At 35.2% G+C, this 72,089-nt stretch overlaps 4 protein-coding genes across 4 annotated transcripts; 3 read left to right on the forward strand and 1 right to left on the reverse strand.

The window, feature by feature from the left end:
• Positions 1–243: 243 nt before the first annotated feature.
• On the forward strand, positions 244–1,179 carry LOC308642132 (olfactory receptor 52J3; the record flags this gene model as incomplete). The annotated part of the gene is made up of 1 exon (XM_081280738.1): positions 244–1,179. One exon carries the CDS (start codon positions 244–246, stop codon positions 1,177–1,179), a length of 936 nt encoding a protein of 311 aa, XP_081136864.1.
• An 11,480-nt stretch (positions 1,180–12,659) lies between these two features.
• Positions 12,660–13,613, reverse strand: LOC308642058 (olfactory receptor 52E2; the record flags this gene model as incomplete). Its single annotated transcript, XM_081280660.1, has 1 exon — positions 12,660–13,613. One exon carries the CDS (start codon positions 13,611–13,613, stop codon positions 12,660–12,662), a length of 954 nt encoding a protein of 317 aa, XP_081136786.1.
• Positions 13,614–31,785: 18,172 nt separating this feature from the next.
• Positions 31,786–32,721, forward strand: LOC308642130 (olfactory receptor 52E1-like; the record flags this gene model as incomplete). The annotated part of the gene is made up of 1 exon (XM_081280736.1): positions 31,786–32,721. The coding sequence occupies one exon, from the start codon at positions 31,786–31,788 to the stop codon at positions 32,719–32,721; it is 936 nt and encodes a 311-aa protein (XP_081136862.1).
• A 28,494-nt stretch (positions 32,722–61,215) lies between these two features.
• Positions 61,216–62,199, forward strand: LOC308642031 (olfactory receptor 52D1-like; the record flags this gene model as incomplete). Its single annotated transcript, XM_081280632.1, has 1 exon — positions 61,216–62,199. The coding sequence occupies one exon, from the start codon at positions 61,216–61,218 to the stop codon at positions 62,197–62,199; it is 984 nt and encodes a 327-aa protein (XP_081136758.1).
• Positions 62,200–72,089: the final 9,890 nt, after the last annotated feature.

Genomic DNA, 72,089 nt, shown 5'->3' on the forward strand with positions numbered 1-72,089 from the left:
CAACTAAAATGGAGTCAACAGTCAGAATGAAAACTCTGAATTTGACCATGCCCTGAATTATTTAAATGGCCAAAAAGATGATCAGACAAGCTTTGATAGAAGGCCTGTTCTCATGATAAATGTGACTTCGATTCTGCTGCAACATAGAGCCAGCGATTTAATGTATCATCTCCTTCCTCATCTTACTTCTTTTGTTTTGTCCCCAACAGGAGGAAGAGTGTCACCTGTTCTGACCAGGGTAGGATGGTATACCACAACAGGAGTGTTCTTCACCCAGCCACATTTTTTCTCATTGGAATCCCAGGTCTGGAAAAGGTCCATGCCTGGATCTCTCTGCCTTTCTGCTGTATCTACCTTGTGGCTTTAATAGGCAATGCCACAATTCTGACAGTCATCAAGGCAGAGAAGTCTCTTCGAGAGCCCATGTTCTACTTTCTGGCCATCCTTTCAACAATTGATTTGGCCCTTTCTACAACCTCTATACCTCGCATGCTGGGTATCTTCTGGTTTGATGCTCATGAGATAAACTTTGGAAGTTGTGTCGCTCAGATGTTTTTGATTCATACCATCACTGGCATGGAGGCTGAAGTCTTGTTGGCCATGGCCTTTGACCGTTATGTGGCCATCTGTGCTCCACTCCATTACACAACCATCTTGACATCTCGCGTGCTGGTGAGCATCAGCATGTGCATTGTAATTCGTCCAGCTCTGATCACATTCCCCTTCATCTATCTCATTTACCGCCTACCTTTCTGTCAGGCTCACATAATGGCCCATTCCTACTGTGAGCACATGGGCATTGCCAAATTGTCCTGTGGAAATATTCATGTCAATGCTGCCTATGGGCTCTTTGTAGTCTCCCTCTTTCTTCTGAACCTGGTTCTTATTGGCATCTCTTACGTTCACATTCTCCGTGCCGTCTTCCGACTCCCATCACAGGATGCACGGCTAAAGGCTCTAAGCACGTGTAGTTCTCATGTTGCAGTCCTCTGCGTTTTCTATGTACCGTCTCTCTTCTCCTTCCTTACTCATAGATTTGGACACAAAATACCACAGTACATTCACATTTTGGTTGCAAACCTCTATTTGGTTATTCCACCTTCACTTAATCCCGTTATTTATGGTGTGAGGACCAAACAGATTCGAGAGCGAGTTCTTCATGTGTTTACCAAAAGATGACACTCATGTTCCTTTTCTAAGGATTTTGAAACCTTCTTGGGAGACTCATGCTCTTGCCTTAAATGACTGTCTCCTGTTCCTTCCTTTATTGCTGCCAATTTGCAGTACAAGTTGGTGTGATCCTGGCTGTAGACAAATGGATCCAGAGACTTGTAGAAACTTCACTGTATCTCAAGTTTGAAGACTGATGGGTTATCCCAAAAGGAATATCTTGGGAGAGAGTTGTGTGGCCTGTATGACTTGGAAATGAACTTATCATACTGGGCCTCTTGTGCTCTTTGATTTGAGATATGTGGCACTGGAAATGTGACCTGTCAACCCCTTTTGTTCTTCCTTCTTTCCTTTTCTGTTTTCTTCCATTCACGCATTCATACATTTGATTATTGATTTAATTTGCATTCACCTTGTGTCTGTTGTATACCTTGAATCATTTTTAACTGTTGGGGATAAATCAAGACACCAAATTAACACAAATGTCTGACTCCGTGGAGCTTGTACTTTGTTACTTGGTGTTTTTGTAAAGCCATGTCCTGGGTTGAAAACAATCATTGCCAAATCTGTAAGTTCAAGTGGAATCATCTGCCAAACACATAAGATATAGTGCATGGATAGCCAAAGCAAATATGTTATTTCAAGACTATATCTCACACATAGCAACAATAACATCACTGATTGACCCTCTGCACTGAGCTCCTGGCAGAAGCATAAGTGAGTTCTAATAATCTAGCTAACTATAGTTTTTCTCTTTATGTGATATATGCTTGTCTTTTAAATCTGGAAATAAGATTCTAGATGGCAGCAGCATAAGAGAGGTGGACACCAAAGAAGAACAGAAAGATGTAAAAGAAAACTATATTCTTGTTTTATTCAATGTAGGATAGTTTTAATGGAAAATTAAAAAAAATAAAATTTTAAAATTCTAAAAATAAATATAGAAGAGATAAAAATATGCAATTTGAAAACATCAATGGGATGTTTCACTTTATGCAGTTTTGTTTTTACAATACATAATTGACACTAAAATACTCTATCCCCAAATTCAAAGGCTTTCATCTGGGAACCATGATATATCACTAGCAGACTTGAATGTAAAAGTTGCAATTTTAGCTCTGAAGAGCCCCTTTCAAATGAATTTGAGTGAGGATTTTTAAACAGTTCATTAATACAATAGCCAGTAACAAGCAATAAACTTTGTGTCAACAAACTTGTCAACATTATTCTACATGTTTTTGAAATTTTAATATTGAGACTATTTTTAAAAAGAAGCTAAAGTAAAAATATTACAATTTTTTTTCTGCAAACAAGAATGAACTTACATTGCACCCATCTCTGAGATAATGCTTAATTAAATATATACAACATAAAGTAAAAATCACCATTAAATCTACACCACTCCAGCTTCCCTCTCATTTGTCCAGAGGTAAATTCTAGAATGTGCTTGTCTGATAATGGAGTACAAATTTTTAGTTTTATAACTACACATAGTGTTTTTGTTAAACTGTTTATTGACTTACATAGATTAAAATAATTTGTGTTTTATTTTGTAATATTGATTTTGATTATGTAGTCATATATTAATACATATTTATATAATTTTCAAAATTAGAATATATGCTCCATATCCATGAATCCTTTTTTATATTTTATAGTAACATTCAGGTTTTATTTTTTGAAGTATAATTCTTAGGTGATAGAATTACTACTAATCAGAATAGATTTCTTCTCGTTAATCTTTGTTTTTCATTCAGTATTTTTAAAACTTCACATTTTGAATGATTTTCTTTTTCTTATTTTCAAGCTGTCAATTATTTCATTTAGTTCTATATTTTCAAAACCTTCTTTCCCACTGATGTTTTCAAATTGCATATTTGAAATTGCATCTCTTCTATAGTTAGTATTAAAATTTTCTAATTTTCCATTAAAACAACCCTACTTTGAATAAAACAAAAATATAGTTTTCTTTTACATCTTTCTTTTCTCCTTTGGTGTCCACTTCTCTTATGCTGCTGCCATCTAAAATCCTTTTTCCAGATTTTTTTAAAAAATTATATTAAATGACCATTTTAACTTGATGACACATGCTTTAGTAATTTATTTCTACAATTGTCTTTCTATTTTCTTGCTCTAGGTTTCATTAGTCTTTATGGGGAACACTAAGTATCTCCCACTTCAGCTCTGCTGACAGTATTGCCCTTCTTGCTTTGACAATATTTAATTATATCTTTATGTTTTATTCAATGTAGGATAGTTTTAATGGAAAATTAAAGTCTAAGTATTTCCTCATTTGTCCTAATATTTGAAAATTAGAAATAAAATTTAGAATTTTGGAACAAAGTTCTATTCCATTAGATTTGTATATTTGCTGTTCTGCTTTGTTGCCTTTAGCAATGAGCACTACTGACAAAAATCATGATGCTACTTTTTAAAAAAAATTTAAACACTTTTTTCTGTTCTTTAGATAGAATGTCTATTTTTAATATTCTGAAATTTTCATATTTGAATGCAGATTTATATTTTTTAAATTATGTTAGCTATTCAGTAGGTCCTTAGGTAATGAAATTCTATATCTCCATTAATTCTAAGACCTTTTCAAAAAATTTTAAATCATTTCTCACCAAATTTCTTTTCATATTCTTACATCAATATTAAAAATAAAATTTAAACTCTATCTTTCATTCATGAATTTTATATTATTATTATTATTATTATTATTATTATTATTATTATTAGGATTAAACCCAGTGGTGCTCAATCACAGAGCCACATTCCAGCCCTCTTATTTTTATTTTTTATTTGCAATCCTTGTGCCTCAGCCTCCAAGTTGCTGAGTTGCTGAGTTACCTTACCCGAATTTTACCTTTCTGTCATCACTTTATCTAGTTTACTTTTGTTTTTCTGAAAAATCTTCCTCTTCTTAAAACTAATGATTTTTATTTTCAGTATTTTACATTCTACTCCTCAGATCTTTGATATTATCATTTTCAAACACTGGCATTTTCTATCTCCACTCCTTTGCATAATAATAGATGTTTGTTCAGGGTTGTAAATTTCTGTCGTCTCCCTCTATGTCCCTCTCTCCTTTTCTTGTATACTCACATGTCTCTTTAAGGCTGCTAACTACATGCATTTAACAGTTTCTTGCTAATTATATTACACATTTTCTTACTAATCTGTTAACTCTGTTTTTTGATGTTGTGAATTATTTTTGAATGTTTGATGAATATTTTCCATGAACTTTACTTTGTCTTTATGATTCTTAGCTGGACTCTTCAAAATTTTGACTGGACAGATTTTGCTTGTTGAGTTTTTTAGTGTGAATATCCTGAAATAGATACTGGAATGCAGGAAGCTTACTTGGAGTGATGGTGAGTAGGATAACAACCTCTAAAGGTGTGTGAGTCCTTATCTCCAGAATTCAACACCATATTAAATTTCATGGCAAAGAGGAATAAGGTCACAGATAAAATTAAGTTTGCAAATCAGCTGACTTTAAGATAGGGAGAGTATTGGATATGGAAAGTGACAAACCCCAAAATAGTGTGGCCTGAGGAGAGGGAATGAGGGAGAAGACAATACATTGATCCTTTCCCAGTACGCTCTTTCCCAGTGACAAGACAGGCCCCCAGAGAGGAGATATCCATCAAGTCTGGAATGGCAGTCTCTAGGAAGAGGCCAAAGCATTGATCCTTCCCCAAACAAATCCTTTTCCAAATACTGACTGCTGACCCCAGACCCTTTCATCGTGTCCAGTAAAACATGGCAATTCTTCAGTCCACTGACATGCTCATTAATAGCCTCTCTCAGTGTAACCTATATAAGCACAAACTCCCCCTTTGACCAGGGCCTCATTTTCTACCAGGAAAGTGGGTCTATCAGAGGCATGACTCCATTTGCTGAATAAAACCTGTGCTGATCCATGGAGTTTATGTCTGGCTTGGTCCTGGTCCTTTTGTGCTAACAGAGAGTATCCTGGATCATTAGGGGGATCCAAAGTAATCACAGGAGCTTTCTTGGAAAATTGGGAATGGAAGCATCATTTGACCCAGCTATCCCACTCCTTGGTCTATATCCAAAGGACTTAAAAATAGCATACTACGGGGACACAGCCACATCAATGTTTATAGCAGCACAATTCACAATAGCTAAATTGTGGAACTGAACTAGATTCCCTTCAATAGTGAATGGATTAAAAATATGACATATATACAAAATGGAATATTACTCAGCAATAAAAGAGAATAAAATCATGGCATTTGCAGGTAAATAGATAACATTGGAGAAGATAATGCTAAGTGATGTTAGTCAATCCCCCCAAAAATAAATGCCAAATGTTTTCTTTGATATAAGGAATCTGATTCATAGTGGAATAGACAAACTCTATATAGGGCAGAGGGGTGGGAGGGGAAGGGAGAGGGCATGGGGTAATTAATGATGGTTGAATGTGATGATCATTATTTTCCAAAGTACATGTATGATGACACAAATTGGTATAAATATACTATGTATACATCAGAGATATGAAAAAAAAAAAACCAAAGTAATCACAGGAGCCTTGAAAATGGACAATGAAAGCAGCATGATCTGATGCAAAGGAGATGTGATGATAGGGCAAGAGCATATGGGAAGGACTCCACTCTCCATCACTGGCCTTGAAAGTGGAGAAAGGGGGCCATGAGTTAAGGAAGGCAGCAGCCTAGAGAAGTTAGACACATCAACAGAGCTGATTGTCCCATAGAGCCTCCAGAAAGGCACACAGAAGTGACAATGCCTTGGTTCAGCACAGTGAGAAACACACCAATTTTCTAAATTTGTCTTGCACTAAGACAGGAAATTTCTAGCACATCTTTGTACTATTGCATCTGTCAGGCTTGATGAGCTCCCCTGGGAGAGAGATTTGATTTGGACCAAGGCAAAGAGCAGAACCAAGAGACTCAACTGAATTTTCAGTTGTGTTCCCAGTAAGTGGGGAAATGAGCACTCCAGGGCTTCCTCCACCAACCTCAACTGTGCAACCTCGCAGAATTCTTTTGGAATCTTCCCCTCATAGCTTCTGGCCTCTGGTTTAAAAATCTTGAACCCTAGAGAAACTTTCATGTTCCTCCCTGTATTTTAAATGTAACTTCCCCCTGAATCTGTAGGTATGCACCAGAGTGCTCGTCCTTGTCTTGTAATAATTACTTCTATTGATTTTGAAGCCAGAATATGTAAAGAACTCAAAAAACTTTACACCAAAAAAGTCAAATAGCCCAATTAATAAATGGGCAAATGAACTAAACCATGACTTCTCAAAAGAAGAAATATAACTGGCCAGCAAATGTAGAAAAAATGTTCAACATCATTAGCCATCAGGGAAATGAAAATCAAAACTACACTGAGATTTGACCTCACACCAGAATGGAAGTCTTTAGGTTAGGTACAGGGAAGTTAAAGGAGGGAAGGGGAGGGGATGACGGGATAAATAAAGATAGTAGAATGAAACAGACATTATTACTTTATGTATATATGTGACTACATGACCAATATGATTCTCCAACATGTACATTCAGAAAAATGAAAAATTATATCCCATATATGTTTGATATGTCAAAGTGCATAATGCATTCTTCTGTCATTATAACTAACTTAAATAAATAAAAAATTAATTAATTAAAAAAGATCAAACATACAACTCACAAAGCAGAAAATAAAAAATAGTAAAGCAGCATATGAAAAACACCAAATTTTATCATTTTGTTAGTTTTTAAACATCCCTTTGGATATTATTTTTCAATTTGAATATTCAATTAAAGGCCAATATTGGATACATCTTCATAGTAGTAATACAGACTTTTGAATTTTTAATTAGGTTTATCTTAATTTTATATGAGAAATGTATTACATTTATAGCTAACATATGCATATAAATCATCTTTTCTATGTTTGCTTTAATGGAAACTGTGAAAATTGTGTAGTTTTTAAAAAGACTGGCTTGGAATTCTTCCCCTAAAAATCTGTACATTATATACATAAATTCAAGTATAATGTATCATGTGTAAGTATTGCTATATTGCAACTTTGGAAAATACATTATAGAAAAGCAAGGATGGTGGAATGTGATGGTCATTATTATACAAAGTACATGTATGAAGACTTGAATTGGGTGAAGATATACCTTATATACAAACAGAGATATGATAAAATTGTGGTATATATGTGTATTAAAATTGTGATGCAAAGAAAATAAGAACAAAAAAAATTTTAAAGCATTCAGTATTAAAAAAAGAAGAAATATTGTAACTTAGGAAATTGAGGAGTATGAATTAACCTAGAGGAGTCAAGTAATTTGGGACTTTAATGTGGCTTAGGAAGAATGTTTAGTTTATAATATTGGGTAAAATAAAATTCTTTATTTTATTTTACCCAATGTGAAAGGATATAAGGATATGTTTGAAGAAATATATTTAATGATGAAAAAGTCTGAAAGTATAATAAAAATAAGAAAATAAAGAGAACCAGCTGTATCATGGTAAACAATCATAACTTTATGTCATAAATAGTTGCATTACATCCAGGGAAGCAATTTAACCTAACTATGTTTCAATTTTTTCATTTCATATAATAATTGTAACAGTAACAATTCAAGCAGTCCAGTTTTTCAAATACAATGATTGCAAAACCCATTCCATGGTGCATACCTCTTGATTAACAACAATAATATTTTTATTTATTTATCATAAATTTTGTGAATACTAAGGCATCTCTGTGAAGCATCCTTTTCTGGCAATTTTAGTATTTGTTGCAGAAATATAATTATTAGAGGAAGATACACACACACACATATACACAAGGATTATCTATTATATTTTAGTCTAATGTACTATGTGCTTTTTATATTCAAAATCAAACCAGAATTATTCCGAAGAATTTAAAAGGTAATATTTTAAAATATAAATAAACACCTAGTATCTCCAATTTCAGTATAGATTATCAGATTTTTGTTTTGTTTTGTTTTGTTTTTATAAAACAAGAATCAGAACAACAAGTCAATAAAAACTTCTCTACCCTAAAGCAAGACTTGGCTATATGGCTTGTGAGACAATTTGAAACCCATTTATTACTCTACTATTAACTACTGCCACAGGACACACTCTAAGGTTATTCCAGCCTACTCCCTAAATGACTCTTACCTTCCTGTGTTTTCTTTACAATTACAATTTTTCCTCCCTCCCTCCCTCCCTCCCTCCCTCCCTCCCTCCCTTCCTTCCTTCCTTCCTTCCTTCCTTCCTCCCTCCCTCCCTCCCTCCCTCCCTCCCTTTCTCCCTCTCTCTTTCTTTCTTTTTTTCATTTTTTTTATTATTGAACCCAGTCGTGCTTACCCTCTGAGCCACATTCCCAGCCCTTTTTTTAAAAAAAGTATTTTATTTAGATACACGTTCTCACTGAATTGCTTTCGGACTTCTCTAGGAGACTAACTTTGAACTCTCAATCGTGCCTCAGCCTCCTGAGCTGCTGGGATTATAGGCATATGTCACTGTGCCTGGTTACAGTTATGGTTCTTATGAACCTTTTAAATAGTATTTATCTGTAAAATCGTCTGAGTATGACAAGTCTACCAGTTCTTATTTACATTATATCTGAATATCTTAAGTATGTTCTCTTCTCCTTTCAAGTCTTCACCCTCTCATTTAAATCTCCATGCTAATTTTAACAGTTAGACTATGTTATTCCTACCTTCAAATATATTTTCAAGAATATGGCAACTCTGTGGAAGATGAGAAAAAAAAGCCAGTAAATTCTCTGATGATATTAAATCATGATATTATTACAATGTGATTAATAAAATAAAAGGCATCAAATCATGTTGCTAATAGGAAATCATGAAGCATCAGGCTAGGAAATACTTCATAAGCTACATCTATAAGAAGACTAAGCATAGATAATTGTGGTGCTGATTTTATAAAAGAAGTACAATTTAATAGTGGTAAGTTAGAAAATTAGAATTAATTTTTACATTAAGAAAAGCTAGAAAATCAAATAAATTATCTTATGTCAGGAATTAAATTGAAAAATTACAGTTGACTTACAAGAAACTTGTCTAGAATATAGGGGCTTTTTCCTTTGGGGAAAACTAACAGTTATGAAAAAGAAGCCAAAAAGATGAAAGGCTGTGTAAAGAGTTGGAGATATCTCTTGGGTGATGAAGATTAACAATGAATATTATAATCTGTCCATGAGGGAGATTCTGGGAAGAATCTATGTGTGGCACCTGAACCCTAAAGGGAAAACAGTAACTGGGGTGAAGAAGAAAAAGTCCAGACCCTAAGTGACTGGCATGATTCAGGAGTACCACATCCTCTAGTCTTTGGAAAAGCTTAAAAATTCTGAAGGAATAGAACATAATTCTAGACTTAATATCACATGTGTATTTTTAATATAGAGCATCTAGAACTATCTAAGAAAACAATTGGCCAAACAAAACATAACAATGATAATAATCTTTTTTTACATTTTAATTTTTTAAAATTAATTATACATGACAATAGAATGCATTTATGCACTTTGATATATCATACATAGATGGGATATAATTTCTCATTTTTCTGAGTGTACATGTTGCAGAGTCATATTGGTCATGTAGTAACACATGTAATCTTAATAATTAACCAAGAAGACAACCGATAGGCAATATGATTATTCCCACAGGCCACAGGTCCTAGAGATAACAGCAAACAAAAACAGAGTTTTAAATTATGTATCCAAATGCATAAAATAAGACACTGATATTGTTGGCAGACAGTTGAATGGTATAAGAAAATAGATGTTATAACTTAAAATAAATATATCTTAAAATAAAATGAGATGGAACTAAGAATGAAAAATCAGTAAAATAAAATCTCTAAAATAGAGTGGAAAAAGGATGAAAATTTTAAGATATTGATTAATGTAACAGGAGAGATAATAAAAAGATCTACTCATGAAATTGGAGATTAAAGGAAAGAACATGTAAAATATTACCTGAATTAATAGCAAAGAATTTTGCAAAACTAAAGAAATAAGTAAATGATTAAAAAAGCAATTAAAACATAAGTAAAATACAAATAATCTCATCACCAGGGGAAAATCATAAATTCTATCAAGGGGAATAGACATATTACCTTTAAAAGAATAACAATGAATTTTATAGCTGATATTTCAGCCAAAACCTGGGAAACAGAATACAATACAAAAACACTTTCAAAAGACTGAAAGATAAATGAAAATGTTAGAATTATATATCCTCAAAAAATCCTAAGATGAATATAAAGTTATTTTAGGAAAATAAACACCAAGGACATTTTTTTCGAACAAATTATATTAAATGAGCACTTAAATTATTCTTCAGAAATGCATAAATTTGCTACAGATGAAATTTTGATGATTCAGGGAGGAATGAATGAAAAAAGAAATAGTAAATATTTGGGAAAATTAAAATGACTGTTGACTGTGTAACACCAACCAGATGTGTATAAAATATAAAATGTATAAGGAAAAGTGGCTAAGATCCACAATAGTATATAAATCAAAAGGTGGGTAAATACACTAAAATTCTTCTAAGATCCTTATTAACATAAAGAGGTAAGACTGTTAATTTATGTTAGATTTGACAGTTTGCATAGACAACTTTAAGGCAATGGCTAAGTTATTGTAAACATGTATAAAATTAAAGTAAATGAGACATGCAGTAATAATAGCATTATAATCCAAAAGCAGAGAATTATTGTTGTAAAGGAGCCACAGCTCAGGCTGAAAAAACACTCAGTGCCTATAAGATAGTTGACTGAAGAGGATAAAAAAATAACAATGATTATGTTAAATGTGCATGACTTTAGTGGCAAACTTATACTAAAATTACTGAATTACTATAATAGAAATGTTATGCTTCCTGAAAGGGGAGACAAATGTAAATTCTAATGATATAAAAAGATGGATATTTTTAAATTGAGTTTGTTGAATAATTTATTTTTTTTTTTAAAGAGAGAGTGAGAGAGGAGAGAGAGAGAGAGAGAGAGAGAATTTTTTTTTTTAATATTTATTTTTTTAGTTCTCGGCGGACACAACATCTTTGTTGGTATGTGGTGCTGAGGATCGAACCCGGGCCGCACGCATGCCAGGCGAGCGCGCTACCGCTTGAGCCACATCCCCAGCCCGAGTTTGTTGAATAATTTAGAACTATAAATTTCAGAGTCAGGAAAAATAACACAGTCACCATTTTCTCCCAAGCATCTTGCAAATTATGGAAACAAAGATTCAGAAAATAAATATAACTATTTTGAGAGAAGAGTCTCCAGGAAATATGAATTACTCTAGTCACAATAGATAAAATCTGCTGTACAATATCAGCTAGATAAATTTTAAAAATAGAGAAAATTAGATAACCTTCTAAAATAAAATTACAAGAAAATCAAAGTGGAAGAACAGAATCCAACAACAGATAAGGAGAAGAAATGGTATGAAAATCATGTGGAAATGCAATGCATTTAAATATTGAGTATATTTCAATATAATAAAAATATTGAAAGAACCAATGTAGCCAAGCATCAGAACACAATTTTTTATGATAAAGCATTTCTCTGCAATTTCTTTGTATTAGGTGCTATTCCTTTTCTTTTCTATTTTTATTTTTTTAATTGATTTTATTTTTTAAATACACGACAGCAGAATGCATTACAATTCTTATTACATATATAGAGCACAACTTTTCCTATATTTGTATATAAAGTATGTTCACACCAATTCATGTCTTCATACATGTACTGTGGGGTTTTTTGCATTACAATTCTTATTACACATATATAACACAAATTTTCATATCTCTGTATATAAAGTAGGTTGACACTCAATTCGTGTCTTCATACATGTACTTTAGATAATGATATCCATCAAATTCCACTATCCATGCTAATACCCTGCCCCCTCCCTTTCCGTCTCACTCCTCTTCTCTATCTAGAATTCACTTATTCCTCCCATGCTTGCCCTCCCTACCCCACTATGAGTCAGCCTCCTTATATCAGAGAAAACATTCGGCATCTGTTTTTTGGGGATTAGGTAACTTCACTTAGCATTATCTTCTCCAATGCCATCCATTTACCTGTAAATGCCATGATTTTATTCTCTGTTATTGCTGACTAATATTCCATTGTGTATATATGCCACATATTTTTATCCATTCATCCACTGATGGGCATCTAGTTTGGCTCCACAGTTCAGCTATTGTGAATTGTGCTGCTATAAACATTGATGTGGCTATATCCCTGTAGTATGCTGTTTTGAAGTCCTTTGAGTAGAGTCCAAGGAGAAGAATAGCTGGATCAAACGGTGGTTCCATTCCCAGATTTCCAAGGACTCTCCATACTGCTTTCCATATTGGCTGGACCAATTTGCAGTCCCACCAGCAATGTGTGAGTGTACCTTTTCCCCACATCCTCACCAACACTTATTGTTGTTTGTCTTCATAATAGCTGCTATTCCTTTTCTGTTCCTCGTTTCTGCAGTACCATTTTCTTCACACAATCATATATTTGCTTGGTTCTGACCCCATAGATGACAGGGTTGAGCATTGGTGGCACTACAACATACAGATTGGCCAGGAGTATATGGATATAGCGGGGGACATTTCGACCAAAGCGATGTGTCATGAAGGAAAAGAGGGCAGGTGTATAAAAGGCCAGGATGACACAAACATGAGACCCACACGTGCTGAGGGACTTGAGTCGGGCTTCCTGTGAAGGGAGACGGAAAACAACACGGAGAATCTGGATGTAAGACAGGGCAATGGCGATGATGTCAAACACTAGATTACATATGGCACATAAACCATAGATGATATTGATCTTGATGCTGGCACAAGACAGGCGGGCAAGACCCATGTGCTCACAGTACGTGTGGGGGATGACGTTATTCCCACAGAAAGGCAGTCGTAGTATGAGAAATACAAATGGAATGACAAATATAATTGCCCTCACTAACACACCAAGACCAATTACAAACACAACCTTGTTGGTGAGGACAATGCTATATCGGAGAGGGTTGCAGATGGCCACATAGCGGTCATATGCCATTGCTAGGAGGACTGCTGACTCCATAAGTGTGAATTTGTGAATGGAAAACATCTGGATGAGGCAGTCTTCAAAGATGATCTTTCTGAGATTAATCCAGAAGATCCCAAGCATCTTAGGGATGGTCGCAGTGGAGAGCCCCAAGTCAATGGTAGCCAACATGGCCAGGAAGTAGAACATGGGCTGGTGAAGACTGCTTTCAGACTTGATCACCAAGAGAATGGTGAAGTTCCCTACGAGTGCAATCAGGTATACACCACAGAAAGGAAAGCCGATCCAGATGTGAAGTGCCTCTAGTCCTGGGATCCCCAGCAACAAGAAGGTAGAGGGGTGAGACTGACTATCATTGGAAAGGTACATCCTGTTTGGGAATGCATGAGTCCATGTTTTTTTAGATTGGTATTTACATCAAAACTGCAAGTCACCAGTTTTCTGCAGCCTTTGAGACCTAAAGATAATATAAGGAATATTGTACCTTTTAATACAGGTTCTTCTGCAAATCTGACAATTTGAAATACACTTTCTACAGAGAACTTCAGATAAGTGACATCCAAGGATAAGTCTCTAAAGATAATTATAAATTAAATTAAAATTAAATGTTCTGCATGTGACTTTAAACTTTGCTAGCCTTCTCCTCTTTGATACATTATCAATATCACCAATATTATGAAATAATTTTAGCTCTCTATTCATTAACTACTTTTTCTTATCAACAGTATCATCAATACCAGAACTCTCCTGAATTTTGATCAACTTAGGTGTCTGCTAGCCTTTGAATACAGTACTGGAAATTAATCCCAGTTGATTGAATAATAATATGCAAGGTGAAATAGAAAATTGGTAATATATACTCAATTAAACACATAAATTTGCCAAAATATATGGCAAAATATTAAAAATTACTCTAAAGGATTAAAATTAGTTCATCTATTAATTTTCAGTCATATAATTACAAAATGAGATAGAGAATAATAGTGAAACCAATTGTTGCAGTATTGCCCACTATTTATAAAACTTTTTTTTTTAACTTGGGAAAAATCATCTCTAGTCCTTACAACAGACATGAATAATATCAATTTTACATAATTATTTGAACAATCTAAGAATTTAGGAATTTAAGAGGCTTCTAGAAGTTTAAAATTATCTTATGGAAATTAAATGATGGAGGAAAGTGGTGAATGGAAATGGAAAGAAAAAGGAAAGAAATAAAAGGACAATGTGGACCTTATCTGTACTATATATCACACACAAATAACACTAACTCAGTGTTTATAAATAGGAATATTTATGAAAAATATTTCTTATTATCAGTTTCTGATACTTTTCTTCCATTAGTTAAACAAGTTTCACAGCAATATTTTAATTTAATCATAATCTCTAAAATTAATAAAGTGGATGTTCTCAAAAGTAAGACCTTCTGATTCATCCACACATAAATCCTCAATAACATGACCAAATGCTTCTCCATGAATGTCATTATTGACACATGATGACATTTATAACTGTAGAATTATATAATGCAATTTTTGGTTCTAGAAAGATAAATAATTCACTTTTCCAATTTCCTTTGTACCTCTCTTAGTTCCATTTTTTAAATGCTTTCAGTCTTTTTAAAAGATATTTGTCCCACTGACCATTCATTAAATACAGGTAGTTCTTAATCTTTGGCCTTAAGTCCAATTTTTGCTCCCTTCTTTGTTATCCCTTTCCTTCAGTACTTTAATTGTTCCAAAGAAATTTGTCACACACAAAATTAAAGAAGATAACAAAACTTGGAAACATGAAAAAAAATCCACATGGAATTTGCAAGTATCTTAACCTAGGGATAGTGATAAGAATGTAAATAATGTTTTAAAAGATTATACCCCAGTTCCTTGGCCCATTTGTTGATTGGATTATTGGGTTTTTTTTGGTGTTAAGATTTTTGAATGTTTTATATATCCTAGAGATTAGTGCTCTATCTGATGTGCTTGTGGTAAAGATTTGTTCCCATTCTTTAGCCTCTCTATTCACCTCACTGATTGTTTCTTTTGTTGAGAAGAAGCTTTTTAGTTTGAATCCATCCTATGTATTGATTCTTAGTTTTAATTCTTGTGCTATAGGAATTTTATTAAAGAAGTTTGGGCCTAATTCAACATGATGGAGATTTGGGCCTACTTTTTCTTCCATTAGGCACAAGGTTTCTGGTTTAATTTCTTGGTCCTTGATCTACTTTGAGTTGAGTTATGTGCATGGTGAGAGATAGGGGTTTAATTTCATTTTGTTACCTGTTATTTGCAGTTTTCCCAGCACCATATGTTGAAGAGGTTATCTTTTCTTCAATCTACATGTTTGGTGTATTTGTCTAATATAAGAAAACTGTAGTTATGTGGGTTGGACTATGTGTTCTCAATTCTGTACCACTCTCTCATAAAAAGATATGCAATCAATTAACAAACTTATGAAAAAAATGTTCAACATCTCTAGCAATAGGAGAAGTGCAAATCAAAACTACTCTAAGATTTCATCTCATTCCAGTCAGATGACAATTATCAAGAATACAAACAACAATAAATGTTGGCGAGGATGTGGGGAAAAAGGCATACTCACACATTGCTAGTGGGACTGCAAATTGGTGCAGCCAATATGGAAAGCAATATGAAGATTCCTTGGAAAACTTAGAATGGAACCACTATTTGACCCAGCTATCCCACTCCTTGGTTTATACCCAAAGGACTTAAAAACAGCATACTACAGGGACACAGCCATATCAATGTTTATAGTAGCACAATTCATAATAACTAAATTATGGAACCAACCCATATGCCATTCAGTAGATGAATGGATAGAGAAACTTTGGTATGTGTACACAATGGAACATTACTCAGCATTAAAAGAGAATAAAATCATGGTAAATGTATGGAGTTGAAGAATATAATGCTATGTGAAGCAAGCCAATCCCCAAGCCAAAGGCTGAATGTTTTCTTTGATATGAGGATGCTGACTTATAATGGCAATTGGAGTGGGGGGAGCATGGTAGGAATGGAGGAATTTTAGATAGGGCAAAGGGGAAAGAGGGGAAGGGAGGGGGCATAGGGAAAGGAATGATGGTGGAATGAGTTAGACATCATTACCCTAAGTACATGTATGAAGACACAAATGATGTGAAAATATTTTGTGTATAATCAGTGACTTGAAAAATTGTGCTCTAAATGTGTAATATGAAATGAATTGCATTCTTCCATCATGTATAACAAATTATAATAAATAAATGACTAAAAATAAGATTATACTCCAACTTCAAAAATTTAGCATATTTTATAGATAAAAGAGAGTAAATGACTACTAGATAGATGTATCTGCATACAAAAATCATCTTCATGAAAAGTGTATAAATGTACAAAACAATTCTAGGCATCATTTTTCTGAATATATGACACCACATAAAATGTTGCTAAGAGGTAATCATGCACTACTTTTTCTGAGAAATAAGGACTACCTATCCAGTTTCACACATTACATCAAACATTCTTCATTTATTAAAATTATTCCAAATGAAATTATAAATACAAGGTCACTAAACTAAATTGTAAGTGAAATATAAAATAGGTCCAGTTTTTGGGAAAAACTTTCTTCAAATACTCACCTCTGAGAAAGTTACATCTAATCTGACTTCTTCGAACTCTGTAGAATTACATAGTTCTTTCTGAATTATTTTTTGTGAACATCAATGTCTATTTCAAGAAAGGCATACCCCAATCCCTGTAAATTGGGAGTAATTATATATTATATAATATATAATATATATATTATATATTATATATATAATTATATATATAATTAGTATATATATATATTCATTCTACATAAAATAACAGCTTACTCTATTGCTTTTAATTTAAAAGTTTTACCTACAAACACCCTCTTTGTTATTTTGAGGTACTTCATTTTCATTCAATGTAATCAATATGGAAAATCTCATTCACATTCACTGTTTTGATAGCTATCTTTCTAATAAAGACTACTAAATAAATGTGTCCATAATATTTATTCAACTAAAACTGAAATTTACATGACTAAATTCTCCTAAGAAATTATTTTTACCTTTTTTTCTAAAAATAGTACAAATTAAATATTTCTAAAATTGAATTCCCAACACTGATTCCACCAAACGCCAATTGTCACTTATTCCTCTTTTTTTGCTGTCTAATTCTATGAATGCCAGTATCATTGGGCAAATGGTCAATTTAAAAATATAAGCATCGTCCTTTTCCTTTTTCCACCTCTTTAAAGAAAAATACTAACAATTCATCTTTTAAAAACATATCAAAACCAGCACACTGTCTACATTCTAATTGGAATGGTTCAAATCACCATTTCTTGAAGTCATTACAGTTCAGTGCTTCCCAAGGCTCAAGAACATGAGCTCTGCACTGGACTGATTGTGTTGAACCCTAGCTTTATGACCAAGTCACTCTGGATTTAAAGGGAAGAAAATAGGAACTATTGTTTATTAGTTGTGTGACATTGCATGAGTAATGTAATATTTCTACAACTCAGTTTCTTAATCTAGGAAACAGAGATAATAAAGATAAATAACTTAACTTAAATCTGTTATCAGGTTTATAACAGATAATTCCTTCAAAACATTGAACCATGTTCCAAAGAGATCCCTCATGCATATTATCCCTCATGCATTAGATATAAAAATTTTTTCCAAAAGGCACACCTATTGGATTCAGAATAAAATCTAAATGCTTTTATTAATATTACATAGCCTTTATTTGCCATGATCCTATTCTTTCCCAAAGCTTCATCCTTAGTCTGTTTTCCCCAAACATAACCCTTGTCTCCTGTCATCTCTTCTATGCCTCTTCTTTCCCTTGTGCATCTCTAAGTTGAGAGACAGAAAAGACTCACCAGGCTGAGCATCAAAACAGATTCCTATCTCTGTATTGTCAAAACCTGCTCAGTTTTTATGAGGGCATTGCTTTTTACCTGGGAGGAACTTTCATTAGAAAATTCCCTAGAGCCAGTTTTTTAAAAGTACACAGGTCTCTGGGGATTCTGGTTTCCAATCTGGGTCATGAAGTGCACCATGACTTACAAGAAAATAAATTCAGGAGAAACAGATTTCTTAATTAACTAGAATATTTCTATGAACCTTTCATTAACTCATTCTATAGTGCAAAACAATAGTAGATAGAGCTCATGCCTTCATAATTCTGGACCATCATTTATGGAGAAAATATACTTTTGTGTCAAAAGACAAGGGCTGTCCAGTCAATGACTCTGCTCTACATATAATATTATAAATTTTCTAAGTAAATTGATATTGGACAGATCATCCACTTTATATTCTTTTTTATCTCTTCAGTTGTTACTTTTTAAAAAAATAAACTAATCTATTTCTCATTCATAGTTATTGATACAGGTATGTTCCTACAAAGTCATTTTCCCTTTTTCTACCCTGAAATAATAACTAACCTATATATCTGCAAAGCTGAACTCACAGAGCTTAGCTAATGCCATGGAGGGCTTCATGAGTGTGTGTCCAGGGCAGTACATAGCACTCTACTCTAAAATAGGGCTCAATGCTTGTTTGAGGTTTAATGCTCTGTGGTTGCAATCCTTAATTTTAAAAATAATTCTGTCTTTGAGTTTATCTTCTTCAGTTGAAGTCTGATAGGAACATGGAGCAGGTGCTAGATAATTGGAGCTCAGCTCAGATACACTCATGTCTTTTACAACCTCTGCATCCCCTCAGGATGATTTCATAGGCATTTGTTACTGTATCCCTGCCCAGAGATTGCTGCTGTCCTTTGACCTTGGCAGGTTCCTGACCCTGATCCTATCCACACCTATGTCCAGAACACATATGATCCTGTTCATGTTTATACAACCTTAGTGTTTCCTGTTTTTATGAATCTTTACCTTATCATTATCTTGGCTCATCCATAATTCAGCAACCAGCTCTGCATGTGCTCAATGACAGCTCCAGACCGGAAGGGCTCCACCTTATACCTGTGTTGAGCCTCACTCTTCAGAGTCTTCCTATTGACACCATATTGGTAATATATCCAGTGTCTGAGCAAGGGAAACCAGGAATTCTGGATGAAATTAATGCCTGTGGGTCAAAGGTTTGGCTAATCAGAGAAAAGCATCTCTGATTAAATCACAAACAGCTTTTTATCATTTGCTTTTCCCACTTGTATGAACCTGAGAAAAAGTTGCAGAGCAATACCCCAGAAATCAGTCAATCTTTTGCATCTGGTTGTGGACATTATTGTGCTATGATTCAGTGCTCTTTTCATTATTTCTCCTTTTTCTAAGTCTAAACAACAAAACAGAAGTCCCCTGCTGCACACTTTTTTTATTCCTATAAAATCTGTGTTAGACATGTGTTTCTTGCATATCTCTTGAAAACTCATACCTTTCAATCATTTATGAAATAAACTTACAAATGTGAGTGAAGTCCATCTTTCTAGACCAGCTAAATTTTTTATCCATGGTCTTACAAAATTTAGAACAGGGATCAATACATTTAGTCTCCTTTATATGGTCTATCCAATATAAATTTAGAGTTGAGTGAAATAGGCAGGGTTTTGATGCATTTATGTATATAAGCAAGAGTCCTTTATCTAGTATACTTATATTTGATTTTTTTTGGTTTTATTTTTTCCCTTATTTTGTTAGAATTCATAAGTAGAAAGACAAGAGAGGGATCAGCAACAAATGGAAGTACGTATTTCAAACACTGAGAGACGATGGACGCCAAACAAAAATTCTGTATCCAGCAAAATTAAGCTTCAGGTACAACAACGAAATAAAAATCTTTCATGATAAACAAAAGCCAAAAGAATTTGCAGCCAGAAAACCAGCATTGCAAAGCATCTTGAGCAAAACACTACATGAGGAAGAAATGAAAAACAATAACCAAAACTATCAGTGGGAAGTGCCTCGGTAAAGACAGAGGACAGGGGGAAAGCTAATCATGGAGAAACAAACTAAATTAGAAAAAAAAAGATAAATAATCAAACATGGCAGGAAGTACAAACCATATATCAATAGTAACTCTAAACGTTAATGGCTTAAACTCTCCAATAAAGCGACATAGGCTGGTAACAAGGATTAAAAAAACAAATCCAACAATATGCTGTCTCCAGGAGACACATCTGATTGGAAAAGACATACACAGGCTGAAGGTGAAAGGTTGGGAAGAAATATACCACGCACACAGTCCTCGTAGGCAAGCAGGGGTGGCCATCCTCATATCGAATAAAATCGACTTCAAGACTAAGTTAATCAAAAGGGATAAGGAAGGACATTATATACTGTTAAAAGGAACCATTCACCAACAAGACATAACAATTATCAATATTTATGCACCAAATAATGGTGCTGCGACATTCATAAAACAAATTCTCCTCAAGTTCAAGAATCAAATAGACCACAACACAATAATTATGGGTGACTTCAACACACCTCTCTCACCATTGGACAGATCCTCCAAACAAAAGTTGAATAAAGAAACTATAGAACTCAATATCACAATCAATAACCTAGACTTAACTGACATATATAGAATATTTCAACCATCATCAAATGGATATACTTTTTTTCTCAGCAGCACATGGATCCTTCTCAAAAGTAGACCATATATTATGCCATAGGGCAACCCTCAGTAAATATAAAGGGGTGGAGATAATACCATGCGTTTTATCTGATCATAATGGAATGAAACTGGAAATCAATGATAAAAGAAGAAAGGAAAAACCCTACATCACATGCAAAATGAACAATATGTTACTGAATGATCAATGGGTTACAGAAGACATAAAGGAGGAAATCAAAAAATTCTTAGAGATAAATGAAAATACAGACACAACATATCGGAATCTATGGGACACAATGAAAGCAGTTTTAAGAGGGAAATTCATCACCTGGAGGTCATTCCTCAAAAAAAGGAAAAACCAACAAATAAATGAGCTCACACTTCATCTCAAAGCCCTAGAAAAGGAAGAGCAAAACAACAGCAAATATAGCAGAAGGCAAGAAATAATTAAAATCAGAGCGGAAATCAAGGAAATTGAAACAAAAGAAATTATTGAAAAAATTAACAAAACTAAAAGTTGGTTCTTCGAAAAAAGAAATAAGATCGACAGACCCTTAGTCATGCTAACGAAGAGAAGAAGAGAGAGAACTCAAATTACTAACATACGGGATGAAAAAGGCAATATCACAACAGATGCTACAGAAATACAGAAGACAATTAGAAATTATTTTGAAAACCTATATTCCAATAAAATAGAAGATAGTGAAGACATCGATAAATTTCTTATGTCATATGATTTGCCCAGACTGAGTCAGGAGGATACACACAATTTGAACAGACCAATATCAATGGATGAAATTGAAGAAGCAATCAAAAGACTACCAACCAAGAAAAGCCCAGGACCAGATGGGTATGCAGCGGAGTTTTACAAAACCTTTAAAGAAGAATTAATACCAATACTTTTCAAGTTATTTCAGGAAATAGAAAAAGAGGGAGCTCTTCCAAATTCATTCTATGAGGCCAACATCACCCTGATCCCGAAACCACACAAAGACACCTCAAAGAAAGAAAACTACAGACCAGTATCTCTGATGAACCTACATGCAAAAATCCTCAATAAAATTCTGGTGAATCGGATACAAAGGCACATCAAAAAAATTGTGCACCATGATCAAGTAGGATTCATCCCTGGGATGCAAGGATGGTTCAATATACGGAAATCAATAAATGTTATTCACCACATCAATAGACTCAAAGATAAGAACCATATGATCATCTCGATAGATGCAGAAAAAGCATTCAACAAAGTACAGCATCCCTTTATGTTCAAAACATTAGAAAAACTAGGGATAACAGGAACTTACCTCGACATTGTAAAAGCTATCTATGCTAAGCCTCAGGCTAGCATCATTCTGAATGGAGAAAAATTGAAGGCATTCCCTCTAAAATCTGGAACAAGACAGGGATGCCCTCTATCACCACTTCTATTCAATATAGTTCTCGAAACACTGGCCAGAGCAATTAGACAGACGAAATAAATTAAAGGCATAAAAATAGGAAAAGAAGAACTTAAATTATCACTATTTGCAGATGACATGATTCTATAACTAGAAGACCCAAAAGGGTCTACAAAGAAACTACTAGAACTAATAAATGAATTCAGCAAAGTGGCAGGATATAAAATCAACACGCATAAATCAAAGGCATTTCTGTATATCAGCGACAAAACTTCTGAAACGGAAATGAGGAAAAACACTCCATTCACAATATCCTCAAAAAAGATAAAATACTTGGGAATCAATCTAACAAAAGAAGTGAAAGATTTATACAATGAAAACTACAGAACCCTAAAGAGAGAAGTAGAAGAAGATCTTAGAAGATGGAAAAATATACCCTGTTCATGGATAGGCAGAAGTAACATCATCAAAATGGCGACATTACCAAAAGTTCTCTATAGGTTTAATGCAATGCCAATCAAAATCCCAACGGCATTTCTTGTAGAAATAGATAAAGCAATCATGAAATTCATATGGAAAAGTAAAAGACCCAGAATAGCAAAAGCAATTCTAAGCAGGAAGTGTGAATCAGGCAGTATAGCGATACCAGATTTCAAACTATATTACAGAGCAATAGTGACAAAAACAGCATGGTACTGGTACCAAAACAGGCGGGTGGACCAATGGTATAGAATAGAGGACACAGAGACTAATCCACAAAGTTACAACTATCTTATATTTGATAAAGGGGCTAAAAGCATGCAATGGAGGAAGGATAGCATCTTCAACAAATGATGTTGGGAAAATTGGAAATCCATATGCAACAAAATGAAACTGAATCCTTTTCTCTCACCATGCACAAAAGTTAACTCAAAATGGATCAAGGAGCTTGATATCAAATCAGAGACTCTGCGTCTGATAGAAGAAAAGTTGGCTCCGATCTACAAATTGTGGGGTCGGGCTCCAAATTCCGTAATAGGACACCCATAGCTCAAGAGTTAATAACAAGAATCAACAAATGGGACTTACTTAAACTAAAAAGTTTTTTCTCAGCAAGAGAAACAATAAGAGAGGTAAATAGGGAGCCTACATCCTGGGAACAAATTTTTACTCCTCACACTTCAGATAGAGCCCTAATATCCAGAGTATACAAAGAACTCAAAAAATTAGACAATAAGATAACAAATAACCCAATAAACAAATGGGCCAAAGACCTGAACAGACACTTCTCAGAGGAGGACATACAATCAGTCAACAAGTTCATGAAAAAATGCTCACCATCTCTAGCAGTCAGAGAAATGCAAATCAAAACCACCCTAAGATACCATATCACTCCAGTAAGATTGGCAGCCATTATGAAGTCAAACAACAACAAGTGCTGGGGAGGATGTGGGGAAAAGGGTACTCTTGTACATTGCTGGTGGGACTGCAAATTGGTGTGGCCAATTTGGAAAGCAGTATGGAGATTCCTGGGAAAGCTGGGAATGGAACCACCTTTGGACTCAGCTATTGCCCTTCTCAGACTATTCCCTGAAGACTTTAAAAGAGCATACTACAGGGATACTGCCACATCTATGTTCATAGCAGCACAATTCCCAATAGCTAGACTGTGGAACCAACCTAGATGCCCTTCAATAGATGAATGGATAAAAAAATGTGGCATTTATACACCATGGAGTATTACGCAGCACTAAAAAATGACAAAATCATGGAATTTGCAGGGAAATGGATGGCACTAGAGCAGATTATGCTTAGTGAAGCTAGCCAATCCCTAAAAAACAAATACCAAATGTCTTCTTTGACATAATGAGAGCAACTAAGAACAGAACAGGGAGGAAGAGCAGGAAGAAAAGATTAACATTAAACAGAGACATGAGATGGGAGGGAAAGGGAGAGAAAAGGGAAATTGCATGGAAATGAAGGGAGACCCTCATTGCTATACAAAGTTACATATAAGAGGTTGTGAGGGGAATGGGGAAATAAACAAGGAGAGAAATGAATTACAGTAGATGGGGTAGAGAGAGAAGATGGGAGGGGAGGGGAGGGGGGATAGTAGGGGATAGGAAAGGTAACAGAATACAACAGTTACTAATAGGGCATTATGTAAAATTGTGGATGTGTAACCGATGTGATTCTGCAATCTGCATTTGGGGTAAAAATTGGGAGTTTTTAACACAATTGAATCTAATGTATGAAATATGATATGTCAAGAGCTTTGTAATGTTGTGAACACCAATTAAAAAAAGGAAATATCTCCCCTCTAAATTCAAATCAATTTAAAGATGTGACCAAGATTGAAGGACCAGTAAGAGTAGATAAGAAACTGATGTTTAAGTGCAACATGAAGGAGGTCTATGGTGGACAACTATGAGAAGATAATAATCCAGACAGAGTGAAATGTTCTAATTAAGGAAGAAATTTGCCAATAGGATACCTTTAAATAATTATAATTTTCAGAATACGTTGGTCTATTACTACTTGTGGGGCTGAAAACAGGGATTGGATCACATAAGGACAACCTGTATCTGTAGAGTTTTTCTAGTAGAGTAGAAGATACTAAAAACAAGTATTGAAAATTGTTAACATGCATGTAAAATTAGTGGTAAGTATATAGGAATCTAACATATCATTTTATTTATTTATTTTTAATGCCAGGGATTGAACCCTGGAGTATTTAACCACTGAGTAACATCTCCAGTCCTTTTTATTTTATTTTTTAAATCTTGAAACAGGGACTTACTTACTAAGTTGCTTAGGGCCTTGCTATGTTGCTGAGGTTGGCTTTGAACTTGTGCTTCTCCTGCCTCAGCCTAATTTTATTCTATCTTTGAATATTGAATATTGATAAATATTATATTACATATAATATGTAATATATAAATATTATTATTTATTTATTATTATTATATATTATTATATAAATATAATCTCATTGAAGTCAATAAAATGTTTGAAGGAATAAGTTATTGCTTATTAGATTAACCATGAGTAAGAAATGGAAATGGAATAGGACAGGAAAATAGAGGGAGCAACTGAAAAAAAAGATAAAGAAAAAAAGACATGTGGTTTAAGAACTTAACAAATGCAATGTTTTAGTTGATTGAAATAGCTACAACTAGAACAGAGTTGCTCTTCATAAGAATGTTTATCCTTGAATAAACAAGTATGCTTTGTTTTTAAAATAAAGTCAGAGATTATGAAGGAACAGGAGCATCAGTTACTGCCCTCCAACACAGAGTGAGTAAATGAAGGGTTTAGGTAGACTCACAAGGTAAGCATTAAATTTCTCATTTCTTTTTAAGTTTTGCATTTTATTCTAAAGCTTCATACTACAACTAATGTGTTTCTATAACTTCTGCCTTTTTAAACTACACCACTGAAGTATAATTAACACACCACAAAAAGCGTATGCAATGTACACTGTTTGATGAATTTGGAGGTAAATACACATCTGTGAGACCACAATATGTGTCTTCAACTGTCCATTAACTTTCAAAGTTTCCTTCCAAAATTGTGTGTTTTCTGTGTGATAATCAGGAAATCCTTGCCTATAAAATGTCAGGGAGATTTCCAACTAGGTCTTCTTATAGGAGTTTTATGTTTTCATGTCTTAAGTTTTTAATCCAGTTTGAGTGAATATTTGTTTATGATATATGATAAGGGTGAAGTTTTATTCTTTTGCATCTGGATATTCACTTCATCAGAGGGATTATCTTTACCTTATTGTGTATCCTTGGAACTCTTAACAAAATCAGTTGACCAAATGTCGATGGATTTACTACTGGACTCCTGGTCCATTCCATTGGGTTGTATGTCTGTTTTTGTGCCTGTGCCATATTGTTCTGATTACTATAGATTATGCAAATATTTTTATATCAGGAAGTTTGAGGTGTCTAATTTTGCTCTTCTTGCTGAACATTTCTTCACCTTCTGACTTGTGATGTGTTATGAAGGATTGTTTCTTATTTCTGTAAAAAAATAATATTTGGATTTTTAATGGGGTTCACATTGAATCTGTAGTTGGTTTTAGTTAATGTGGACATTTTAAGAATAGAAAGTCTTCTAATCCATTAACATGGAAGATGTCTCTGTTTATTTATGAGTGCTTTGACTTCTTTTGACAGTGTTTTATACTTTTTAGTATAAAAGACTTTGACTTTGTTGAAGTTTTTTTTCTAAGAAAACATCTCCTCATCCATCAACATGATGATTTTATCCTTCATTCTGTTAAAAACATCTAGATATGTTGAAACAACCTTGTATCCCAGGTGTAAATTCTCTTGGTCATGGTATGTGAATCTTATATACTGCCAAATTAGGTTTGCTAATATTTTGTTGAGGATTTTGCAGCTTGTTCATCAGAAACATTGACTTTGAGTTTTCTTGCAGTGTTCTAGACGTGATGTTCTTTTTTTTCCTTTGTGGATATGGTATCCTTTTTAACAGGGGTTATCATAACTTGACAGAAGCAAGAATGAGAAGGTATATAAATACCCTCAGGGATTATCAGTCAACTTTTTAAAGAGTAGCTATTGATAACTTGACAATGTGTTTGTTTCTTCTGCTTCCATGCCTTTAAAATTATATTTAAAATTGAAAAGAAAACAAACAAGCAATTGGATTTACTGGAATAAATTTCATGATCTGCCCTGATTGCTAGATATTATGAGAATCTCCTTAGGCATTTTCCTATTCAGAGATAGCCTGTGAATGGCTATGTGATGGTGAAGATCTGTGGGTTCCTAATTTTGTTGTATCATAGAGACTTTGATTCTGTGGAATGTACTTTCCTGTACCACGCCAAGATACTACTGTTTTCCTTTACATTTGCTGCTCTCTTTGCTTGGAATGCTTCTCTTCACCCTCTCCCACATTCTACATGATTTTTTTCCTCCTCCCCTCCTTCAAACCTGTACTTAAATTCCATATTCTTAGTGTTAGTTTTCTGATGATCTTAGAATTGCCAACACTTACCATCACCATCCCCACCCTGCTCTGCATTTTATGTTTCCATGTAACTCATATTGTCATCTCTATACTAACCTTAATTGTTCTGACTGTTGCTCTTCTCTTACTACAGAAAAAGTATTTTGTAGGTTCTGTTTAATACTCAACAGTGCTTGAAACAGTGTCAAATGCAAAGTTGATAATTGGTTCATATTTGTTGAATCATTAGAGAATGTACCATGAAATTTAATCTTCTGAGAGTCTAACATCAGTCCCTGTCACTCATGGGCAAGCCATCTAGAATGGAAGACTGAAAATTCAGCTCTATAGAATTCTTCTGGCCTCCTCTACTTCTGTCTCCATATCAGTTAGGTAGAATAATAAACTCATGTTAATATAAAAGAAATCGATCTTAGTTAACAAATTTCCTCCTTTTTTATTTGGTATCTTAACACTGTATATATTTGGAATCTTCCTCTATATTTTTATATACATAGACAAATTTACATATGCATAAATGTATATGTACTTTTACAAAAATATTGTGTAACTTTTAATTTATTACATAGGATTTTAAAATCATTGTCTCATTTGATTTTTTTAACAACACTATCTGGTACTACTTTTTTTAATTTTTATTATTGATTGTTCAAAACATTACATAGTTCTTGACATATCATATTTCATACATTTGATTAAAGTGGGTTATGAACTCCCATTATTACCCCGTATACAGATTGCAGAATCACATCAGTTACACATCCACTGTTTTACATATTGCCATACTAGTGTCTGTTGTGTTCTGTTGCCTTTCCTATCCTCTGCTATCTCCCCTCCCTTCCCCTCTCCTCCTATCTTCTCTCTCTACCCCATCTACTGTAATTCATTTCTCCCCCTTGTTTTTTCCCTTTCCCCTCACTTCCTCTTATATGTAATTTTGTATAACAATGAGGGTCTCCTTCCATTTCCATGCCATTTCCCTTCTCTCTCCATTTCCCTCCCCCCTCTCGTCCCTGTTTAATGTTAATCTTCTTCTCATGCTCTTCCTCCCTGCTCTGTTCTTAGTTGTTCTCCTTATATCAAAGAAGACATTTGGCATTTGTTTTTTAGGGATTGGCTAGCTTCACTTAGCATAATCTGCTCTAATGCCATCCATTTCCCTGAAAATTCCATGATTTTGTCATTTTTTTATTGCAGAGTAATACTCCATTGTGTTTAAATGGCACATTTTTTTTATCCATTCGTCTATTGAAGGGCATCTAGGTTGGTTCCACAGTCTAGCTATTGTGAATTGTGCTACTGTGACATCGATGTCCTCCTATTATAAGCTTCAAAACTGAGGTTAAGAGAATAATGAAATTTGTACATGGTTTAATTTACACAGTCAGTGGGGAAATGATGACAACACAACTAGTTTCTGCCCCCTGCATTTTTGTTTCTGATTTCCATTACTGACAGAAAAATCTCTAATGGAATGGCATGATAGATGCTAGTGTATGCAAAACTGTATGAATTTCTAACTTTAAGATAAATGCTAAATATTGAGTCATGGTAATGGTCATAGTGTGCTTGCTTAACTTTTTTGTAGTAACACAATTATAAAAAATATGAGTTAATGTGGTAGTTTTGCATAGTATTAAGAAGATAAACCCAGCAGTATTATAGTCATTAGCCAACATATTAAGAGCCATGGAAGGGCCCCACACTGCTTGGTGAGGTCAGGATAAAGACCTTAGAACAAAATCCAGGCCCCCTGTTGGAAAAAAAAATTAAGAAATTTATCATCATCATCATCATCATCATCATCATCATCATCATCTTCTCCTGGAATTAAGATAATCCTAAATTTGAGAATCCAGTTTCAGAATCAGGACATGGATTGTCTATTCTGTTTCTCTTAACTTAATGTGAAAGGGTTAATTCTGATTTCAGAATTCTGTGGTCTCCAGAGTCCCCAGGGTGTACCTAAGGTCTTACTCTGGAGGTTATGAACACAGTATAAAACACAACCCTCCTAAGTATATGGAATTCAGAAGAATGTATGGGAGATATGATCACTTCTCCAGGTGTCTCTGCTGATAAGTAACATTTTAGTATGTATTCTTATCTATGGTTAGCTGAGCACAAAGGAAAGAGCAGTAGGTGATATAGTAGTGGGAAGAAATTAAAACCTTCTGATCACAGGAAAATGGTATGAGAACTGATGGTAAGAATGTGTTGGTAGAATCTTTTGTACATTTGAGCAACTGTGGCTTTCATTCTTTCTATGTAGTCTCTACATGCAGTTCATATATCATTTGACATTTTTGCTAATTTTTCTGTGTACTGTAGTTATTTGCTGACCTGGATCCTGTCTATTTATTGATCTATGAAGGTTGTTTCTCTTCATATTTTCTGATTGTTTCTCATTGTATGTCTTCTTCAATCTCTTGCAACATAATTTAAAGGTCTGATAATGGCCCTAGCCCAAGCCTGTTTAACAGGAAGGGAGAACTATATTTGATTTATCTGAGACCATTCAAAATTATCCTTTATCCATTGCAACCATGAAAAACACAAGAAATTACTTTCTACTTTCCCCTAAGTAGTTTTTTTTTTTTTTAGAGAGAGAGAGGAGAGAGAGAGAGGAGAGAGAGAGAGGAGAATTTTTAATATTTATTTTTTAGTTTTCGGCGGACACAACATCTTTGTTGGTATGTGGTACTGAGGATCGAACCCGGGCCACACGCATACCAGGCGAGAGCGCTACCGCTTGAGCCACATCCCCAGCCCAGGTAGTTTTAATCATTTACAGTGGTGTAGTCTCTAAGTGTGTAACTCTAAAGATAAGGAAAATCAGTTGTCTTTAACTATATTAAAATCCCCTGCTAGGGATTTCCTGACAAGCTACATTGGAAGTAAGCTCACTATAGCTTTTTACTTTGTCATATTCTTAAGAATGGGATAACCAGTAACCTTAACTACCCCCGGCTTTTTTCGATGAACCATTTTGTAGGCATAAGGAAAATAATTTTCCCTAATATCCTGAAAATGAATCACCTGGCAATGAGCTGCAGAACATGAGCTCAATCCCTGTGTATATTAATATTCTATCATAATCATGCACAGAATTTTGTTAAATTAGCTGAAACAAAGAAAAAAGGTATGATTATAGATTAAAATGTACTACAACTCTTTCCCCAACCCCTTAGTTTACTCCTTGCATACAGTCATCCCTGCTCGTAGGGATAGTTTTCTAAACAGTTATTTTTTTTCTTTCTTGAAAAATCTCTTCTAGTCTCTCAATCTAGCAATTTGTTTGCTATTGACTAATTATCTTAACTCAATTTTGTTGTCTCCTTCCAATAGCTGTGATCAAATTCTCCATTATAAGGGTTTTTTTAGGGAATTGTTTAAAGACCTAAGCTGCTATGCACCTTTGCAAGACACACACATGCACACATACATGCACACACATGCTGAGAATTGTGTGTAAGAGAGCTCTTTAGTAGTGCTTAGCTTCATTAACAGGATATATCCTGACAACAACTTGTTATAAGAAGAAAATAATAGAATTAGTGTCAAGGGGGGATGTATATAAACTACCTTACTTACCTAACAACTTTGTAATATCTTAAAAAGTTGAACATAAATCCTTTTCTGGGTGCATGTGTATAAATGGTGTTTCTTTCTTGACAGTGTCAACTAGAAGACACCTAAAAGTAGCAAAGCCTATCATCAGGTCAAAAATGAAGAGTGTGTATGTGTTTTCTAAAGGAAGCAGACCACAGTAAGAGTATTGTCCTGATACATAGTTTACTGTGTCTTCAATATTATAATCTCAAGGCAGAGTGTACTGGAGAGATCAGAAGACAACTATGGGATGAGAAATAGTCTCAGAAGCTTAAATAAGCATGTCTACACATATACAAAATTGTTTTAGAAGATTCTGATTTGCTTCCTTGATGTTTTTTTTTTGAAGACTGAATTATATTTCCACAGCACAGAAATATGGCCTATTTACAATCATAATGACTTTTATCATGTCTAGTCCATTCCTACTTTTTTTGTTCATAAAGTATGTAGTTATAAACCAAATATTCTTCTATGAAATAGTATAAAAATTCCAGGATAAGTTTTTGTATATCAAAAGAGGCAAGGGGAATAATTTTATCTTAGTAATATTTTATTAATTTAAATTGCTTACTTGTATAACTGATAACAATCACTACCACTAACTTTAAATCAATAACACTTTAAGTTTCATGAGGAAAGGAATGCTTCTCTTGGTCATCATTTGCAATCAGTCTATGCATACAATTCTGCAATTAAATGTTGGATAATCAGTTTGTTGAACTGAAATGTTGAGTTAAATTGAATGATTGTGATAAAGTATGCCATATTGTACCATTAAACTTTATATACTTTCAAGCCTCTGTGATACAGAAATATGGGTAAATGTGATAGAAGTTTCTTTTTCTTTTTTTGTGTGTGTGCATTAAACAAGGATGAGACTTACTCAGTGACTAAGAGGAATTTGGCCTTAAATGTATTTTAATATAGAGAGCTCTGAAAAATGGCCTCACTTAATACCACCCTATTTCATCCACACTCTTTCCTCCTTCTGGGGATCCCTGGACTGGAAAATATGCATCACTGGATTGGTCTTCCATTCTTTGCTGTGTTCCTGACTGCTGTACTTGGGAATATAACCATCCTTTATGTGATCCGGACTGAACACAGTCTCCATCAGCCCATGTTCTACTTTCTGGCCATTTTGTCATCTATTGACCTGGGCCTGTCCACATCCACCATTCCCAAGATGCTTCTCATCTTCTGGTTCAACCTGAGAGAAATCACGTTTGAGGGCTGTCTCATCCAGATGTTCTTCATCCACCTATACACTGGCATGGAGTCAGCTGTACTTGTGGCTATGGCCTATGACCGTTACGTGGCCATCTGTAACCCTCTTCACTACACATTAGTGCTGACTAACAAGGTGGTGTTCATCATTGCGTGGGTAATCCTCCTGAGACCCTTGTCTTTCGCCATTCCTTTTGTTCTACTCATCCTGCGGTTACCATTTTGTGGGCACCATGTCATCCCACACACTTATTGTGAACACATGGGCATTGCCCGCCTGGCCTGTGCCAGCATCAAGGTCAACATCATCTATGGCTTGTGTGCCATTTCTATCCTGGTGTGTGACATCATAGCCATTGTCATTTCCTATGTCCAGATCCTTCAGGCTGTATTTCGACTCTCTTCTCAGGATGCCCGGCTCAAAGCACTTAGCACCTGTGGCTCTCATGTGTGTGTCATGCTGACTTTCTACACCCCTGCATTTTTTTCATTCATGACCCATAGGTTTGGCCGGAACATACCACGCTACATCCACATCCTTCTAGCCAATTTCTATGTAGTCATCCCACCTGCGCTCAACCCTGTAATTTATGGAGTCAGAACTAAACAGATTAGAGACCAGGTGATGAAAATGTTTGCCAAGAAATAAGATAGCCCTGGTGTTTATAAAGGATGTTTTAAGAAAGGAGTGGTGAATTGGGCATGGTGGCACATGCTGGTAAATACCAGGGGCTAAGGAGGCTGAGACAGGAAGACTGCCAAGTCCAAGTCCAGTTTTGGAAACTTAGCAACATCCTTTCTAAAAAATAAAAATAATAAAAAAATAAAATTAAGAAAAAAAATAAAATTAAGAAAAAAATATCTGGAGATAGGGTTCAGTGGCAGAATGCTCCTGAGTTCAATTGCCAGTCCCACGAGGAAAAAAAAAGATGTATGGGAGAAGAAAAAGGAAAAAGAAAGGTGTGGCAGTAATTTCTGATGTTCAAACTGGACAGAGAACATTAGGAAAGCACATAATCTATATTAGGGAAGGACTATCAGTAGCAATTCTTTGTCCTGTTAAGTCTCCTTCCTTAACCCAGAAATAAACATTACATCCCAAGTCTTATGCATATATAAAGTATTAAAATATTTCCAATTTTTAAAAATTATTCATATTTCTACTGTGGAAGAAAACCAACACTGTCCTGCTTCCATTGTTACTAAGCACATTGAAGTTACGGGGAGCTGAAAGCAAAACCAAACAAAATTTACATACAAGCAAATAAAACAACAACAACAAAAACTCTAAAGACTTTCATAAAGAAGTATAAAAAGTACCAGATCAGTTTGATTAGTGTTGGTATAAAATAACAAATACTAGAGTATTTTCATATGCCTGAATTCAGTATGAAAAAGAATGTTTTGGGGGCTGGGAATATAGCTCATTTGGTAGAGTGCTTGCCTCACACACACAAGGCCATGGGTTCAATCCCCAGCACCAAAAACAAAAACAAGCAAGCAAAAAATAAAAAAAAAGAATGTTTTCTTGACTTTGCTATGTTAATGTCAGATGTTAAAAAAGCAATACTGTGAATATGATAATTATGTGCAAAACTTGGCAAGTTTGTTAAATTTGTTATCTTTTTATTTTTAAAGATTTATTGTTTGATTGTTGGATGTGTTTATAGAGTCAAACTTACTGGTATCTCTTTTCAAATAATCTATTCAATTCCAGTTTTGTCTATTGTCATTCCTCCTCCCCCTTTTTTTTTCTTCTTAACACCACTTTTAGAAGCTTTTCATCCTTATGGAATGTTCAAGTCCCTGTGATGTCCCAGGTATATCACAACCTAAGTGGGCTTTTGTTTATTTGTATTAATGGAACTCTAGTTCTATACATCATCCCTCCGTGTTATCTAGATCCATGTGACATTTTTGACATTATGTGAGGAAAAAATTCAAGGGAAAATTGAGGAAATCTTAGAAAAGCCTAAGTTTCTTGAAATACTTTTATTGTAGAACTGCTTAGTTTTTAAATCCCACAAATAATCATTTAAAACTGTAAGGGAAGATTTGTTAGCATGCTCTTCATAGAAAACACCCAAACAAACACACAAAAAACATTTTATTATAATATAAAATATGATGTCACAAATTTTTAGAAGGAATTTGTATCAAAATTGAATTCTGAACTTGAATTCCTTTGGAAATAAATCTATCAGTTATGCTTTGTGACTCCTTCAGTGATACTGAACTCATCCCTTATCTTTCTATTTATTTTACTTAGAAAATAACCTCTAAATTTTATTGCCCCATTTATGTTAAGTGAGTTTAGAAGTGTTTACTCTCTTGCTAAATATTGGTCATTTTGTGTAGAATTAGTACATAGTTCTTGAAACTTGGTTAAATTCCCCAATGCCGCTATCTGGGCTTGGAGTTTTCTGTTAGGCTGCTAACTACACATCAATTTATTTAATGAGTAAACAACTATTTGATTCATCCATTTCTTCTTCTTGCTATCAAAGTCTGTAGTGACTGCAGCACAGGCTATAGAGGGCCTTTCTCAATGTCTACCCTGCTGTCAGCTTGAGGTGTTCCCTTTCCTCCTGAATCAGAGATCTGCTGAACCTCCAAGTTCTTGAGGCTCTCTCAGTGGATTAGATTGCTGCTGCTTCATCCCTGCTTATCTGGTGGTGGGAACTGAGGGATATTCTATTATCTTCTATGCCAGGTGAGCTTTAGTCTTAGGCTGTTTGGGACCGCAAATCAAGTCAAGATGGCACCTGGCAGTTTGCCAGGAGGAGTGGTTTGTAAGGCAATGCCACCTAGCCATTAATTTGTTGGGGATTCCTTATTGGCTGACTGCTGTATCTAGATGATGCTAATTGAATCAAGCTGTGTGTAATCAGTTAGGTATATATACCTCTGCTGTTCTGCAATAAAGAGGCCTCCACTACCTTGGTTGCCTGCTACCTTGAGTTCCTGCTCAGTTTCCCCGCAATAAAGCAGTTTCCGCTTCAACCTTCAAGTTGCTTGTCACCTCCCGGTTATTTTGCCCAGCCAGACTGCGGCATTAGGCTGGTGATGTTTCTGGGTCCTGGGGATGGAGGTTTCCCAGTGATTGCACCCCTCCCTGAGCTGTTGGAGACTTTGGATGATCCTGCCAGATGCTATGGTTAGAGGGATTGTTGGTGCTCCTTTCTTTTAGCAGCAATGATTCTTCATGTATACTATGCCCCAGTAACTTAAGACTCTTGCTCCTCTGGGAAGAGAAGGGAGAAGCAATTGGTTGCGTGTAGTTCCCACCATATACAGGCATCTATTTTCCTCTACTATGTCAGACCTGTGATGAAGACTTTCTCAGGTGTCTAGACCTGTTCCCAGTTTTTCTGATAATTAATTGATGGAGTTCTAGGGAGAAAAACCTAATAGGTTCAGATATAGCCTTCATCTTAACTGCTTCTTTGACTATAGAAAGTTAAGTACTTTCTCTGTGCTTCAGTTTCCTTACTTGTAAAAAGGCATATTTTGGGGGAGGGAGGTACCAGTATTGAACTCAGGGGCTCTCAACCACTGAGCCACATCCCGAGTCCTAATTTGTATATAATTGAGAGACAGAGTCTCACTGAATTGCTTAGTGTCTCATTTGCTGAGGCTGGCTTTGAACTGGCAATCCTCCTGCCTCAACATCCTGAGCCACTGTGATTATAGGTGTGCACTACAGCACCCATAAAAATAAGCATATTAATGCTATAATTCTTGTCAAGTTTGAGTAAGGAATTGTTGGGTTAAGATACATAAAGAATAGAGGAGAGACTGTATAATTATTAGATGTTATTATTCCAGCATCATGTCCTTAATCTAAAAATGAATATTTATATACTTGAATCAATTTTTATGTGGTGCTGAGGATCAAACCTAGGACCTTATGCATGATAGGCAAGCTTTCTACCACTAAGCTAAAATCCCAGTCTACTTGAAACAATTTTTTCAAACTCCTGGAGCAAAATATTTTTATTTACTCTTTTTTTTTTTTTTTTGGATACCAAGGATTTTAACCCAGGGACTTAACCACTGAGCCGTATCTCCAACCCTTTTTTAAAAAATGTATTTTGATATAGAGTTTCGCAAGTTGCTTAGGCCTTTGCTAAATTGATGAAGCTGGCTTAGAATTTACAATCTTCCTGCCTCAGCCTCCCAAGCTGCTGGAAACAGACCTGTACCACCATGCCTGCCTTTTCTTTACTCTTGATTTCAGGTATTATAAAGCTAATCTTTTCTCCATATCTTTATTCACTCTACGCTATTGAAAAAGGGGTGATGAACTTGAAAATTTGGTAAGAATAAAAACTGAGTTCAACCCTCAGTTCCAAAAAAGACAAAAAAATTAAAAAAATAATAAACTAAGAATCTTGGAATTTATACTAAATACATTAATGTCATTATACTATAGTGATACATACATACATATTCATGGGTATATCAGCACAATTCACAATAGCCAAACTATGGAATGACTATAGATGTCAATCAATGGATAAATGGATAAAGAAAATATGATGTATATGCACAATGGAATTTTTTTTTAAAGATTGATGTGCAATCTTTAGCAGGAAGAGTGAAGCCATCACTATACCAGAGTGAAGAGCATCACTATACCAGACTTTAAATTAGGCTACAGAGCAACAGTAACAAAAACAGCATGGTATTGGAACCAAAACAGACTGGTAGACAAATGGTACAGAATAGAGGACACAGAAACTAACCCACAAAATTACAGTTATCTTATAGTAGACAAAGGTTCCAAAAACATGCACTGGAGAAAAAGATAACATCTTTAACAAATGGTTCTGGGAAACCTGGAAATCCATATGCAACAAAATGAAATTAAACCCCTATCTCTCACCATGCACAAAATTTATCTCAAAATGGATCAAGGACCTAGGAATTAAATGAGAGACTCTGTGTCTAACAGAAGAAAAAGTAGGCCCTAATCTTCATCATGTGGGGTTAGGCTCCAACTTCCTTAATAAGACTCCTATAGCACAAGAATTAAAACCAAGAATCAATAAATGGGATGGAACCAAACTAAAAAGTTTTTTTTTTTTCTCAGCAAAAAAAAAAAAAATAAAAAATCTGTGAGGTGAACAGAGAGCCTACATCCTTGGAGCAAATTTTTACCCCTCACACATCAGATAGAGCACTAATCTCTAGGGTATATAAAGAATTCAAAAACATAAACACCGAAAAAACAAATAACCCAATCAACAAATAGGCCAAGCACCTGAACAGACACTTCTCAGAAGAGGATATACAATCAATCAACAAATATATGAAAAAAATGTTCATCGTCTCTAGCAATCAGAGCAAATAAAAACTACTCTAAGATAACATCTCACTCAAGTCAGAATGACAGCTATTATGAAGACAAACAACAATAAGTGTTGGCAAGGATGTGGGGAAAAAAAGGTACATTCATACATTGCTGGTGGGACTGCAAATTGGTGCAGCCAGTATGGAAAGCATTATGAAGATTCCTTGGAGATCTGGGAATGGAACCACCATTTGACCCAGCTATTCCTCTCCTCAGACTATACCCAAAGGACTTAAAAACAGCATACTACAAGGACGCAGCCACATCAATGTTTATAACAGCACAATTCACAATAGCTAAACTGTGGAGCCAACCTAGATGCCCTTCAGTGGATGAATGGATTAAAATAATGTGGCATATATGCACAATGGAATTTTACTCAGCATTAAAATAGAACAAAATCATGGCATTTTCAGGTAAATGGATGACATTGGAGAAGATAATGCTTAGCCAATCCCCCCCAAAACAAATGCCAAATGTTTTCTCTGATATAAGGGGGATGACTCATAGTGGGGTAGGAAGGGAGAGCATGGTAGGATTAGATTAATTCTAGATAGGGTGAGGACTGAGATGTGTTGTACCCAGGAATATAATAGCTAGACCTATTTCCACAATTACACTGTGTGTCAGAATAGTTGAGTGTCTTAATAGGTTATTAAAATGTCTATGTAATGATCAAAAGCCATGGCCAGGAAGAACCAGACTCCACATTGGAACAACAGTGAGTCAGAAACATTTGAGTGAGACTGGTTTCAAAGGGAATCTCTCCATCATGGAACCAAAAGAGGCTGAGAAGTTTGGGGACAACTGTAGTGCACACAACAAGGTAATTAATTGACAGCCAGCATGCAGAGGAAGAGGTACATTGGCTCATGGAGGCTGGGATCTGTCTTGATGATAAACAGAAGTGAAGAGTTTCCCAGTAGATCCTAAAGTAAACCAAACAAGAAAAAATGGATATCCAGATATGAGTGGCCTCCAACCCAGGAATGCCAATGAGAATGAAGTTTGATGGATGGACATCAGTCTTATTGTATGGTGACATCATAAGGTTCAGATATTTCAGTTTACTCTTCATGGATGCTTCCTATAAACTGACAAAATAATAATATATATAAATTTACAGACTGTCAAAGAAGCCAAATTGTAAGACAATGTGGGTCACAGAGTAATTACAATACCTGTGAATTTTAGATAGGAATTTTTTCATTAGAATCAGATATTATTACCACTTAAATATAAATAAAGATGGGGTATGTGTGTGTGTGTGTTTGTGTGTGTGTAGTCAGATCTTCTAGAAGTATTTCTTTTTTTTACTAAGGTATACTTACTTCATTATTCTTACCAAGAATACTGTGAATCTCCTAAAGCATGCATGGAATAGTTTTAATAATTTCACCAATACATTGACATTGATATAAGAATTTTTAATGTGTAATATGAGTGATGTATGGATAATAAATGAGGAAAAGTTATAAAGATGAAAATTCAAAGTTAAATATGTCAAAATCCTATCATGTGGCTTACAATCGAGAATTAAAGAATGTTTTAGAGTTTGTGACTGGAGGAATAAGAAATAGGGCAGTTATAAATGTGAGCAGAAGGAAGGTTTTAAATAGATAAATCTCTTTTTTTAGTATTTAGCCATAGTAATTTATACATATGCCAAGCAACAGAGATTGGCTTTGAAATAGTGCTGAAAAACCAGCATACAGCAGATGTGCCATTTATGGAATGATGACAAGGAGGTTTACTCACACCTGCGTGAGATGAAAACAGGAGAAGGCTGACACAGTGTGTTAGGAAATGAACAAATGATTGTACTTTCATGACTCTCCTCAGGCCACACAGCTGTGTGTTACTCTTCACCTTAGCAGAATATTATTAACAACATGATTATAACCTCAAGTCTGAGGTTTCATCACTTACTTTTATTTCTGTAAATAGTCAAAGAACTTGCTCTTGGGTGAGTTCATTCCCCATGCATCTGCTACTCTAAGCCTTAGTTTACAATTTTCCCTTTCCTCTTAATACTTCTATATTTTGTAACCCCGCCTCTAACTCCATACTGCAATTTGCTTATTGTACTTGTTCCTTTTCTCATGAATGATTGTTAGAACAGCATCTTTAAAATGATACAGGTCCCTTAGAAGGAATTCTCTTCTGACTTTCCTTTTTAGAAATATGATTGGCACTATGGCAGAATCTCTTTTTTATTATTATAGATATTCATAGTTATGGAGTACTAGTGATTATAAAATGCAGTCCTTAAGCCAGTCTTCAAAAATTTCCAACCAAAGTTTTTGCTTGCTCTCACTATTTGACCTTCAAATTCTATAGGAATAGAAAATCTCTTTCACCTGTGGAACAGCTGCATATTGCATCAGGGGAGCTTTGGGGAGTCTGGAAATGTTGTTTCTGACCCAGGGTATAAATTGGACAAAACAAGAACATAGGAAACTAGATTATTGGAATGTTGTTTAATAATTCAATATTTATATTAAAAAATCAAATAATAATTTAATCATTCAAATTATTAATAGTAGCCATCCTTCATAAACATAATAGTTGAATTGAAAACTTTGTGACACATTTAGATTATAGTATACTTAATATCCTGAAAATAAAAAGGCATATTGCTATGGGTTGATATTAAATATTTTCAAATAAAATGTATATTGATTTGCTATTTTCCACTATTATTTGGAATATACATATAAAACATATATGTATGGATATAATATAAATCCACTTAAGTTGAAATAATTTTAGACACAGAAAGAAACCTAAGTGAATGCACACCCAACTTAGGAGTAGTCTAAAGGAAGCTAAATGAATGCACACCCAATTTAGGAGTAGTCTAGAGTGTGTGATGAATACAATGGAGCACAGACAGAAAATAATTTACCTTTGTCACTATGGTGTGATTTTTTTTAAGAATTTAACCTTTATTTTATTTATTTATTTTTGTGTGGTCCTGAGAATTGAATCTAAGGCCTTACCTGTGCTAGGCAAGTGCTTTACCCCTGAGCTACAATCCCAGCCCAAATATAGTGTGCTTTTTTATAATAGCCACAATGTATTCAACATATTTGTGGTCCCCTGTAGTGTTTAAGGTAATAAAATAAATAATTCAGAGCTAAAATTATATTAATTGCATGAAAATGCAAACCAGGGATATACATAAGATATAAATAAGGTCTCCCATGTCTTGTATTACTGATTTTTTTTACCATTGAAATACATTTCGCCACATTTATCTCCATTGGAAACTCATCACTTTCTCCATCAATAATAGCAATCGTGCTGTGTTATTATTCAATGTGCTTTTTTTCAAAGATAAAAACCATTTAATAGCTTCTGACTAAAAGTAAAGCCTCTATTCACATAGCAACTGCTCTAAGGTAATTTTTTCTAGACACTTGAACAATAATGAACAACTTCCTTTGTGTCCCTATGGTGTGCACTTGACTCTTAATCATATTTTTTCATATTATATTTTATATTGCAGATGCTTGCTAGGTATAAATGATATATTTTCATATATTTTCTTTTCACTCTATTCAGTTAATATAGAATAAAAGGGGACGGTGTGTAGTAGCTTTATTTTTCTGGAAAGTAATTTCAGTATAATTTTAAGATAAGCAATAATAAATCACTACAAATTCATCAGCATTAATATAGTATAGTCTATAAAAATCCTCAAACCCTGAGCTACACTAACAATACCTTGATTATAATATTAAATTTTGAGACATATCCAGAGGTAAATTTCAAGCAATATAAATCTAGTCAACATTTTTTTTCTGACTACATGATAAGGAAATTGGGAGGGAATGTAAGAGAAAAAAAGCATATGCATACTTTTGGAGAAGAATAAATGTATGTCTGTAATGACTTTTGGGGAACTCCTGTGCCCCATATCCATCTCTTCACAAAAATAAAATAGTATAAACTGGCATTAATTGAGCATCTGTTAGATACCATATTAGTTGTACTGTTGGCTTTTCCCCATTTTGTACTCAAGGGAGTTTTAGGGTAGGCGATTCTACTATGACATGGATAAGAAAAGCAGCTAAGACCAAACAATTGGTTTCCTAGAGATATTCTACTGTCACTAATGGATCTGACATTTGAACCCCAATTATTATGACATTTTTATGCTTCCATTAAATACTGAAACATATGTACCCCATTTTACATTTATAAATGTAAAATGGCATGATGCATTTCTGACTACTTTGAGTAGGATGAAGCATTGCTAAAAATGCATAGATTTCAAGATTTGCTCAGCATTTCCTCTGATACATATCCCCCAATCATTTCATTAATCAGTCTTACACTGATGTACTGAATTATACAGTAAAACACACATACACATGTATTTTTAAGGAAAGTTGCAGCCCAGTCCCAAGATATAAAAGAGTAGAGATGGCATTGATGCACAACAAATGCAGCCTGTTCAGGGTACCCCCAAACCAATGGCATATGTTTTCCCTAGAAATATTACACACATCACTTTTTCAGTGCATGGCTATTCTCAGTAGAGCCCTGGAAACTACCTATTGTCCAACTAGTTTGGGATGTAGTGAGAGTAACTGTTATTGTAGTAGGGCTCTGTGTGGATCAAAAAGAGCAACCACCTGGCTTGAGCACATCTTGGGTTCTCCCTTTCTGAATGAGCTCAGTCATAGATAGATTCCAGGTTCCTAATTTCCCATGAAGAGGGAGGTGGATGTTTTCCCACTGTGTCAGGGAAAGAAGCCATAGGGAGTTGCAGATTTGAGTTCAGAATGAAGTTTCTATATGTTTCAAGTCAACATCTAGTGAATGGATAATCCAAGAAGTGGGAGGAAGGGAGTCTTCACCATCTGCCTAGGGAGCTTTCATCTCAGCATCTCAGCTTGATTGTGGAAACTCAGCATTGTGTGTGTGTGTGTGTGTGTGTGTGTGTATGATATATATATAAGATGCAGGTATAAAATAAAAAATTCTGACTCATAGTTTTGTTTAAAATGTCTTTTTATTTTTAGTAGGAAGGTATAAAAATATACTAATATAGTCTATGCAATCTGGCAATCAGGGATAATTTTATATCATAGCTTTCTGTTTATGTAATTTTGAATATTTGTATCACATTAGATTTCAAAACTTTTATATCATACTCCAAGTTCTGTGTTGTGATATTAAACATATTGATTTCATAAACAATCAGAATAAATCTCATATAAAATAATTTAATCATTTTAAATAACAAAATGGTGAGAATTAAATTTTACCTAAACATTAATATAGAAAATTTGACCCCAATTTTGTTAATTGTAAAACTTGAGATTTTGTCATTTTATATTGATTCTTTTTATTCTTCATGTACATCTTAAGCATGTATTTAATATAAATTACAGATATATATTGAGACTGAGAATTGAAAATTTGTCTAGTCCTTAAATGCATTTGAAATCCTAAGTAAATGTTGATGGCCAAAGTCATTTTCAACATGCAAATATCTGTCATATTTTCAATTCCAGACATGGATGGTCCAAGCTGAGGTTGACCAAGGATTTGAGATTTAGTTTAGCTCATAATATGAATGAATTTCATTTATGCTATCTGTCATAATCATACATTCAATATCTTTTTCCTATTTTTTTAAGAATTCTAATCTTTAAAGTAGGCAGCAAGTACAGTGCTGGAGTTCTATGCATTGTTCCTAGGTGCTAGAAATTTCTCATGTGCCTTATGGAGAAAATAAGTTTGTTAGATAATTTTCATCCTGAAATGGGTTACAGTTCTTTAGATTATAATTTCAAAGGTAATCCAATTTGTTATCCCAGAAAAGAAAGGAGGAGTTCACTTACTTGTATATGAGGCCTATCTGGGACGTATTAAAGCAACATTTATCATGTGTGATAGAGATATGGGAAAGCTATGTTACATAAAATTTGCTGGAGGTCATTGTTTCGGACTGAGGCCTTGCACAAGGCAAGAGTATCCCAGAAAAAATAGCAAGGTGTCACTTGTGCTAAGTGTAGTATAATTAAGTGAAATGCTAATAGGAAATCTCCAAGCAGGTCAGTTTCTCCCACAAATTAGACATTCATAGCAACCAATAAGAAAGGGACCAGTTGACCTGATGCATCAGCATAAAGAAGTCCCTTTCTTTGGACCCTTACAAGGAAAGTAAAATGATCTTAACCAACTCAGTTCTTTGTCTTATTCTGTGTTCTTGTTCCTGCTCAATCTGCTCTACAAACCCAACAGTTCAGTTCTGCCCAACAGAGTTCCAATTATTGGATCACTAATAAAAGTCAATTATATTTAAACTAAATTTGTTGAAATTTGCATTCCTAGTGGATGAAGAATATGGCACATTTGTGTATTCTTGAGATATCACCCACTAAAAATCGGTATCGAGTACAGCTTTGTTGTGAGGTCGGAAGACAAAGTCATTTATATTCAAGTTAACCAGGGTTGTAATGTGGCTAATTCTTTTTGACTGATGCATGTGACTGCAGGTTTGAAGAGGTCATAAGGCATGAAAAATGACAACATTCTAACACAGGCAGCTTTGCCTATAAGAACACAGCAGAAGGATTTTTAAAATAACTGCTAATTTTTTCACAGGCAAATACCTATGTGGAAGAGCAAGTTTTCAATACTGAGAAAATTGATGCATCATACCAGAATGTTAGCATAAATACTTATATAATAAAAATGCTCCCTTCAGTGCCTGGCACTAAATCAGATTATGTGATTTGTTTGTAAGAACTATATACTAAATGAGATATTCTTCATAAAACATATGTATGTTTATTATATACAAAGTATAGATGATATAGATAGATACTTTGATCACTTGAGAAAATACTATGATCTGAGACTCATATGAACCGAACACTGTAATGAATAGTTCCATATATTTACTAATTAAGAATTCAAGTGATTTTATAGAGCATATTTGACTTTGAAATTGTAAATATACAAGTAGGTATATGTCTATGGGCAAAATTGCTCATTCTTTTAATTTCAAAGAAAAATTTTGCATAGTTACAGTGTACAACACGATGTGTTGACCTGTGTATACATTTACAATAGTTAATTCAAGTTATTTAATATGTAGACTGCACTGTACTTATTACTTTTGGAAGTTGAAACACTTCTGATCAGTTCCCTTAACTATATTCTAGTATTGATATATTGTTGCTAACGATCCCCCTCATAGCATACACAAGATTTTTCCAGCTCATTTCTCTCACTTAAATATTACATTTATTTCATCATGTATGCTTGGCCCCAGGTCTCTAGTCTCTTGTTATCCTATTCTCCTGTTTCTATGAGCTATGCTTCTCCAGATTTGTTATATGAGAACAAGCACTATAGTCTTTCTGTGCCTTGATTAATTAACATAATATCCTTTAGGATTATGCATGTTGTTGTAATGACGGTATTTATTTATTTTAATCTGCTTATAAAAATTGCATGGAGAACCTTAAAGCATGAGTGACAGAACACTATTCCCACTGCAGTTTTGTCTTTTCTTTAGTTCCATTTGAACACATTCATGTAGCATGTGGTTTTTATGTGTCTGAGTTTCATCACTTAACATAATGCCTGTGAGATTTATCCTGTGAAACAACAGAAAACAAAGAAATGCACAAGACTTAATAGAAATCAGTGAGAAAGAATAGTTATCTATTAATTAATGACCATTTGGCCAATAGATGTTTTACAGTAATAACATTTAAAGAGGAGTAGGGTAGTGACTTGGAAAGATTAACAGAATATTATAACTGGAAAAACAAATTGGGAAGCTACAAAAGCATAGTTCAAGCAGGAGGGTGAAATAATGAAATCTTTAGAGGAACTGATAAGAGAAAAGATCATCTTTATTTAGTAACAGTATATGTTGAATATCAAATTACATACTGAAGAAAGGAGGTTAGTTAAAAGGTGAAGAAAAAGAAGTGTGTAAATATGGTAGTATGTCACAAAGGTCTAACAATGACCTACTGTCCTGTGTGATGTTGATTTAGATCTAATCCTTCATATCTCTCTCTCTCTCTCTCTCTCTCTCTCTCTCTCTCTCTCTCTCTTGTTTCTGATTATTTCCCACACAATTTTTTTGTTTAGTTTTGTTTTTGAGAAAAGAACAGTTTGATAAAGAGTTGTACTTGGAATACACCTGTCTCAGCACAATGTTTGCTACAACTTTCATGCACATTAGCTAAAGAGGAACTTAAAGTAAAAATGACCTGCAAAAATCCTAAAGAGAATAGCAGACAACATATCAAAATACTTTCTTTGTTTTAGTTATTTTTGATATATCACTCCCCAGAATGCTGAATAGATTTCAAAAAGTTTAGGTATCCAGGAAAACCATGAGAATATAAAATATTCAGAGTCATAAAATTAAAATAGTCAAATATCATTCCACATATGCTCCTATTAAATAATTTACATTGCAGAAAAATAAATATGATCATCTCAAAATTTAAAATTTCAGAGAGACACCAGAATTTTATTATCATTGAAGAAATTAGCATATTTTCCTGGATATATGAAACATAAATGGGTCAATTGCAATTGGTCTTCAGATATAGAAAAAAATTGATGATTAAGTAAGATCTCTCAAAATAGTTAGGGAAGAATAACAGGAATAAGCAGAAATCTAAACATAACATCCTAGGAAGTACTAAGAGGGTTGTCAGAATGGTTCACGAGCTAAGAATGGTGATATATACCAGCAGTGTCAATTACTGGGGAGGATTGCAGACCAGGCTAGGCATCATCTTAAAAACATACTTGCCTCTTAATTAAAATAGAGATGGTGCATTCTTGTATTCATATAGAGGCAAGTTTTAAAGATATTATGTATTTGAATATTGTGCTTGTGAATGAATGGGACCTTGTATGCATATTATAATTAAGACATAAATTATCTTTTCCTTATTTGCATTCTCTCTATACTTTATTACTTTTCTTTCTACATGTTTCCTATGTTGATAACTATATGTGCTTTAAAACTCTGATGAGGCTTTTGAAAGTACTTGAGTTTCATTTAATTTGTACAGTTAACTATGTCCTCCAGCACATGTTTATACAGATTACATATGATTTTCACAGATTCCGATATAGTATATCAATCAGTAGGCAGAACCCAAATAAATTATCACTGATGCTATTTTCCCTACATTTGCCTATATGTTTTGTAGTTACCATGATGAATTATTAATAAATGGGTCAATTTAGGTCCTGTAAAACTGCTTTTATATTATAGGCTATATTTCACTAAATAGTGGTCTTGGGCAACTTCATTTCTGCCTGGTGAAACATCTATGCATCTATGTTAATGTTTAGCCTTAAAAAATCAATACATCTCACCATATGTGTCCTGGCAGACCCTTCTGTATGTGAGGGTTGAAAGTAAATTGTGTTAGTACTGATTACATAATTAATGGTGTTGGTGTTCAGGCAAAAGCTGAGCATTATAGGAAGGAGGAAACCATTGCAAATTAATAGGGAAGAAAGGCAATAATGATGAAAAATAGATCCTGTAGGCTCTATTATTATTATTATTATTATTATTATTATTATTATTATTATTATTACTGTCCAGCATAGCACTTCTTTCACATTCAGTATCTACTTCTTTAATATTTTCTTTATTTTGTGTTTCTAATTGTGGGAATCAACTGCAGAATGGAGTACATATTATTGTATGAGGCTCTTATTTTTCAACACTGCAGAGCTTTTCCAGTGCCCGGCAGATTGATGGGCATACAAATACCAAAGAGTTAATGATTCTCAGGCAGTCTGTTCCTTCCCAATGACACTCAGTACTACCCCTGGTTCCTTTTTCTGGTGATCTCAGTCCTATGTGCTCTTCACATCTAGGTCAGCTTTCCTTTCTGTGCTGTGTAACTGAGTGCACTCATAGAGAACTTCCCCATCCTGTTGGGGATCAGGGCTGACAGCAGCCTTCACCAGCCCATGTTCTACTTCCTGACTATGTTGACCACCATTGACTTGGGGCTGTCCACAGTGACCATCCCTAAGATGCTTAGATCTTTTGGTTTAGCTTTCACAATGTCCACAACTTTCACAGCTGCAGCTCAATTTATATCTGTCTATTATAATCTCCTGGGAAAATTGACAACATGAGTGACAGAAGCCTATTTTCACTACTGTGTCTTCTCCAGAGTTAAAATTTGTACAAAATCAAGGAGAACGTAGATTTTTGTGTGTTTCATTCATCCATTAACACAATACCTATGAGGTTTATCCACCTGACACAACAGAACACCAAAGAGAAGCAAAGGATTTGATAAAAATTAAAAAAAAACACCTAAAAATTAATGACAATATACCCAACAACAGACTTCTTCAAAGAAAGCATATATTCTAGAGAAGAAGTGTAATGGCTTCAAAATCTAAAGGAATGTAATAACTAGAAAATTGAATTTTTTAGCTACAAATTTATTGTTAAAGGATAAGGGTAAACTAATGAAAACTCCAGAGGAATAGATAACAGAGAAGTTAACTTGTAAATTCTCATTAAAGGATAAATTATAAACCTGAGATTCCAACATGGCGGCAGGCGCGGAGAGATCAAGTCTCTGACCTCTTCAGCTGTGCGGGCATAGAGAGTCGTAAACAACCTAAATCTGTTTTCTCAGGATCACTAGGCAATGCTGAGCTGACGTGGATCTGGGGCGAACAGTCTGGGCCTCTCAGAACACACACTGAGCCCTGATCGGCTGAATTCAAGCTCCCGTTTGCCTTCTTCCCGCAAACAGCTGTGACTCAGCATTAATCCATCCGGCTGAAACAACTGGTCAGCCCTTCTCATCCTACAGAGGTAAATGCCTACCGAGCCTTCATAAGTAGTGGCCACAGGTTTGAAACGGGGCTTGGGAGAGACAGTAAGGACCCACCTGTTGCATTGGTCGCCCAGCAAAGGGAAACGAACTGTCGCCATTTACAAGAAACACCACTATGGCAAAGAACTGACGTCATCAGACTGCAGCAGAGGAGATAACTTCATTGAAACCTGCGGCTACAAGTGTGTAGTCCCCTAGCCTTCCCTCTCCACACATCGGAGAAACCTTAAGGGCCCCTCCCAGTTCTCCCGTAAGGGCCCCTCCCAGCTCTCCCGTGAGTGCTACAGCCAGCCCGAGGGAATCAGAGGTGGCGCGGGACCCGCGGCATACCGCTCCCACCAGGGCTGACTGCTGAGGTCTCTTGCACCAGCTACCGGGGGAGTGGCTACCGGAGGGCAAGTAAAATTCGCTAAGGATTCTCAGCCCCAAGCTCTACAAACTTAGGGTCTGAAGGAATGGCAAACTGGAAGAGTGTGCCCAGTCGTTCATGAAAACAGGGCTCCCAGGAGCAGCAGACCTGGCGTGTAGCCAGTATTGTGATGAGCGGCTCCTGTGAGAGGGGCCTGGCTAGAGGAAAAGTGGGTAGTGACTAGACACAAGAGGAGGCCCTAGACATTCAGGATTGGAGACTCGCCCAGTCTGGGAGGAGCTGCTGCACAGTGATTGGTTCCCGCGTATTGACAGGAGAAACTTGACCTGGTGGGCACAGCGCTACCTACTGGAAGAGAAGTTAATCAAACTCTAAGACTGCATTTATTAGTTTTTTTTTTTGGTTGTTTTTTTCTTTTCTCTTTTTTTTTGATTTAGGTTTTTCTTTAATTTTCATTTTTCTTTCTTGTTGTTTTTTTAATTTTTTTACATTTTTTTAAATTTTTTTTCTTCTAATTTTAATTTTAATTTTTTTAAATTATTATTATTTTTTTTAATTTTTTTTCTTTTTTTATTTCCTATTTTTTTCTTCTTTTGTCTTTTCATTTTTTTATCCCCCCTTCGTTGAATTCTACCTGCTTACTCTCATTCTCTTTAGTGACTTCTTCCCTTACCTTCTAATACCTTTCCTCCCAAGCATCAAATAAATTTATAGGAGTAAACAGTAACTCATCAGTCAAACAGAACAAGAAGTAACATGAGCAGCTTCAAAAAGCAAGGAAGAAAAGGAGTACAAACAATGCAGGATGGCCTAAGTATTCAGGAGGACCTAGAGTCATCAGAAAAATGGTCATATAAAGAACTCAAGGAACACCTTAGACAGATGGAATGGAACCTTAAAGAGGATACAAGACAGCAAATTCAAGCAGCAAAAGAACACATTGAGAATGAATTACATAAACAGATAAAAGAAGAAGTTAAGCATCTTTATCAGGAGATAGAGATTATAAAAAAAATCAAACAATAATTGTAGAAATGAAGGAAACAATAAACCAAATTAAAAACTCAATTGAGAGTATCACTAACAGAGTGGAGCAAGTAGAAACCAGAACGTCAGATAATGAAGACAAAATATATCATCTTGAAAAGAGTCTAGCCAACTCAGAAAGGCTGGTAAAAAATCACGAGAAAAACATCCAAGAGTTATGGGATAACATGAAGAAACCAAACTTACGAGTCATCGGGATAGAATAAGGTACAGAGATTCAAACCAAGGGAATGAGTAACCTGCTGAATGAAATAATTACAGAAAACTTTCCAGAAATAAAAAAAGAAACAGATATACAAATTGAAGATGCATACAGGACACCGAGCACACAAAATCACAGTAGACCAACGCCAAGACACATTGTTATGAAGCTATCCAATATACAGAACAAAGAGAAAATATAAAAAGCTACAAGAGAAAGGAGACAGATTACATTCAGGGGTAAACCAATAAGGTTAACAACAGATTTTTCATCACAGACACTGAAAGCAAGAAGGTCATGGAACAATGTATTTCAAACACTGAAAGACAATGGATGCCAACCAAGAATTCTGTATCCAGCAAAATTAAGCTTCAGGTATGACAACGAAATAAAAATCTTTCATGATAAACAAAAGTTAAACGAATTTGCAGCCAGAAAACCAGCATTGCAAAGCATTTTGAGCAAAACACTACACGAGGAAGAAATGAAAAACAATAACCAAAACCATCAGTAGGAAGTGCCTCAGTAAAGACAGAGGGTGAGGGGAAAGATAATCATGGAGAAACAAACTAAATTTTTTAAAAAAAGGATAAACAATCAAACATGGATGGAAGTACAAACCATATATCTAGTAACTCTGAATGTTAATGGCTTAAACTCTCCAATAAAGCAACATAGGCTGGTATCATGGATTAAAAAAACAAATCCAACAATATGCTGCCTCCAGGAGACACATCTGATTGGAAAAGACATACACAGGCTGAAGGTGAAAGGTTGGGAAGAAATATACCACGCACACAGTTCTCGTAAACAAGCAGGGGTGGCCATCCTCATATCAAATAAAATCGACTTCAAGACTAAGTTAATCATAAGGGATAAAGAAGGTCATTATATACTGTTAAAAGGAATCATTCACTAACAAGACATAACAATTATCAATATTTATGCACCAAATAATGGTGCTGCGACATTCATAAAACAAATTCTCCTCAAGTTCAAGAATCAAATAGACCACAACACAATAATTATGGGTGACTTCAACACACCTCTCTCACCATTGGACAGATCCTCCAAACAAAAATTGAATAAAGAAACTATAGAACTCAATATCACAATCAATAACCTAGACTTAACTGACATATATAGAATATATCAACCATCACCAAATGGATATACTTTTTTCTCAGCAGCACATGGATCCTTCTCAAAAATAAACCATATATTATGCCATAGGGCAACCCTCAGTAAATATAAAGGGGTGGAGATAATACCATGCATTTTATCTGATCATAATGGAATGAAACTGGAAATCAATGATAAAAGAAGAAAGGAAAAACCCTACATCACATGGAAAATGAACAATATGTTACTGAATGATCAATGGGTTACAGAAGACATAAAGGAGGAAATCAAAAAATTCTTAGAGATAAATGAAAATACAGACACAACATATCGGAATCTATGGGACACAATGAAAGCAGTTTTAAGAGGAAAATTCATCGCCTGGTGGTCATTCCTCAAAAAAAGAAAAAACCAACAAATAAATGAACTCACACTTCATCTCAAAGCCCTAGAAAAGGAAGAACAAAACAACAGCAAATGTAGCAGAAGGCTAGAAATAATTAAAAGCAGAGCGGAAATCAAGGAAATTGAAACAAAAGAAACTATTGAAAAAATTAACAAAACTAAAAGTTGGTTCTTCGAAAAAAGAAATAAGATCGACAGACCTTTAGCCATGTTAACGAAGAGAAGAAGAGAGAGAACTCAAATTACTAACATACGGGATAAAAAAGGCAATATCACAACAGATGCTACAGAAACACAGAAGACAATTAGAAATTATTTTGAAAACCTATATTCCAATAAAATAGAAGATAGTTAAGACGTCGATAAATTTCTTAAGACATATGATTTGCCCAGACTGAGTCAGGTGGATACACACAATTTGAACAGACCAATATCAATGGATGAAATTGAAGAAGCCATCAAAAGACTACCAACCAAGAAAAGCCCAGGACCAGATGGGTATACAGCGGAGTTTTACAAAACCTTTAAAGAAGAATTAATACCGATACTTTTCAAGTTATTTCAGGAAATAGAAAAAGAGGGAGCTCTTCCAAATTCATTCTATGAGGCCAACATCACCCTGATTCCGAAACCAGACAAAGACACCTCAAAGAAAGAAAACTACAGACCAATATCTCTAATGAACCTAGATGCAAAAATCCTCAATAAAATTCTGGCGAATCGAATGCAAAAACACATCAAAAAAATTGTGCACCATGATCAAGTAGGATTCATCCCTGGGATGCAAGGATGGTTCAACATACGGAAATCAATAAATGTTATTCACCACATCAATAGACTTAAAGATAAGAACCATATGATAATCTCGATAGATGCAGAGAAAGCATTCGACAAAGTATAGCATCCCTTTATGTTCAAAACATTAGAAAAACTAGGGATAACAGGAACTTACCTTGACATTGTAAAAGCTATCTATGCTAAGCCTCAGGCTAGCATCATTCTGAATGGAGAAAAATTGAAGGCATTTCCTCTAAAATTTGGAACAAGACAGGGATGCCCTCTATCACCACTTCTATTCAATATAGTTCTCGAAACACTGGCCAGAGCAATTAAACAGACGAAAGAAATTAAAGGCATAAAAATTGGAAAAGAAGAACTTAAATTATCACTATTTGCAGATGACATGATTCTATACCTAGAAGACCCAAAAGGGTCTACAAAGAAACTACTAGAACTAATAAATGAATTCAGCAAAGTGGCAGGATATAAAATCAACACGCATAAATCAAAGGCATTTCTGTATATCAGCGATAAATCCTCTGAAATGGAAATGAGGAAAAACACTCCATTCACAATATCCTCAAAAAAAATAAAATACTTGGGAATCAACCTAACAAAAGAGGTGAAAGACTTATACAATGAAAACTACAGAACCCTAAAGAGAGATATAGAAGAAGATCTTAGAAGATGGAAAAATATACCCTGTTCATGGATAGGCAGAAGTAACATCATCAAAATGGCGATATTACCAAAAGTTCTCTATAGGTTTAATGCAATGCCAATCAAAATCCCAACGGCATTTCTTGTAGAAATAGATAAAGCAATCATGAAATTCATATGGAAAAATAAAAGACCCAGAATAGCAAAAGCAATTCTAAGCAGGAAGTGTGAATCAGGCGGTATAGCGATACCAGATTTCAAACTATATTACATAGCAATAGTGACAAAAACAGCATGGTACTGGTACCAAAACAGGCGGGTGGACCAATGGTATAGAATAGAGGACACAGAGACTAATCCACAAAGTTACAACTATCTTATATTTGATAAAGGAGCTAAAAGCATGCAATGGAGGAAGGATAGCATCTTCAACAAATGATGTTGGGAAAATTGGAAATCCATATGCAACAAAATGAAACTGAATCCCTTTCTCTCGCCATGCACAAAAGTTAACTCAAAGTGGATCCAGGAGCTTGATATCAAATCAGAGACTCTGCATCTGATAGAAGAAAAAGTTGGCTCCGATCTACATATTGTGGGGTCGGGCTCCAAATTCCTTAATAGGACACCCATAGCTCAAGAGTTAATAACAAGAATCAACAAATGGGACTTACTTAAACTAAAAAGTTTTTTCTCAGCAAGAGAAACAATAAGAGAGGTAAATAGGGAGCCTACATTCTGGGAACAAATTTTTACTCCTCACACTTCAGATAGAGCCCTAATATCCAGAGTATACAAAGAACTCAAAAAATTAGACAATAAGATAACAAATAACCCAATCAACAAATGGGCCAAGGACCTGAACAGACACTTCTCAGAGGAGGATATACAATCAATCAACAAGTACATGAAAAAATGGTCACCATCTCTAGCAGTCAGAGAAATGCAAGTCAAAACCACCCTAAGATACCATCTCACTCCAGTAAGATTGGCAGCCACTATGAAGTCAAACAACAACAAGTGCTGGCGAGGATGTGGAGAAAAGGGTACACTTGTACATTGCTGGTGGGACTGCAAATTGTTGCGGCCAATTTGGAAAGCAGTTTGGAGATTCCTGGGAAAGCTGGGAATGGAACCACCATTTGACCCTGCTATTGCCCTTCTCGGACTATTCCCTGAAGACCTTAAAAGAGCACGCTACAGAGATACTGCCACATCGATGTTCATAGCAGCACAATTCACAATAGCTAGACTGTGCAACCAACCCAGATGCCCTTCAATAGATGAATGGATAAAAAAAATGTGGCATCTATACACAATGGAGTACTATGCAGCAATAAAAAATGACAAAATCATAGAATTTGCAGGGAAATGGATGGCACTAGAGCAGATTATGCTTAGTGAAGCTAGGCAATCCCTTAAAAAACAAATACCAAATGTCTTCTTTGATATAATGAGAGCAACTATGCACAGAGCAGGGAGGAAGAGTAGGAAGAAAAGAGTAACATTAAACAGAGACATGAGATGGGAGGGAAAGGGAGAGAAAATGGAAATTGCATGGAAATGAAGGGAGACCCTCATTGCTATACAATATTACACATAAGAGGTTGTGAGGGGAATGGGAAAATAAACAAGGAGAGAAATGAATTACAGTAGATGGGGTAGAGAGAGAAGATGGGAGGGGAGGGGAGGGGGGATAGTAGGGGACAGGAAAGGTAGCAGAATACAACAATTACTAATAGGGCATTATGTAAAATTGTGGATGTGTAACTGACGTGATTCTGCAATCTGCATTTGGGGTAAAATTGGGGGTTCATAACCCACTTCAATCTAATGTATGAAATATGATATGTCAAGAGCTTTGTAATGTTGTGAACAACCAATAAAAAAAAAGAAAAAAATTATAAACCTGAGAATAAAGGGTATTTACTCAAGAAGGAAGGACTATGGTGAACAAAAGGAAATTTATAAATTTGGTGGCATGTTCCAAACAGTCAGCCAAAGAGCTGCTATCGTGTATCATGTTGTTTAAAACATTTTTTATGATTAAATTATTAATTTTTTCTGTTTCATGTGATTTTCCATGATCTGTTTATTTTTTTATTTACTTTGTTTTTAAAAAAGGGTTTTGGTTGGTAATATTTCTGTCTCAATGTACTGATTGTAAGAGCTTTTATGCACCTTAGCTAAAAAGGCTGTGAAATGGAAATGAATATTATGAACAGCATAAATGACAACTGGAGATATGTTAAGATATTTGTTACTTTGATAATCTCTTATTCATCTGTACTCAAAATACTACATGCAGTTTTGAAAATTTTAGATCTCAAGAAAACTCCAGGACTCAAATGGCCAAATACCATTGGACATAAGATCGATCTGTGTGAATATTTTTTCATTACAGAAAAGTTGAATGACCTCAAATGTTTCACAAATTTGAGATTTTAGACGGATACTGTATTATTTATTACCAGTTAAAAATCACAATATTTGTCTTTTCACATGAAAGCTGAATAAAGCAAATTTAGTTTGTCTTCATATATCTGAAATGAATGATAACTAAAATTCTCTCAAAAAAGTGGGAGGCCAAATTTTTTATCTGATATGTGGATGCTAATTCACAATAAGAGGGGGGACACTAGGGAAGAATATAGTTACTTTAGATTTGGTAGAGGGGAGTGAAAGAAGGGAGGGAATATGGGGATAGCAAGGATACTAGAATGAAACAGACATTATTACCTTATGAACATATATGACTGCATGACTGAGGTGATTCTACAACATGTAAAATCAGAAAAGTGATGCATTTTATTCCTTTTATGTATTTCCTGTTAGGGGTATTGTCTTGTGTATCCTCCTATAGAAAATCTCCATGTGTCCAGTGGTATCAAATCCAACATGCACAAATACCCAGTGTATTTTCAGAGTGTGAGGTGTGTGATAGTCTAAAATAGAGGTATGGTAGTCTATTTGATGAGGTGCTGGATGGCCCATGGGGAAGAGGTGTAGGACTGCAAACCCTCTGGAGTACACAGGTTGCAAGTGGGCTTGGGTCTGGGCAATTTGAATGGTGACTGGTGTCTCTTGGGTGCTCTTCTAAGGGGGTTTTACTTCCCTTGTATATGCATGGAGTTCTCCGAGATCCTCAGAAATTGCCTTCTGTGAGTACACATATCTGAATGAGAAGTAAGTTAATTTCCAACTCTGGGACTCCTAGCTGCAGATCCTCCCCTAGGTGGTGAGACACAGGAGCTACTTCCCTTGTTGTTATGGATTTCCAATCAGCTGTGTGTGATAACACAAGATACAGGACACAGGACTATCACTGACATCTGTGAGGCAATGTGTGCCTGCTCCCCTCCACGTGGGCTTCTTTAAAGTGGCACAGAGTTTGGTGGTTGTCTGCAAGTATGGGTCCTATGAAATCTGGTTCTCTGTGTCTATTCTGTGGTGTAGAAACCTCTACCCTGATTGATCTGGGTGCCATCCCTGTGACTGGGGTGGGATATCAGTTGGGCCCCCTGTGTCTGAATTCTTACTGTCGGTGGTTGTGAATTTCTGGGTGCTCACACCCCTCTACTGGGACTTTCACTGATTGATGCTAAGTGCTTGGTGCTGTCAGTAACTGTGGGGCCTGTGTGTACAGGATCTCTATGGGTGCTCTGGGGCATAGAAGCTTCCACCTTGGCATTCTTAGATAATGGCATGATTTCAAGTATTAAATTTCCCACATTAATATTTAATTACTGTGCAGTTCTCATCAAAATTGCATTTTGATTATTTCATATAATTAAATAATTCTCTGTGTCTATTTTGATTAATTATGGAAAGAATAACTTAAATCTTGAATTATGGTATGAATTTTTAAGGCATAATAAAATTTACATATTCAAAGTCACATGAACACAAAAGTTATAAAATAAAATTAACTCTGATCCAGATGACATGAATTATGTGGGTGTTTCTTTATATTTTTCCTTATTAAAGATAAAGACCATTTAAAACAAAGGTTGAGTTAACATTTTCCTTTATATAGCTACATGTGATATTTTTAAGAAACATCAATTCTGTATTAGAGAAAGGGGGATAAATGGAAAGGAGGGGGAATGGAAATAAGAAAGACAGTGGAATGACTCAGACATAACTTTTCTTTGTACATATATGAATACATGACCAGAGAAACTCCACATCTTGTACAACTGCAAGAAGGGGATCCTAATTAGAATAAGGTATACTTCATATATGTACAATATGTCAAAATACACTCTACTGTCATATATGTCTAAAAGGAACAAAAAAACCATACAAAATCTGATTTTGTCAAAATAAACCCAACTAGTATTGTATGACTATACTGCTCTAAAAACAAAACAAAACAAAACAAAGAAACAAAAACTTTATTTAAAAAAAAACAAACAAGAATTCTGAGATACTGCAATTCTGTTAAGAAGAAGCCTCCAGAGGCAGAGAAGACTCCCTCCTTCCCTTTTCTCCTCCCCATTTTCCTCCTGGATTCTTCTTTAATTAGATGTTGACTTGAAACATTCTGAACTCAAGTGTCCAGCTCCCAGTAGATTCTTCCCTGACACCTCTGGGAAGCCATCTCACCTCCCTGATCATGGGAACTTTAGGCACCTGGAAGTTGTTTATGACTAAGCTCATTCAGAAAATTTATAAGTCCTGAGAGAACAGAAGCCTTGCTCAAGCCAGGTGGGTGCTCTTTCTGATCTACACGGAGCCATAGTGAAGTAACAGTAATTCTCATTGCATCCTAAGCTTGGTAAAGAGTAGTGAGAGAGTTTTCAGAATTACCCCGTTAGTAGCTGGACTCTAAAAATGAGGTTTATGTAAGATTTCTTGAGACAACAGATATATTTGGGTTTGGGGAACCCTGAAAAGACTTATCTTTCTTCCAAGCAATGGCATCTCTATTTTGTTATGGGTTGGGACATGGCAACTGTCTTTAAGATAAATATGTACATGGGCTTTTCTGCATATGTGAGTACATTGGGGAAAGATTGATGAAGGAAAGAATGAGAAGGAGATATACTAACAGATATTCTGAGCAAACCATAGAAATCAATACTTTTTGAGCAATGTTTTATTCTTCTAAGAGCAGTTCGATGTGGTATGTGATATTACATTTACAAAACCCTATGGGCTACACATTGTTTAAGGTTTAATGAAAGCATTAAATTTTGTAACAATTTGGCTTCAAATACCTTATATATTAATCCATAGTAGAATAGCTCTGAGAAACCAACTTGAGGTCTTAGTTACTTTTCTTATCTATTTCATGAGCAGGATCACCTACTCTAAAATTACCTGAAAACAAAATAGGTTTGAGCCAATAGTATAACTAACATGGTATCAAATAGATGTTCAATGCATGTTGGTTTATATTATTTTTTCTAAAGAAATGGATAATGGATACATGACTGATGTAAAAACATTACAGACCATTTGTTTTATTAATATTCAAAAGTATATACATTTCTTCTCCTCCATTCCCTACCAATTTCTCCATGATGGAGCTAGACAAAAAATAAATGCTGATTGAATTTCATATTGTCAGAAACTGATCTTTGAATAGTCTCAATATTTAACAAGAATCAAGAAACTGTTAGTGCAATAAAGGATTTGAGGATTTGTGCAGATTGTACAATATTTATACTGACAAGTGTGTAGTGATCTATAGTGGCTAAGTTTATACTAGTTACTGAAATACTTTCCAGAAAAACAAAACTACCACCTCATCTTCCCCCATTTAGTTCTTCATTAATTCTTTGGAACAGATAGCAAATAAATGGTAAGACATCATTTCTTTCTAGTAAGATTCTGCAATATAATAAAGGAGAAAGATATGATAAAATATAAAATACAATAGGACAAAAGATGATTGACAGGTAAGTATACATACCATAGGGACAACAGGGAGGCTGTCAATGATTACTCAAGGTATCAAGGAAAATCATCTCAAAAGACTTGATATGTGAATAGAGACTTCACTTCTAGTCAAAGGTATTAAATATTTCTATGTGTGAAGAATACCAGGTAGAAGTAAGACACAGGATCATTGCTATCACTGATGGAGAATGTGATCAGTTTTTGATGGCAAGAGATCTTAAAACCATGTATTTCAATGGTTAGAAACATTTGGTAGTTTTTTTGCAAACAGAAAGCTGTATCTTATCATAATACATTGCTTTGTATTTTTTTCAGATTAATAAAATTTCAGCTCTGCATTATTTACTTATCTTAAAAACTACAGGCAAACAATGAATAAATGGAATACATCATCGCTGTTTTAAAAAAGGCAAACTATGTGATAAAGGTAAATCATACACTGTCTATGCTCTTTTCCATCTAGCTCACATTTTATACTTCTTGTAAGTTGTGTGTATATTCATTTATATTGCTTTCTGTGTTCATAAAAATGTCAGAATGAATGTATTTACATTATGTGCTATACATGTGTTTGGTATATATATATATATATATATATATATATAGATAGATAGATTATTAATATCTATATAGATATTATATATATATATATATATATATATATATTCCAAAATAGTGCAAACATATTTATTTTATTTGCATGCACCCAATATTAGTTTGTACAAAAATTTTTCATTTTCTGAAATTTTTTATGGTACTGAGTGTACCATAGTACAATTTTTTTATCTTGTGACTTTTATTAAGGACAATTATTTTAATCATTTTAAATGATTAAATTTTTATTTGAATACAGACATTACATTATAACATAGTTTTCTAATAACCTGGTTTCATGTATTCTCTTTCTGTCCAATGTACATGCAGAATCAGAAATGATATTCCCAGACTTTCCAAAGCTTTCTTGTCACACTTACCCAGTTGTATCCATGAGCAAAAGAGAATATCTATCCTTAGATACTCTCAAGTTCAAATAGTGAGAATAAGAAGAAAATTTGGTTGTGAAACCTCAGAAAGAGTTCAGAGGCTAAAATTACTACATCATAGCAATTGAATATAGAAGCCCAGTCTGCAATACATATTCCAACAATGATTTCTTGGACACTGGCTTTTGGCTTGTTTTTAATGATCACTTTTATTCCATAGGAATACATAGGAATATCTATAACAGTAAAGAAAGAGTTTTTGGAACTGTGTCAATCATATTTCTATAAAAGTAAAAGACTACTAAAGTACCTGTATGGTTTTAGAAATGCTTCTCTAACAGTATTCATAAAAAATGGACCAAATATAATAAGCAAATTGTATTATGGGGCTATAGATTGGGTCACAAAATGCAGAAGTAAATAGAGGAAAGGAAAAAAAATGTGAACTGAAGCTTAGGTAGAGTAGATGTATGGAGAGTGAACTTACCCAAGAGCAAATTTTTTGATAAATTACATAAATGGAAGGAAGTTATAGAATCTCACTTCAGGTTATAATCAGGTTGCTTTGATGATATTCTGCTAAGGTCAATATTACCAATTGTGTGGACTGAGGAGAGTCATGAAATACAATGATTTGTTAATTTCCTGGAACATTGTGTCAACTTACTCTTTTTATCATTCTTAATAAGTCTCATGAGGTTGCCAGTAAACCTCCTTGTGATCATTCCACAATTGACAAATTTCCTATATGCTGATTGTCTTGTTTCAAAGACACACCCTGTTGATTGGCATGTCCCTAAACTACCATGACTAAAACCTAAACATAATAGTAAGGCATCATCTTTTTCCAATAATAAAACTTTTAAATCTCTGGTTAAGCCTCCTCCCTCACTCTTACATTACAATTGTACTATATCTTATCCTTCCAAATGCAAAACTGTTAAACATTATCTAATTCTCAATTGGAATCATTTTTTAATAGAAATGATAGATTTTTTTCATATATTTAACTGTGAAATTTGGTACTTCAATATTTTACCTCATTTACACTTGTACATCAGTTGTATAACAAATGAAAATTTCATGTATCAATGAAAACATCAATAACAACATATTGGTAAAAACTATAAAGCTACTTTGTGAATGGTTAGGAAGATTCACAGGATCCAGTTTATCTCATTAAGAAGAATTAAATATTTCTTGCAGTTCTCAGTATAGATATCATATGTATTGTTATTTAGGTGGTATACTTTTCAAGGCAGGGTAACTTTATAATAATGCCTGACTCTGAAGATGATAAAATAATTTCTATCTAGAAATTCACAAGTATGGTAGTTACAACATGGCCTAAAGATACTTGCAATTTGGCTTTCTTTGTGGAGATTAGAAACTTTAAAAATTATTATTTTCCTTGTTTAGAGGAACTAAACCATGAAGAGCAAGCTAAAACGTCCAACCCTTGTGATGTCAATATACAATAAGACGAATGTCCATCCATCAACCTTCGTTCTCATTGGCATTCCTGGGTTGGAGGCTGCTCACATCTGGATCTCCATTCCTTTTTGTTTGGTTTACCTTTTGGCCCTCCTGGGAAACTCTTCACTTCTGTTTATCATCAAGACAGATCCCAGCCTCCATGAGCCAATGTACCTCTTCCTCTGCATGCTGGCTGTCGCTGACCTTGTTGTGTGCACTACAGCTGTCCCCAAACTTCTCAGCCTCTTTTGGTTCCATGATGGAGAGATTCCCTTTGAAGCCTGTCTCACTCAAGTATTCCTGATTCACTCTTGCTCCACCATGGAGTCTGGCTTCTTCCTGGCCATGGCTTTTGACCGCTATGTAGCCATTTGTAATCCACTAAGACACTCAGCTATTCTGACACACAGTGTAATAGGAGGAATAGGTCTAGCTATTGTCCTCCGGGGTACAACACTTCTCAGTCCTCACCCTTTCTTGCTTCGTTGGCTTCCTTACTGCAGAACCAACATAATTTCGCACACCTACTGCGAGTTCATGGCCCTCATCAAGATTGCCTGTGCTGAGACACGAATCCGCAGAGCCTACAGCCTCATTGTTGCCTTCCTTACTGGAGGAGTGGACTTCATACTGATCATTTGTTCTTATGTGCTCATCCTCCACACTGTCTTCCGCCTCCCATCCAAGGATGCCAGACTCAAGACCTTGGGCACCTGTGTCTCCCATGTCTGTGTCATCTTAGTATCCTATACTCCAGCCTTCTTCTCTTTTCTCACCCACAGGTTTGGACACCAGGTGGCTCCACATGTCCACATATTTGTGGCTAATATCTATCTTCTCATCCCACCCATGGTGAACCCCATTATTTATGGAGTAAGGACCAAGAGAATACGAGACAGGTTCCTTAAATTGTTCAGTTTTCGAAAACAACTGAATTGAATCACTTTTGTCGGTGGGAAAAATCTGAATAAAACATATTGTCTAACTTGCAATGTGTGGTTTCTTCATTGAGATCCTATTTTTATGACCAGATGATTTTCTGTGGGAAGTAACTTATTCAAAGACAACTAATGTTTAACAAATAAAATTGCTGGTTTATATTCAGTGCAGTAAAATTTTTCAAACTATTATTGACTTTACTTTAAATTGAGAAGCTTATTATTCTACTCAAAGTTGTCATTTGAATCTTTTCAATGTGACTGTCTTATATGTACACAATAGTCTTTATTATCATAAATACCTGAATATGGTCATTATGGAAAACATGAATTTTAACATGGTTGAAAATCAGATTTATAAAAAAGCAGGAAGCCATGAGAAAATATCACTTTGAACTGTCTTTTTCTAAGGCATTTAAACAATACTGTGTAGTTCTTTATAGGGTACTATGATTATTTTTCTGTTTAGCTACATTATTGTCCCCTCCCACTTTAAAAAAATCTTTATGAAATTTTATTGGCATTAATTAGTTATAAATGACAGTGGAATGCATTTATATATTTTGATATACATAAAAGGAATAAAATTTCTCATTTTTTTTCTGATTGTCCATGTTATAGAATCACCTCAGTCATGCAGTCATATATGTACATAAGGTAATAATGTCTGTTTCATTCTAGTATCCTTGCTATCCCCATATTCCCTCCCTTCCTTTCACTCTCCTCCTACCAAATCTAAGGTAACTCTATTCTTCCCTAGTGTCCCCCCCTCTTATTGTGAGTTAGCATCCACATATCAGAGCCTCCCACTTTTTTGAGAGAATCTTAATAATCATTTATTCTTTCTGATATATGAAGACAAACCAAATTTGCTTTATTTAGCTTTCATGTGAAAAAGCAAATGTTGTAATTTTTAACTGGTAATAAATAATACAGTATGCATCTCTAAAATCTCATGTTTGTGAAACATTTGAGGTCATTCAACTTTCCTGTAATGAAAAATATGCAAACGGATCTTATGTCCAATGGTATTTGTCCATTTGAGTCCTGGTGTTTTCTTGAGATTTTCGAAAATGCATGCAGTATTTTGAGTACAGATGAATAAGAGATTATCAAAGTAAGAAATACTTTAACATATCTCCAGTTATCATTTATGCTGTTCATAATGTTCATTTCAATTTTCACAGCCTCTTTAGCTAAGGTGCATAAAAGCTGTTACAATCATTGCATCGAGACAGAAATATTACCAAGCAAAACTCTTTATCAAATGGTATTTCCTTAAAAACAAAGTAAACCAAACAAACAAACAGCTTATGGAAAATCACCTGAAACATAAAAAGAAAAAAAATATTCTAAAACAACATGATACGTGGTAGCAGCTCTTTGCTGACCATTTAGAGTGTACCACCATATTTACAAATTTCCTTTTGTTCACCACAGTCCTTCCTTCTTGAGTAAATATCCTTTATCCTCAGGTTTATGATTTATCACTTAATGAGAATTTATAAGTTTAACTTCTCTTTATTAATTCCTCTGAAGTTTTCTTTATTTTATCCTTATCCTTTAACAATAAATTTGTAGCTAAAAATTCAATTTTCTAGTTATTACATTCCTTTAGATTTTGAAGTCATTATATTCCTTCTCTGGAATATATTATTTCTTTGAAGAAATCTGTTGTTAGGCAAATTGTCATTAATTTTTAGGTGATTTTCCCCCCTGATTTTTATGAAACCCTTTGCTTCTCTTTGGTGTTCTGTTGTGTCAGGTGGATAAACCTCATAGGTATTGTGTTAATGGATGAATGACACACACAAAAATCTACCTCCTTGATTTTGTACAAATTTTAACTCTGGAGAAGACACAGTAGTGAAAATAGGCTTCTGTCACTCATGTTGTCAAATTTCCCAGGAGATTATAATAGACAGATATAAATTGAGCTGCAGTTACACAGCACAGAAAGGAAAGCTGACCTAGATGTGAAGAGCACATAGGACTGAGATCACCAGAAAAAGGAACCAGGGGTAGTACTGAGTGTCATTGGGAAGGAACAGCCTGCCTGAGAATCATTAACTCTTTGGTATTTGTATGCCCATCAGTTTGCAGGGCACTGAAAAACCTCTGCAGTGTTGAAAAATAAGAGCCTCATACAATAATATGTACTCCATTCTGCAGTTGATTCCCACAATTAGAAACACAAAATAAAGAAAATATTAAAGAAGTAGATACTGAATGAGAAGGATGTGAAAGAAGTGCTATGCTGGACAGTAATAAAAAAAACCTACAGGATCTATTTTTCATCATTATTGCCTTTCTTCCCTATTAATTTGCAATGGTTTCCTCCTTCATATCATGCTCAGCTTTTGCCTGAACACCAACACCATTAATTATGTAATCAGAACTAACACAATTTACTTTCAACTTTCACATACAGAGGAATCTGCCAGGACACATATGGTGAGATCTATTATTTCTTAAGGCTAGACATTAACATAGATGCATAGATGTTTCACCAAGCAGAAATTAAGTTGCCCAAGACCTCTATTTAGTGAAATATAACCTATAATATGAAAGCAGTATTATAGGACTTAAATTGACTCATTTATTAATAATTCATCATGGTAACTACAAAACAATTAGACAAATGTAGGGAAAAATAGCATCAATAAAAATTGATTTGGGTTCTGCCTACTGATTTATATGCTATATCAGAATCTGTGCAAATCATGTGTAATCTGTATAAACATCTGCTGGAGGACATAGTTAACTTTACAGATTACATGAAACTCAAGTACTTTCAAAAGCCTCATCAGAGTTTTAAAGCACCTATAGTTATCAACATAAAAACCATGTAGAAAGAAAAGTAATAGAGAGAATGCAAATAAGGAAAAGATAATTTATGTCTTAATTATAATATGCATACAAGGTCCCATTCATTCCCAAGCACAATATTCAAATACATAATCTCTTTAAAACTTGCCTATATATGATTACAAGAATGCACCATCTCTATTTTAATTAAGAGGCAAGTGTGTTTTTAAGAGTATAAGAAGCATGGCAAATAAGTTGAAGAAAATATCAGGCAAAAAAAAAAATTTTGTATGTGCTTAATTCCTAGATGCCAAAAGAAATTGATCATTTGCAAAATCAACACTTCTAATAACATTTCTTGCACCTTATTTACAGCATTGTTAAGGGAGAATTTTCAAAGCACTCATTCATTTATTATGCACAGTTGCTTCATGGTAAAAGAGGTCCCTTGATCATGCTTGGTCATTAGAGGATTCATAAGGAGCAACACTAATCATGACTATCTTTTCAGAAAAGCAGTAGGGTGCTATCTTGGCAATAAGCTGAGATAGAAGAAATGTCAAGAAAAGGAAATCCATGGAAAACATGTAGAATCTCCTAGGAGGAAATGGCAAGCACTTAAAAAGAAGCAGAGCCAAGAGCAAGAGAGATTATATATAGAATGTGCACTGTGAATTGCCCATAAGAATACATTTCATCTTATAAAATATCTTTGCTTTATAATGGAACAGTGACTATTTTTAAAAAGTGTTGTGCGATAGGCAACGTAAGAAGTGAAAATATGATTAAATCAGAGATACAAGAATTTAGGGATGTATCAATAAAAGTGCCAATGGTGAGTTTATTATTAAATAAAATATTCTGTGCTTCGGAGTAACACCAGTGAGGTACAGAAACATAGGAAAAATTATCTGAAAGCCATTGAATATTGTTTATCATGGTTCAGCACATTCATATACAACAGATAGTCTATACATGAGGACATTTTTCAGGTAAAATCTGACCATATGATTGTTAAACAAAAAAGAAAATAGACATAGTTTCTTTTAATCACGTGAGAAGGAAATATGAAATTACATTTAGTGTTTGCAAATAAGATGTTGGGGGAAATTGTGCATTTTAGCTCAAATAACTATTCAGTGCATGAATAGATATGAATACCAAGTAGAAATAAAGAAGGACATATACCACACAGTGAAATTGGATAGCTGTATATCTTATGACACTGTCATTCAGTGCACTGAATAGCTAGAAATCTAAATCTCCTTCTCTGTCCGCACCAATTAAATACTACTTACACTTCTCTAATATCTTTAAATTCATTTCATTTTCTTCCATCCAAATGAAATATGAATCCTGATCATTCCTTTGTTAATAACAGCACAATATTTTACAGTACTTAAAAGCATGAGCTTTTCAGTCATACTCATGTGCTGAAACCCCACTTCATTATTACAGGTGGAAAAACATTAGTAGGCAGTACTTATCAGCTGTGTGATGTAGGACAACTACTTTAACATCTACCCCTCTTGTTTTCATCAACAAAATAGAAATAATATTCACAAATGACCCAAAATATGTCAGTAATTTAAACATACAATTATTCTGAGATGCTTTATCTTTAAGGCAATGTGTCTTGAAATATTTCCAAGATGCTAAGTTATCATTATTTTTAGATGTCAGGAGACTGGGTTTTCTTAAAGATATACAAAATGGCTGCAGATTGAATTACAAATGCCTTCAGTACCATCATGTTACCCTTCTGAGTTGTGATCCTATTCATTCTCTAAACTTCAGCCTTAGATTCATTTCTCCATTTTTTTTGTCTCCTCCTCTCTGTCTACCTTCTATCACTTGGTCCATCACTGTGTTGTGAGGATTCACCTGGGAGCTCGGAGACAGAGAAGACTCACCAGGCTGAGCACCAGGGTAGAATCCTATCTCTGCTTTTCTCAACTTGTCAGTCTTTATGAGGGCACTGCTCTTTGCCTGAAAGTCCCTTGCAATGGAAAGTGCCCTAAAGATGGCTTAGTAAAGGACATAAAGTCTCTGAGGAATCTCCTTTCTAATACAACCCTCAGGGTGGGAGCCTTAGATACTAAGAAAAGAACAGCCAGGGGAGGGAACATGGCCGCCGACAAGGAAGCAGTGACTCTAATGTCTCCACATTAACGAGATCAAAAAGACCCTTTGGAACAGCGGCAGTCTTCACACTGAGGAACTCCTAGCAAAATTCCATGAAGAGGGGTCCTGCTGGGATCTGGTAGGTCTATTAGAAGTGTCGGTTTGTGGCCGCTGGGACTCGGGGCCTGGGGACTGTGGTACTTGCCGGCCGTCGCCTCCCCGGCCCCGGGCGCCTCTGGAGTGCGAGCCAGAAAAACACGGACCGGGACGCGGCGCGGCTGGCTAGAAGCCGGGAACGCCGGGGGCGGAGAGAGCGACCAGGGCAGCGCTGGCTGTGGAGGCCGTGGAGGAGAGAGGCGTGGGAGCTCGAGGCAGAGACACACCGGAGAGAGCGAGCCAGCACCCCGCCATCATCCCGAAATAGCGAGAAGAAGAAGATGGCGGCGGGAAGTGAGTAAGCCTCTCCATGTTCCGCCCCGCACCGCTGCGTCTGAAAAGCTGAGACTGACAGCTGCGACTCAGCATTAAGCCATCCAGCCGAGGCGGCTGGTCAGCCCTTCTCATCCTGCGGAGGTGGATGCCTGCCGGGCCTTCGTGGGTAGTGGCCGCAGGGTCCAGACGGGGCTTGGGAGACAGTGGGGACCCGCCCATGGCGTTGGTCGCCAGGCAGGGGGAGGCGAACTGTCGCCGTTTGCGGAGGACACCACTGTGGCAGAGGGCTGGAGTCGCAGGGCTGCAGCGCAGGAGATAACTTCATTGAAGCCTGCTGCTACAGGTGTGTGGACACCTGGCTTTCCCTCTCCACGCATCGGGGAAAACTTAAGAGCCCCTCCCAGCTCTCCTGTGAGTGCTACAGCCAGCCCGAGGGAGTCAGAGGTGGTGCGGGACCCGCGGCGTGGGACTGCCGCTCCCGCCAGGGCTGACTGCTGAGGTCTCTTGCACCAGCTACGGGGATGTGGCTACCAGAGGGCAAGTAAAATTCGCTGAGGATTCTCAGCACCAAGCTCTACAAAATTAGGGTCTGAGGGAATGGCAATCTGGAGGAGTGAGCCCAGTCGTTCATGAAAACAGGGCTCCCGGGAGCAGCAGACCTGGCCTGTAGCCAGTACTGTGGTGAGAGGGACCTGGCTAGAGGAAAAGTGGAAGGGACTGGGCACAAGAGGAGGCCCTAGGCACTCAGGTTTGGAGACTCGCCCAGTCTGGGAGGAGCTGCTGCACAGTGATTGGTTCCCGCGTACTGACGGGAAAGACTTGACCTGGTGGGCACAGCGCCACCTACTGGAAGAGAAGTTAATCAAACTCTAAGACGGCATTTATTAGGTTTTTTCTTTTTTTTCTTGATTGGGGTTTTTCTTTCATCTTCATTTTTCTATCTTGTTTTATTTTTTCTTTTCTCTTTTTTTTTCTTCTTTCTCTTCTAATCTTAATTTTAATTTTTTTTAATTATTAATATATTTTTTTAAATTTTTGTTCTTTTTTAGTTCCTATTTCTTTCTTCTTTTGTCTGTTCATTTTTCTTATCCCCCTTCCTTGAATTCTACCTGCCTACTCTCATTCTCCTTAGTGACTTCTTCCCTTCCCTTCTAATACCTTTCCTCCCTAGCATCAAATAAATTTATAGGAATAAACAGTAACTCAGCAGTCAATCAGAACAGGAAGCAACATGAGCAGCTTCAAGAAACAAGGAAGAAAAGGAGTACAAACAATGCAGGATAGCCTAAATATTCAGGAGGACCTAGAGTCATCAGAAAAATGGTCATATAAAGACCTCAAGGAACACCTTAGACAGATGGAATGGAACATCAAAGAGGATACAAGACAGCAAATTCAAGCAGCGAAAGAACACATTGAGAATGAGTTACATAAACACCTAAAAGAAGAAGTTAAGCATCTTTATCAGGAGATAGAGATTATAAAGAATAATCAAACAATAATTCTAGAAATGAAGGAAACGATAAACCAGATTAAAAACTCAATTGAGAGTATCACTAACAGAGTGGAACAAGTAGAAACCAGAACGTCAGATAATGAAGACAAAATATACCATCTTGAAAAGAGTCTAGCCAACTCAGAAAGGCTGGTAAAAAATCACGAGAAAAACATCCAAGAGATTTGGGATAACATGAAGAAACCAAACTTACGAGTCATCGGGATAGAAGAAGGTACAGAGATTCACACCAAGGGAATGAGAAACCTGCTGAATGAAATAATTACAGAGAACTTTCCAGAAATAAAAAGGAAACAGATATACAAATTGAAGATGCATACAGGACACCGAGCACACAAAATCACAGCAGACCAACGCCAAGACACATTGTTATGAAGATATCCAATATACAGAACAAAGAGAAAATATTAAAAGCTACAAGAGAAAGGAGACAGATTACATTCAGGGGTAAACCAATATGGTTAACAACGGACTTTTCATCACAGACACTGAAAGCAAGAAGGTCATGGAACAATGTATTTCAAACACTGAAAGACAATGGATGCCAACCAAGAATTCTGTATCCAGCAAAATTAAGCTTCAGGTATGACAACGAAATAAAGATCTTTCATGATAAACAAAAGTTAAAAGAATTTGCAGCCAGAAAACCTGCATTGCAAAGCATTTTGAGCAAAACACTACACGAGGAAGAAATGAAAAATAATAACCAAAACCATCATTGGGAAGTGCCTCAGTAACGACAGAGGGCGAGGGGAAAGATAATCACGGAGAAACAAACTAAATTTAAAAAAAAAAAAAGGATAAACAATCAAACATGGATGGAAGTTCAAACCATATATCAATAGTAACTCTGAATGTTAATGGCCTAAACTCTCCATTAAAGCGACATAGGCTGGTATCATGGATTAAAAAAACAAACCCAACAATACGCTGCCTCCAGGAGACACATCTGATCGGAAAAGACATACACAGGCTGAAGGTGAAAGGATGGGAAAAAATATACCACTCACACAGTTCTCGTAAACAAGCAGGAGTGGCCATCCTCATATCGAATAAAATCGACTTCAAGACTAAGTTAATCAAAAGGGATAAAGCAGGTCATTATATACTGTTAAAAGGAACCATTCACTAACAAGACATAACAATTATCAATATTTATGCACCAAACAATCGTGCTGCGACATTCATAAAACAAATTCTCCTCAAGTTCAAGAATCAAATAGACCACAACACAATAATTATGGGTGACTTCAACACACCTCTTTCACCATTGGACAGATCCTCCAAACAAAAATTGAATAAAGAAACTATAGAACTCAATATCACAATCAATAACCTAGACTTAACTGACATATATAGAATATATCAACCATCACCAAATGGATATACTTTTTTCTCAGCAGCACATGGATCCTTCTCAAAAATAAACCATATATTATGCCATAGGGCAACCCTCAGTAAATATAAAGGGGTGGAGATAATACCATGCATTTTATCTGATCATAATGGAATGAAACTGGAAATCAATGATAAAAGAAGGAAGGAAAATCCTACATCACATGGAAAATGAACAATATGTTACTGAATGATCAATGGGTTACAGAAGACATAAAGGAGGAAATCAAAAAATTCTTAGAGATAAATGAAAATACAGACACAACATATCGGAATCTATGGGACACAATGAAAACAGTTTTAAGAGGGAAATTCATCACCTGGTGGTCATTCCTCAAAAAAAGAAAAAACCAACAAATACATGAGCTCACACTTCATCTCAAAGCCCTAGAAAAGGAAGAACAAAACAACAGCAAATGTAGCAGAAGGCTAGAAATAATTAAAAGCAGAGCGGAAATCAATGAAATTGAAACCAAAGAAACTATTGAAAAAATTAACAAAACTAAAAGTTGGTTCTTCGAAAAAATAAATAAGATCGACAGACCTTTAGCCATGCTAACGAAGAGAAGAAGAGAGAGAACTCAAATTACTAACATATGGGATGAAAAAGGCAATATCACAACAGATGCTACAGAAATACAGAAGACAATTAGAAATTATTTTGAAAACCTATATTCCAATAAAATAGAAGATAGTGAAGACATCGATAAATTTCTTAAGTCCTATGATTTACCCAGACTGAGTCAGGAGGATACACATAATTTGAACAGACCAATATCAATGGATGAAATTGAAGAAGCCATCAAAAGACTACCAACCAAGAAAAGCCCAGGACCGGATGGGTATACAGCGGAGTTTTACAAAACCTTTAAAGAAGAATTAAAACCAATACTTTTCAAGTTATTTCAGGAAATAGAAAAAGAGGGAGCTCTTCCAAATTCATTCTACGAAGCCAACATCACCCTGATTCCGAAACCAGACAAAGACACCTCAAAGAAAGAAAACTACAGACCAATATCTCTAATGAACCTAGATGCAAAAATCCTCAATAAAATTCTGGCGAATCGAATGCAAAAACACATCAAAAAATTGTGCACCATGATCAAGTAGGATTCATCCCTGGGATGCAAGGATGGTTCAACATATGGAAATCAATTAATGTTATTCACCACATCAATAGACTTAAAGATAAGAACCATATGATCATCTCGATAGATGCAGAGAAAGCATTCGACAAAGTACAGCATCCCTTTATGTTCAAAACATTAGAAAAATTAGGGATAACAGGAACTTACCTTGACATTGTAAAAGCTATCTATGCTAAGCCTCAGGCTAGCATCATTCTGAATGGACAAAAGTTGAAGGCATTCCCTCTAAAATCCGGAACAAGACAGGGATGCCCTCTATCTCCACTTCTATTCAATATAGTTCTCGAAACACTGGCCAGAGCAATTAGACAGACAAAAGAAATTAAAGGCATAAAAATTGGAAAAGAAGAACTTAAATTATCACTATTTGCAGATGACATGATCCTATACCTAGAAGACCCAAAAGGGTCTACAAAGAAACTACTAGAGCTAATAAATGAATTCAGCAAAGTGGCAGGATATAAAATC

The sequence above is a fragment of the Spermophilus citellus genome, assembly GCF_964194105.1.
Source record: "Spermophilus citellus genome assembly, chromosome: 2".
NCBI classification, from domain to species: Eukaryota; Metazoa; Chordata; class Mammalia; order Rodentia; family Sciuridae; genus Spermophilus; species Spermophilus citellus.